Here is a 72,089-nt window from a genome sequence, read left to right on the forward strand (position 1 = left end):
TTTTTTTTTTATACTTTAAGTTCTAGGGTACATGTGCATAATGTGCAGGTTTGTTACATATGTATATTTCTGCCATGTTGGTATGCTGCACCCATCAACTCGTCAGCACCCATCAATTCATCATTTATATCATGTATAACTCCCCAATGCAATCCCTCCCCCCTCCCCCCTCCCCATGATAGGCCCCGGTGTGTGATGTTCCCCTTCCCGAGTCCAAGTGATCTCATTGTTCAGTTCCCACCTATGAGTGAGAACATGCGGTGTTTGGTTTTCTCTTCTTGTGATAGTTTGCTAAGAATGATGGTTTCCAGCTGCATCCATGTCCCTACAAAGGATGCAAACTCATCCTTTTTTATGGCTGCATAGTATTCCATGGTGTATAGGTGCCACATTTTCTTAATCCAGTCTGTCACAGATGGACATTTGGGTTGATTCCAAGTCTTTGCTATTGTGAATAGTGCCACAATAAACATACGTGTTCATGTGTCTTTGTGGTAGAATAATTTATGATCCTTTGGGTATATACCCAGTAGTGGGATGGCTGGGTCATATGGTACATCTAGTTCTAGATCCTTGAGGAATTGCCATACTGTTTTCCATAATGGTTGAACTAGTTTACAATCCCACCAACAGTGTAAAAGTGTTCCTATTTCTCCACATCCTCTCCAACAACTGTTGTTTCCTGATATTTTAATGATTGCCATTCTAGCTGGTGTGAGATGGTATCTCATTGTGGTTTTGATTTGCATTTCTCTGATGGCGAGTGATGATGAGCATTTTTTCATGTGTCTGTTGGCTGTATGAATGTCTTCTTTTGAGAAATGTCTGTTCATATCCTTTCCCCACTTTTTGATGGGGTTGTTTGTTTTTTTCTTGTATATTTGTTTGAGTTCTTTGTAGATTCTGGATATTAGCCCTTTGTCAGATGAGTAGATTGCAAAAATTTTCTCCCATTCTGTAGGTGGCCTGTTCACTCTGATGGTAGTTTCTTTTGCTGTGCAAAAGCTCTTTAGTTTAATTAGATCCCATTTGTCAATTTTTGCTTTTGCTGCCGTTGCTTTTGGTGTTTTAGACATGAAGTCCTTGCCCATGCCTATGTCCTGAATGATACTACGTAGATTTTCTTCTAGGGTTTTTATGGTATTAGGTCTAACATTTAAGTCTCTAATCCATCTTGAATTAATCTTCGTATAAGGAGTAAGGAAAGGATCCAGTTTCAGCTTTCTACTTATGGCTAGCCAATTTTCCCAGCACCATTTATTAAATAGGGAATCCTTTCCCCATTTCTTGTTTCTCTCAGGTTTGTCAAAGATCAGATGGCTGTAGATGTGTGGTATTATTTCTGAGGACTCTGTTCTGTTCCATTGGTCTATAGCTCTGTTTTGGTACCAGTACCATGCTGTTTTGGTTACTGTAGCCTTGTAGTATAGTTTGAAGTCAGGTAGCGTGACGCCTCCAGCTTTGTCCTTTTGACTTAGGATTGTCTTGGCAATGCGGGCTCTTTTTTGGTTCCATATGAACTTTAAAGCAGTTTTTTCCAATTCTGTGAAGAAACTCATTGGTAGCTTGATGGGGATGGCATTGAATCTATAAATAACCTTGGGCAGTATGGCCATTTTCACGATATTGATTCTTCCTATCCATGAGCATGGTATGTGCTTCCATTTGTTTGTGTCCTGTTTGATTTCACTGAGCGGTGGTTTGTAGTTCTCCTTGAAGAGGTCCTTTACATCCCTTGTAAGTTGGATTCCTAGGTATTTTATTCTCTTTGAAGCAATTGTGAATGGAAGTTCATTCCTGATTTGGCTCTCTGTTTGTCTGTTACTGGTGTATAAGAATGCTTGTGATTTTTGCACATTAATTTTGTATCCTGAGACTTTGCTGAAGTTGCGTATCAGCTTAAGGAGATTTTGGGCTGAGACAATGGGGTTTTCTAAATATACAATCATGTCATCTGCAAACAGGGACAATTTGACTTCTTCTTTTCCTAACTGAATACCCTTGATTTCTTTCTCTTTCCTCATTGCCCTAGCCAGAACTTCCAACACTATGTTGAATAGGAGTGGTAAGAGAGGGCATCCCTGTCTTGTACCAGTTTTCAAAGGGAATTTTTCCAGTTTTTGCCCATTCAGTATGATATTAGCTGTGGGTTTGTCATAAATAGCTCTTATTATTTTGAGGTACATGCCATCAATACCGAATTTATTGAGTGTTTTTAGCATGAAGGGCTGTTGAATTTTGTCAAAAGCCTTTTCTGCATCTATTGAGATAATCATGTGGTTCTTCTCTTTGGTTCTGTTTATATGCTGGATTACGTTTATTGATTTGCGAATGTTGAACCAGCCTTGCATCCCAGGGATGAAGCCCACTTGATCATGGTGGATAAGCTTTTTGATGTGCTGCTGAATCCGGTTTGCCAGTATTTTATTGAGGATTTTTGCATCGATGTTCATCAGGGATATTGGTCTAAAATTCTCTTTTTTTGTTGTGTCTCTGCCAGGCTTTGGTATCAGGATGATGCTGGCCTCATAAAATGAGTTAGGGAGGATTCCGTCTTTTTCTATTGATTGGAATAGTTTCAGAAGGAATGGTACCAGCTCCTCCTTGTACCTCTGGAAGAATTCAGCTGTGAATCCATCTGGTCCTGGACTTTTTTTGGTGGGTACGCTATTAATTGTTACCTCAGTTTCAGAGCCTGCTATTGGTCTATTCAGGGATTCAACTTCTTCCTGGTTTAATCTTGGGAGAGTGTAAGTGTCCAGGAAATTATCCATTTCTTCTAGATTTTCTAGTTGATTTGCGTAGAGGTGTTTATAGTATTCTCTGATGGTAGTTTGTATTTCTGTGGGGTTGGTGGTGATATCCCCTGTATCATTTTTTATTGCGTCTATTTGATTCCTCTCTCTTTTCTTCTTTATTAGTCTTGCTAGCGGTCTGTCAATTTTGCTGATCTTTTCAAAAAACCAACTCCTGGATTCATTGATTTTTTGGAGGGTTTTTTGTGTCTCTATCTCCTTCAGTTCTGCTCTGATCTTAGTTATTTCTTGCCTTCTGCTGGCTTTTGAATGTGTTTGCTCTTACCTCTCTAGTTCTTTTAATTGTGATGTTAGAGTGTCAATTTTAGATCTTTCCTGCTTTCTCTTGTGGGCATTTAGTGCTATAAATTTCCCTCTACACACTGCTTTAAATGTGTCCCAGAGATTCTGGTATGTTGTATCTTTGTTCTCATTGGTTTCAAAGAACATCTTTATTTCTGCCTTCAATTCATTACGTACCCAGTAGTCATTCAGGAGCAGGTTGTTCAGTTTCCATGTAGTTGAGCGGTTTTGATTGAGTTTCTTAGTCCTGAGTTCTAGTTTGATTGCACTGTGGTCTGAGAGACAGTTTGTGATAATTTCTGTTCTTTTACATTTGCTGAGGAGTGCTTTACTTCCAATTATGTGGTCAATTTTGGAATAAGTGCGATGCGGTGCTGAGAAGAATGTATATTCTGTTGATTTGGGGTGGAGAGTTCTATAGATGTCTATTAGGTCCGCTTGGTGCAGAGATGAGTTCAATTCCTGGATATCCTTGTTAACTTTCTGTCTCGTTGATCTGTCTAATGTTGACAGTGGAGTGTTGAAGTCTCCCATTATTATTGTATGGGAGTCTAAGTCTCTTTGTAAGTCTCTAAGGACTTGCTTTATGAATCTGGGTGCTCCAGTATTGGGTGCATATATATTTAGGAGAGTTAGCTCTTCCTGTTGAATTGATCCCTTTACCATTATGTAATGGCCTTCTTTGTCTCTTTTGATCTTTGATGGTTTAAAGTCTGTTTTATCAGAGACTAGGATTGCAACCCCTGCTTTTTTTTGTTCTCCATTTGCTTGGTAGATCTTCCTCCATCCCTTTATTTTGAGCCTATGTATGTCTCTGCATGTGAGATGAGTCTCCTGAATACAGCAGACTGATGGGTCTTGACTCTTTATCCAGTTTGCCAGTCTGTGTCTTTTAATTGGAGCATTTAGTCCATTTACATTTAAGGTTAATATTGTTATGTGTGAACTTGATCCTGCCATTATGATATTAACTGGTTATTTTGCTCGTTAGTTGATGCAGTTTCTTCCTAGCCTCGATGGTCTTTACATTTTGGCATGTTTTTGCAATGGCTGGTACCGGTTGTTCCTTTCCATGTTTAGGGCTTCCTTCAGGGTCTCTTGTAAGGCAGGCCTGGTGGTGACAAAATCTCTAAGCATTTGCTTATCTGTAAAGGATTTTATTTCTCCTTCACTTATGAAACTTAGTTTGGCTGGATATGAAATTCTGGGTTTAAAATTCTTTTCTTTAAGAACGTTGAATATTGGCCCCCACTCTCTTCTGGCTTGTAGAGTTTCTGCCGAGAGATCTGCTGTTAGTCTGATGGGCTTCCCTTTGTGGGTAACCCGACCTTTCTTTCTGGCTGCCCTTAAGATTTTTTCCTTCATTTCAACTTTGGTGAATCTGGCAATTATGTGGCTTGGAGTTACTCTTCTGGAGGAGTATCTTTGTGGCGTTCTCTGTATTTCCTGAATTTGAATGTTGGCCTGCCCTACTAGGTTGGGGAAGTTCTCCTGGATGATATCCTGAAGAGTGTTTTCCAACTTGGTTCCATTTTCCCCCTCACTTTCAGGCACCCCAATCAAACGTAGATTTGGTCTTTTTACATAATCCCATACTTCTTGCAGGCTTTGTTCATTTCTTTTTCTTCTTTTTTCTTTTGGTTGCTCTTCTCGCTTCATTTCATTCATTTGATCCTCAATCGCTGATACTCTTTCTTCCAGTTGATCGAGTCGGTTACTGAAGCTTGTGCATTTGTCACGTATTTCTCGTGTCATGGTTTTCATCTCTGTCATTTCGTTTATGACCTTCTCTGCATTAATTAGTCTAGCTGTCAATTCTTCCACTCTTTTTTCAAGATTTTTAGTTTCTTTGCGCTGGGTACGTAATTCCTCCTTTAGCTCTGAGAAGTTTGATGGACTGAAGCCTTCTTCTCTCATCTCGTCAAAGTCATTCTCTGACCAGCTTTGATCCGTTGCTGGCGATGGGCTGCGCTCCTTTGCAGGGGGAGATGCACTCTTATTTTTTGAATTTCCAGCTTTTCTGCCTTGCTTTTTCTCCATCTTTGTGGTTTTATCTGTCTCTGGTCTTTGATGATGGTGACGTACTGATGGGGTTTTGGTATAGGTGTCCTTCCTGTTTGATAGTTTTCCTTCTGACAGTCAGGACCCTCAGCTATAGGTCTGTTGGAGATTGCTTGTGGTCCACTCCAGACCCTGTTTGCCTGGGTATCAGCAACAGAGGTTGCAGAAGATAGAACAGCGAGTGTACCTGTCTGATTCTTACTTTGGAAGCTTCCTCTCAGGGGTGTACTCCACCCTGTGAGGTGTGGGGTGTCAGACTGCCCCTAGTGGGGGATGTCTCCCAGTTATGCTACTCAGGGGTCCGGGACCCACTTGAGCAGGCAGTCTGTCCCTTCTCAGATCTCAACCTCTGTGTTGGGAGATCCCCTGCTCTCTGCAAAGCTGTCAGACAGAGTCGTTTGCGTCTGCAGAGGTTCTGCTGCTTTTTTGTTGTTGTTATTTATCTGTGCCCTGTCCCCAGAGGTGGAGTCTACAGAGACAGGCAGGTTTCCTTGAGCTGCTGTGAGCTCCACCCAGTTCGAGCTTCCCAGTGGCTTTGTTTACCTACTTAAGCCTCAGCAACGGCGGGCACCCCTCCCCCAGCCTCGCTGCTGACTTGCAGTTAGATCACAGACTGCTGTGTTAGCAATGAGGGAGGCTCCATGGGTGTGGGACCCTCCCGGCCAGGTGTGGGATATATTCTCCTGGTGTGCCCGTTTGCTTAAAGAGCATTATTGGGGTGGGAGTTACCTGATTTTCCAGGTGTTGTGTGTCTCAGTTCCCCTGGCTACGAAAAGGGACTCCCTTCCCCCTTGCGCTTCCCAGGTGAGGCGATGCCTCGCCCTGCTTCAGCTCTGGCTGGTCGGGCTGCAGCGGCTGACCAGCACCGATTGTCCGGCACTCCCTAGTGAGATGACCCCAGTACCTCAGTTGAAAATGCAGAAATCACCGGTCTTCTGTGTCACTTGCGCTGGGAGTTGGAGACTGGAGCTGTTCCTATTCGGCCATCTTGCTCCGCCCCTAGACCTACATTCTTAATATGCTCAAAGAGATCAAGGAAACCACGGACAAAGAACTGAAAGAAATCAGGAGAATGATTTCTCAACAAATAGAGACCGTTGATAAAGAGAGAGAAATTATAAAAAGAAACCAAATAGAAATTGTGAATCTAAAAAATACAAATTGGCCAGGCATGGTTGCTCATGCCTGTAATTCCAGCACTTTGGGAGGCTGAGGCAGGCAGATTGCTTGAGCCCAGGAGTTTGAGACCAGCCTGGGCAACATGGCAAAACCCTGTCTCTACTAAAAAAAAAAAAAAAAAAATTAGCCAGGCATGGTGGCACACACCTGTAGTCTCAGTTACCCAGGAGGCTGAGGTGGGAGAATCACCTGAACTTGGTAGGTCAAGGCTGCAGTGAGCCATGATCATGCCACTGCACTCCAGCCTGGGTAATAAGGTGAGACCCTGTCTTAAAAAAAAAAAAAAAAAACAGGCTGAGCAAGGTGCCTCATACCTGTAATTCCAGCACTTTGGGAGGCTGAGGTGGGTGGATTGCTTCAGGCCAAGAGTTCGAGACCAGCCTGGCCAACATGGCAAAACTCCATCTCTACTAAAAATACAAAAATTAGCTGGGTGTGGTGTCACACGCCTGTGACCCCAGCTACTTGGGAGGCTGAGACACGAAAATCACTTGAACCTGGGAGGCAGAGGTTGCAGTAAGCTGTGATTGTACCACTGCACTCTAGCCTGGGTGACAGAGCAAGACTCTGTCTCAAAAAAAAAAAAATACAATAACTGTAACGAAAGATTCACTGGAGAGGTTCAACATCAGATTTGAACAGGCAGAAAAATCAGTTAACTTGTTAGGTCAATTGACATGATCTAGTCTGGAGAGTAGAAAAAAAAGAATGAAGAAAGATAAACAGACCCTAAGGGACATGTCAGATACCTACATATAGCCCGAGAAGAAAGTCCCAGGAAAAGAAGAGAGCAAGAAAGAGATAGAGAAAATATCTGAAGAAATAATGACCATGAACTTCCCAAATTTGAGGAAAGACATGAGTCTACACATCCAAGAAGCTCAAAAAGTCCAAGAAGGATAAACTCAAAAAAATCCGCACAGATACACATTTTAATAAAACTGTCAAAAGCCAAAGGCAAAGAGACAATCTTGAAAACACACAAACAAAACAAAGTGAATCAAAACATAAAAGGGATTTTCCATAATATTAACAGTCAATTTTTCATCAGAGATCACAGAGGTCAGAAGGCAATTAGATAGCATATTTAAAGTGCTGAAAGAAAAGAAAAATCAAATGAGAATTCTATATCCAGCAAAACTATACTTTAAAAATTAAGAAAAGGCCGGGTGTGGTGGCTCACGCCTGTAATCCCAGCACTTTGGGAGGCCAAGGCAGGCAGACTACTTGAGGCCAGGAGTTTGAGAGCAGCTAGGCCAACATAGAGAAACCCCATCTCTACTAAAAGTACAAAATAATTAGCCAGGCATGGTGGCACACACCTGTAATCCCAGCTACTCAGGAGCTGAGGCATGAGAATCGTTTGATCCTGGGAGGTGGAGGTTGCAGTGAGCTGAGATTATGCCACTGCACTTCAGTATAGGCCACAGAGTGAGACTCCGTCTCAAGAAAAAAAAAAAAGAAGAAGAAGAAGGAAGATAAAAATGACTTCCAGTTTCCAGTCCGGTCTGTAAGGAGCTTAGAAGTTATCACTTTGTCTTAATAACAATTAAAAAGTAGGCCGGGCGTGGTGGCTCAAGCCTGTAATCCCAGCACTTTGGGAGGCCAAGGCGGGAGAATCACCTGAGGTCAGGAGTTCAAGACCAGCCTGGCCAACGTGGTGAAACCCTGTCTCTACAAAAAAATACGAAAATTAGCCAGGTGTGATGGCAGGTGCGTTAATCCCAGCTACTTTGGAGGCAGAGGCAGGAGAATCATTTGAACCTGGGTGGCGGAGTTTGCAGTGAGCTGAGATCGAGCCATTGCAATCAAGTCTGGGGGACAAGAGCTTTGATTTTCTGCAGCTTGAATGTTAAATGCCTACATGTAGATTTTTGGGCATTTATCTGGCTTGGTATTCTCTGAGCTTCCTAGGGTGGAGTTTGTTATCTTACATTAATTTGGGGGAATGTTTAGTCACTATTGCTTCAGATATTTCTCCTGTTTCTTTCTCTCTTTCTCTTCATTTTTGTATCCTTATTATGCATATGTACACCCTTTATAGTTGTCCCGCAGTCTTTAGGTATTCTGTTCTGTGTTGTTTTTCATTATTTTTTTATCTTTGTTTTTCAGTTTGGGAAATTTCTATTACCATATCCTCAAGTTCACAGATTCCTCAGTCATGTCCAGTCTACTACTGAGCTCAGACTGAGGCTGAGAAGCTGAGAAACAAACAAACAAATAAAAAACTATTAAAAAGTAGAACAAACTAAAAACCAACAATTCTTAGGTTCCTCAGAGAATTGAGGTCATGGGGCAAAATGCTGCCCCCAAATTGGAAAGACTGACAGATGCAAATTACAATTTTCTGGAGCAGAAACCCTCACACTGAAACCTTCATGTGAACCAGCACCCATGGGTAGGAAATGCTAAACTTTCATTGGTGAATTGCTGGAGGTTCAGTGAGAAAATTCAATGAGAATTTTTAATTCTCAAACTTGTCCACATTGAGACCCCAGTTTAGGGGGACCCTACACTTTCACTAGTCTTACCTCAAGGAGCCTTACCAAAGTCTCACAGTTAAAACTGAAGAAAAATCCCCGTCTGATTTCTATAGGGGAAGGATGAAAATAGCCATTTTGAAATATGCCCAGAATATTCTGTTCTTCATAACAAGTCCTGCCTTCAAGAGAAAATATTTCAGTGGAATATAACCTACTAAAATTTTGTAAGAGCCTGACTAGCCTGGGGAGAGAGAAATACCCAACACCATAACCCTTTGGGCTTTCTGACCTGCAGAGGGAAGGAAAAACCTGAGAAGCATTTGGGAAGGTCACAGTCCAGGGGAAGAATTTCACTGAAAGACTGAGATATAATCATAGGTCCACAGAATGATTCACCTCTCCCCACATCTTACCACCACATCACTCAAGGGCTATTTACACACAATTTTTTTTACAGAGTACATCATCTCCAGCTCTCAATAAAAAATTATGTCATACTAAAAGGCAAAAGTCCCTGCAGTTTAAAGATACAGAGCAAGCATCAGAACCAGACTCAGATATGAAATTTTTAAATAACTATATTTAATATGCTAAGGGCTCTAATGGAAAAAGTAAACATGCAAAAACAGATGAGTAATGTAACCAAAGATTAAAATCTAGAAATGAATAAAAAAGGAATGCTAGAAACAAAAAATACTATAATAGAAGTGAATAATGCATTTGATGGGTTCAGTAGTAGACTGGACATGACTGAGGAATCTGTGAACTTGAGGATATGGTAGTAGAAATTTCCCAAACTGAAAAACAAAGAGAAAAAATAATGAAAAACAACACAGAACAGAATACCTAAGGACTGTGGGACAGCTATAAAGGGTGTACATATGCATAATAAGGATACAAAAATGAAGAGAAAGAGAGAAAGAAACAGGAGAAATATCTGAAGCAATAGTGACTAAACATTCCCCCAAATTAATGTAAGATAACAAACTCCACCCTAGGAAGCTCAGAGAATACCAAGCCAGATAAATGCCCAAAAATCTACATGTAGGCATATAACATTCAAACTGCAGAAAATCAAAGACCGAAAAATGTTTTTGAAAGAATCTTTACCCATAGGATAACAAGGATAAGAATTACATTAGATTTGGCCGGGTGCGGTGGCTCACGCCTGTAATCCCAGCGCTTTGGGAGGCCGAGGCAGGTGGATCACGAGGTCAGGAGATCGAGACCTTCCTGGCTAACACAGTGAAACCCCATCTCTACTAAAAATACAAAAACTTATCCGGGCGTCGTGGTGGGCGCCTGTAGTCCCAGCTACTCGGGAGGCTGAGGCAGGAGAATGGCATGAACCCGGGAGGCAGAGCTTGCAGTGAGCCGAGATCTCGCCACTGCACTCCAGCCTGGGTGAGAGAGCGAGACTCAGTCTCAAAAAAAAAAAAAAAAAAAAGAAGAATTACATTAGATTTTTCTTCAGAAACCATGCAAGAACAGAGTGGGATAAAATATTTAAAATGCTGGGGAAAAAAGTAAACCTCAAATTCTGTATCCAATAAAACTATTCTTCATAACTGAAAAAGAAAGACTTTCTCAGAAAAACAAAAATTGAGGGAATTTGTTGCTAGTAAACCTTCCTTAGAAGAAAAGAAATTCAGAAAGAACAAAAATTATATCGGTTATAAATTTGGATCTACATAAACAAAGGAAGAACATTAGCGAGGGAATAAGTGATGTTAAAACAAAAACTTTTCTTTTTCTTATTCTTAATTGATCTAACAAAAACTGTTCACAATAATAGCAAAAATGTTCACAATGTTTATTCTTTATGCATAAATGAAACGAATGACAACAATGATACAAGCGATGGGGGGAAGAATTAGGAATCATTTTTATAAGGTACTTACACTACCCATGAAGTGGTATATTATTTGAATGAGGACTTGGATTAGTTGTAAATGTATATTGTAAAGTGTAGGGTAACCATTAAAAAATTTTTTAAAAAGAAATATAATTGATATGCTAAGAAAGGAGCAAAAATGGAATAGTATAAAATGCTCAGTTAAAACTATCAAAGGCAGAAAAAGACTGGAAGACAAAAATAGAAACAAAGAACAAGGGTAACAAACTAAAAATAGTAACAAATAACATAAATATTAATCCAGCTATATAGTAATAGTCACGTTAATCATCACAACAGCCAGGTGCAGCAACATGTGCCTGCAGTCCCAGCTACTTGGGAGGCTGAGGCAGGAGGATCCCTTGAGCCCAGGAGTTCTGATCTATAGTGTGCACGGTGATTGAATGTCTGCACTAACTTTGCTATCAATATGGTGATCTCCCAGGAGTAGAAGACCACCAGATTGCCTAAGGAGGGATGAAACGCCCCGGGCTGGAAATGGAGGAGGTCAAAACTTCTGTGTTGATCAGTACTGGGATTGTACCTGTGAACAGCCAATGCACTCCAGCCTGGGCAACATAGCAAGACCCCATCTCATAAATAAATAAATAAATAAATAGACAAATAAATAAACAAATATCATCACAACAATGAGACTTGGAGTGGACAAAGAAAAACAAGACCCAACTATATGTTGTTTACAAGAAATCCACCTGAAACATAAAGACAGACAAATTAAAAGTAAAGGATTAAAGAAAGATATATCATGCTAAAATTAATAAAAAGAAATCTGGGATATCTACATTAATTTCAGACACAGCCAACTTCAAACCAAGGGACAAGGGACATTGTCAGGAATAATGAGAGGCATTACAGCATGATGAAGGGTGATAAAGGGGTCAATTTTCCAAGAAGAAATAACAGTCCTTGATGTGTATGTGCCTAATAGCAGAGCACCAAAATATGTCAGTCAAAAACTGATGGAACTGCAAGGTGAAATAGATGATCTACTATTATAGTTACAGACTTTAACATCCCTCGATCAGTAATAGACTGATCCAGCAGGTCAAAAATCAATAAGGACATAGTTGAACCAAGAGCATCATCAAATAGGTGTAATTGACATCTACAGACTACTTCATCCAACAACAGCAAGATACACATTCTTCTCAAGCTCACATGGAACATTCATTGCAGCAGACAACATTCTTTGGGAGGCTGTTGTGGGCAGATCACCTGAAATCAGGAGTTCGAGACCAGCCTGGCCAACATGGTGAAACCCCGTTTCTACTGAAAATACAAAAAAATCAGCCAGGCATGGTGGTGAGCACCTGTAATCCCAGCTACTCAGGAGGCTGAGGCACGAGAATTGCTTGAACCTGGGAGGCGGAGGTTGTAGTGAACCAACATCATGCCACTGCACTCCAGCCTGGGCAACAAAGTGAGACTCCATCTCAGTAAATAAATAAATAAATAAGATTCATCACATAAATAGAACTAAAGACAAAAACCACATGATTATTTCAATAGATTCAATAGATACAGAACTGAAAAGGCTTTTGATAAAATTCAACACCCTTTCATGTTAAAAACTCTGAACAAACTAGGTATTGAAGTAACATACCTCAAAATAAGAGTCATCTACGACAGACCAACAGCCAAGATCACACTGAAAGGGCAAAAGCTGGAAGCATTCCCCTTGAAAACTGGCACAAGACAAGGATGCTCTCTCCCACCACTCCTATTCAACATAGTGTTGGAAGTCCTGGCTAGGGCAATCAGGCAAGAGAAAGAAAGAGCACCCAAATAGGAAGAGATGAAGTCAAACTATCCATGTTTACAGATAACATGATTCTATATCTAGAAAAAGCCCCATAGTCTTGGCCCAAAACTCCTTACATTGATTAACAACTTCAGCAAAGTCTTAGGATACAAAGTTAATGTGCAAAAATCACTAACACTCAATTAGCCGGGCGAGATGGCGGCGCCTGTAGTCCCAGCTACTCGGGAGGCTGAGGCAGGAGAATGGCGTGGACCCGGGAGGCGGAGCTTGCAGTGAGCGGAGATCCGGCCACTGCACTCCAGCCTGGGCGACAGAGCGAGACTCCGTCTCAAAAAAAAAAAAAAAAAAAAAAAAATCACTAACACTCCTACACACCAACAACAGTCAAGGCAAGAGCCAAGTCAGGAATGTATTCCCACTCACAATTGCCACAAAAAGAATAAAATACCTAGGAATACAGCTAACCAGGGAGGTGAAAAATGTCTATGAAGAGAACGGCAAAACACCGCTCAAAGAAATCAGAGATGACACAAACAAATGGAAAAACATTCCATGCTCACGGATAGGAAGAATCAATATCGCTAAAATGGTCATACTGCCCAAAGCAATTTATAGATTCAATGCTATTCCTGTTAAACTACCAATGACATTCATCACAGTACTAGAAAAATTTTTTTAAAATTCATACGGGTTGGGCAAGGTGGCTCACACCTGTAATCCCAGCACTTTGGGACTCTGAGGTGGGCAGATCACCTGAGGTCAGGAGTTTGAGACCAGCCGGGCCAACATGGTGAAACCCCATCTCTACTAGAAATACAAAAATTACCTGGGCATGGTGGCAGGTGCCTGTAATCCCAGCTACTCATGAGGCTGTGGCAAGAGAATCGCTTTAACCCAGGAGGTGAAGGTTGCAGTGAGCTTAGATCGCACCATTGCACTACAGCCTGGGTGACAAGAGTGAAACTCCATCTCAAAACAACGACAACAAAAAATTCATGTGGAACCAAAGAAGAGACCAAATAGCCAAGGTAATCCTAAGCAAAAAGAACAAAGCTGGAGACATCATGCTACCCAACTTTAAGCTATAATACAGGGCTATGGTAAGCAAAATAGCATGGTACTGGTACAAAAACAGACACATAGACTAATGGGACAGAATAGAGAACCCAGAAATGAGGCCACATAGCTGAAACTATCTGATCTTTGACAAAGCTGACAAAAACAAGCAATGGACCAGCCTGAGCAACATGACAATACCCCATCTCTACAAAAATTCAAAACTTAGTTGGGCATGGTGGCACACAGCTACTCAGGAGGCTGAGGCAGGAGCACTGCTTGTGCCTGGGAGGTCAAGGCTGCAGCGAGCCATGATTGCACCACTGCACTCCAGCCTGGGCTACAGAATGAAACCCTGGCTCAGAAAAAAAAATTAAAATTCAATTAAAATTAAAAAACAAGCAATGGGGCAAGGATTCCCTAGTCAATAAATGGTGCTGGGATAACTGGCTAACAATATTCAGAAGATTGAAACTGGACCACTTCCTTGCACCATATACAAAAATTAACTCAAGAGGGATTAAAGACTTAAAAGCCAAAACTATAAAAACCCTAGAAGACAACCTAGGCAATACCATTCTGGACATAAGAACAGGCAAAGATTTCATAATGAAGATGCCAAAAGCAACTGCAACAAAAAGAAAAATTGACAAATGGGATCTAATTAAACTAAAGAATTTCTGCACAGCCAAGGAAACTATCAACAGAGTAAATAGACAACCTACAGAATGGAAGAAAATTTTTGCAAACTATGCAGCTGACAAAGATCTAATATCCAGCATCTATAAGGAACTTAAACAAATTTACAAGGAAAAAATAAACAACCCCATTAAAAAGTGGGCAAAGGACATGAACAGACACTTTTGGAAAGAAGACATACATATGACCTACAAGCATATGAAAAAAAGCTCAACATCACTGATCATTAGAGAAATGCAAATCAAAACCACAATGAGATACCACCTTACACCAGTGAGAATGGCTACTACTATTATTATTATTTTGAGATGGAGTCTCACTCTGTTGCCCAGGCTGGAGTGCAGTGGTGCCATCTTGGCTCACTGCAAGCGCCACCTCCTGAGTTCACACCATTCTCCTGCCTCAGCCTCCCAAGTAGCTGGGACTACAGGCGCCCGCCACCACGCCCAGCTAATTTTTTGTATTTTTAGTAGAGACAGGGTTTCACCGTGTTAGCCAGGATGGTCTTGATCTCCTGACCTCGTGATCCGCCCACCTCGGCCTCCCAAAGTGCTGGGATTACAGGCATGAGCTACCGCACCTGACCATTATTATTATTATTATTTTGAGATGGAGTCTCACTCTGTCACCCAGGCTGGAGTGTTGTGGCATGACCTCAGCTCACTGCAACCTCTGCTTCCCAGGTTCAAGTGATTCTCCTGCCTCAGCCTCCTGAGTAGCTGGGCCACCTGAGTAGCCTGCCACCACACCAGGCTAATTTTTATTTTTATGCTTTTTGAGACAGAGTTTCTCTCTTGTTGACCAGGCTGGAGTGCAATGTCATGATCTCAGCTCACCACAACCTCCACCTCCCAGGTTCAAGGGATTCTCCTGCCTCAGCCTCCCAAGTAGCTGGGATTACAGGCATGTGGCACCATGCCCAGCTAATTTTTTGTATTTTTAGTAGAGATGGGGTTTCTCCATGTTGGTCAGGCTGGTCTCGAACTCCCGACCTCAAGTGATGCACCCTCCTTGGCCTCCCAAAGTGCTGAGATTACAGGTGTGAGCCACCACGCCTGGCCAATTTTTATATTTTTAGTAGAGACGGGGTTTCACCATGTTGACCAGGCTGGTCTTGACCTCCTGATCTCAAGCGATCTGCCTTCCTCAGGCTCCCAAAGTGGTAGGATTACAGGTATGAGCCACAATGCCCAGCCCATGGATATTATTAAAAAGTCAAAAAATAATAATAACTGATTCTGGTGAGGTTGCAGAGATAAAGGAATGCTTATACACCATTGGTGGGAGTGTAAATTAGTTCAACCATTGTGGAAAACAGTGTGGTTTTTCCTCAAAGACCTAAAGACAGAACTACCATTTGACCTAACAATCCCATCACTGGGTATATACCCAAAGGGATATAAATCATTCTATCATAAAGACACATGCATGTGTATGTACATTGCAGCACCATTCACAAGACCAAAGACATGGAATCAACTTAAATGCCTATCAATGGCAGACTGGATTAAGAAAATGTGGTACATATACACCATGGGATACCATGCAGCCATAAAAAGGAATGAGATCATGTCCTTTGCAAAAACATGGATGGAGCTGGAGGCCATTATCCTTAGCAAACTAATGCAGGAACAGAAAACCAAATACCACGTGTTCTCACTTATAAATGAGAGCTAAATTATGAGAAGACATGGACACAGAGGGGAATAATAGACACTGGGGCCTATTAGAGGGTGGAGGATGGGAGGAGGGAGAAGATCAGGAAAAATAACTAATGGTCACTAGGCTTAATACCTGGATGATGAAATAATCTGCACAACAAACCCCCGTGATACAAGTTTACCTATATAACAAACCTGCACATATACTCCTGCACTTAAAATTAAAAGAAAGAAAAAGTTGAATTTGTGAGTTTTTGTGCCCTAGTAAAATTAGATACTACTATAGTTAGTGGTAGTATTATAAAGGTCTAGAGAGAGTTAAAAAAAAAAAAAGGAATATTATGAGCAACTTATGCCCACAAATTTGATAACCTAGATGAAATGAACTAATTCTTTGTACAACACAATCTGCAAAAACGCACAGGAGAAGAAATAAACTATCTGAATAGACCTGTCTCTATTAAAGAAATTGAATCAATAATTTTTAAGCAAAATTCACATTTTATTTAGGTTGAAATAAACTATACAAAATTGATTTTCTTCACCAAAAATAACACCAATATTTTCCGTATTTTTCTAGATAAACCACAACACTTAGTTTTGTAGGTTTTCCAGGTTTTTCTTATAAAGCAAGATGAGGCAGTAAATAAGAGTCGTGGAAAAAGACAGAAAAGAAAAAACAGACAAATCAGTTGTCAGTATCCATGGCCTCTGATTCTATCTTAACCATGAAACAGAAGTGTTCAACATATACCTGCTAAAAAGCTTAGGAAGATGTAGGCTCCACAAAGGAATGTAAGCAGCAACAATGAGATGTGGAAGAACGGCAGGCTCTTCCATTCAAACTGTGTTATTTGTTCCTTTAAGTTCAAGAAAGACAAAATCTACACTGAAATCCTTGTTTGGTGAGCTCACAAGCTTTTCTCCAGTAATTTCTTGTAACTGTCCAATATAGATTTTTAGCATACTTAAAACTCCTATTAGCCAAAGCTCAATTGTGGGCTTCACTATAACATTTTATAAAATGTATTCCTTCCTCCCACACCTCTTCAAAATATATTTCTTCAAAGAATTCATAATGCCCAACAAGTAGAGATCCACAGTGACAATAAATGCTCTGTCTAAAATGACTTAACTAAAACAATTCCAGAGTGCCCTCAACAGAGATCACACAGAAGGAAACGTGGCACTTTCAATGTTCTCTTCTGGAAGAACAGGTAGGTCTTCAAAGCATGAGAGTTCAAACAGGGACATTTAAACAGGTAGATTATCAATGGCTAAGGTATTCAATGGAGCCCTATAGGCAAAGATATTTAGTGATTAAGTGACCTACATACTCTGTATGACTTTTCTTCCAAATATCAAATATAAGAAAGCCTATTTTTAAAAGTCTCTTAGGTGTTTTCCATGGTTTCAGAATTATCTGTGGGAAACCCTGACTTACTTGTGTAGAGTTTAATGTATGTGTCCACCATTAAATCCAGGTTGTGTTTTATATCAAAATTTATGTTAAGCAAAGCCAAGTTACTCAACCTTTGGTCTGTCAAAATGATCCTCAAATATGCTTTAAGATGCTTTCGTCCATTTTCATACTGCTCATTCTCAACCTTCATCACAGGAAGAATACACAGGACCTTCAGCAACGCATACACATTAGGAAAAAACTTCATGTCAGGAAGGTGGAGGGCTTCATGGATGGTGGATGGAAGCTCTATATCTTTCCCCCCGTGTTTCCATTTGATTCTCCAACAATGACGCTCGGCTGACAGCATGTCGGAATTGGGTAAGTTACTTCTGTACACATCAGCATAGTGTTCCTCCGATGTGTTGAATTTGAGTTGTCCCGTGACTGAGGGTACCAGAGATAAGCATTTAAGAGCTTTGAGGTGCTGTTCTGAGAATATATCTTTAAGTTCCTGAATAATGTGCTCCACTGTTGGGACACTTAGGGTTTCTTTACAGGAACTCTCAGAGGTTAGCTGAGATTCCTGGTGAGCTCTGCGGAATTTCCCAGCGAGTTTCATTTGAATATCAAGTTTGGTTGCCAAATTTATGGCTTCCTCAAACCAAAATTCATTATAAACTTCAATATTTTCCATCACTTCGTTGAGTGAATGCAGTACTGCAGTCAAGCTACCGCCTGTAAAGAAGACATCAGAAGTTTGCCCCTGGAGATTTTTCCCAAAGGCTCTTATTAAAGGACATTTTTAAGAACAACAATAGTAACAATGAAATCAAAATCTGTTACTGCGCTGCAGAGTACAAATGCTCGGCCAGCTATACAGCTATTCCATCTACTATTTCTCACTGAGAATGGCAGATTTCCTTCAGTTCTTTACCCCTTTCTTTACTGTTCTGAAAAAGAAATTACATTGTGAAGTTCTAAAAGCAGTTGTGGTGATCGATGGAAAAAAGAACAAACTTCCTCAATTGTTCCTAATGCAACAGATACTCCCATAACAGGTACTGATTTTGCCAACCACATATTTAAGGCACAGGAAGAGCAGTGTGTAGATAGCTTGGGGATATTTCTCTAAACGTCTAGAGGCAACAACTTTCATTTTGGAAGAAAATCCGCTGGGCGAGGTGCCTCACGCCTGTAATCCCAGCACTTCGGGTGACTGAGGCAGGCGGATCACGATGGCAGGAGATCGAGACCATCCTGGCTAACATGGCAAAACCCTGTCTCTACTAAAAATACAAAAAATTAGCTGGGCGTGGTGGCGGGCGCCTATAGTCCCAGCTACTCGGGAGGCTGAGGCAGGAGAATGGCGCAAACCCTGAAGGCGGAGCTTGCAGTGAGCCAAGATTGCGCCACTGCACTCCAGCCTGGGCGACAGAGCGAGACTCCATCTCAAAAAATAAAAAAAATAAAAAATAAAATAAAATAAAAAGAAAAGAAATGAAAAAGAAAAAAGAAGAAGAAAATCCGCTAGACACAATGTAAGCCTGGCCACGACAATACTCCATATTGAATCCCCACTTCTCAGTTATCATAGTGTGAAACTTCACAGCCAAAATTTCTGTATCTGCTTCATAAGGCAGGAAGCCTATAAATTCCTCTCTTAGGTTATGAGATTCATCAACAAACCTCACCAACACAGGTAGGTGCTCTTCCCCTGCTATGTCCACTACATCATCACTGGTAATGGAAAAGAAGTGTGAGTCTCTCACTTCCCTGTTTGTTTCTTCTTGAATACAGCTCTCACAGATCTCTAGCATCTACCTCTGCTGTGTTTTTGAACAAAACAACGTGTTAACTGCTGTTGTCTCAAACAGCTTTCTCAGAACCTCTTCATCAGAATTTATTCGGCACTCCAGCAGTGCCTGAAAGTTATCTGGAGTAAAGAGACCTTCTGGGATTTCGTTAGCCTCATGTCCATCCAGAGGTATGTTTTGCTTTCCCATCAGAATTAATATTTCAAATAGAGATTTTAGGTATTCTTTGTTTTCTTTCTCTTCAAGGGTTAGAGGTAAAATGTCCTCATTCTTGCCCTTCACCCTTTTCTTCACTGGGGTTCTGAGCATTGCTATTGTTGGTTTCTTTATGTTTTTGTTCCTGCTCAGAAGTTTCATCAATTTTTTTTTTTCTGTTTCAATGTCCTGATTTTGTCTTCACTCAGTTCTTTTATTCGTTTTCTGTGTCTACTATGTGGGTTGTTCAAATGACTGGTAAGGTCAAATATTGTTGGTATTGCATTATCTCGAAGAACTGTCCTATAAGGACTAGTCCTGCAGATCATGGAGGTCTCAAAATCTTTGGCACATAATCGATAATGTTTATTTAGCTGATCAGGTGTTTTATCTTCTAAGTCTACTCTCCTACAATTCTCCACCCACTTCTGGCATCTGGCCGGGGCCCACGGGAACCTGAAGAAGGCCAGGTTGTACTGCGTGCTCTTCCGCGTGCACTTGTGGGCAGCGCAGAAGTTTGCCTCAGGGCAGTCCGCCTGCCCGTCAGGGCTGTGGAGGGGAGTGAATCAATAATTAATAACCTTCCCAAACAGATGGCACTAGGGGTCACTGGTGAATTATACCAAACATTTAAGGAAGAAATTATATAAACTCTCTACAGTCTCTTCCAGGAGGTAGAAGCAGAGGGAACACTTCCTAATTTATTCTATGAGACCACCATTACCCTAGTACCAAAACCATATGAAGGTATTACAAGAAAAGAAAACTGGCTGGGTGCGGTGGCTCAAGCCTGTAATCCCAGCACTTTGGGAGGCCTAGGCAGATGGATCACCTGGAGGTCAGGAGGTCGAGACCAGCCTGGCCAACATGGCAAAACCCCATCTCTACTAAAAATACAAGAATTAGCCAGGCGTGGTGGCAGGCGCCTGTAATCCCAGCTATTCGGGAGGCTGAGGTAGCAGAATCGCTTGAACCTGGGAGGCGGAGGTTGCAGTGAGCCAAGATCGTGCCATTGCACTCTAGCCTGGGGGACAAGAGCTAGACTTCCTCTAAAAAAAAAAAAAGAAAGAAAGAAAGAAAGAAAGAAAGAAAGAAAGAAAGAAAGAAAGAAAGAAAGAAAGAAAGAAAGAAAGAAAGAAAGAAAGAAAGAAGAAAAGAAAACTACAGGCCAACATCTCATGAATGTAGATTCAAAAAATCCCCATCAAAATATTAGTAAATATCCATAATGAATAAAAATTATGCACCTTGACCATGTGTGATTTATTCCATGTATGCAAGGCTAGTTCAACATTTGAAAATCAATTGATGTAATCCATCACATCTATAAGCTAAAAAGGAAAAATTGTATGATCATATCCACAGATGTAGAAAAAGCATTTGAGAAAATTCAACACTCATTCTGTATGATGCTATAGTAGTGTAGACATTTGTCAAAGCCCATAGAATGTACAAAATCAAGAAGGAAAATTTAAACTATGGACTTTGAGTGATAATGGTGTGTAAAGGTTGGTTCATCAATTTGAAATACATGTACCACTTCTGGTGTGGAACGTTGATAGTGAGGGAGGTTATGCATGTGTGTGAGAAGGAGTATATGGGATCTCCCTGTACTTTTCATTCAGTTTTGCTGTGAACCTAAAACTGTTCTAAAAAGTAAAGTCTACTGTTTTTGAAAAATGGAAGAAGCCATTCTGGGTCACACCCTAAATAACTGGTAGACCTGGAACTCAACTCCAGATTTATTTGACCACAGCTGTCTTGTCCTTATCCACTGTGCCACAAGATCCACTTTGAATTTCACCCTGTTCAATATTTCTTTGCTGAACACAATTGGCTAGATGGAAAATGAACTTGACTCACCATTTAGAAAAGCAAGGAACCTAATTTTTTTGTAGAAATTATAATAATATATTTCTACTAAAGGGTACATTTCAGGAAGAAAAATGAAGGAAAAGTTAAGACATTTCTAGATAAACAAAAACTGATTATATTCATCACTAGCAGACATGCCCTACAACAAACGCTAGAGCCAATCCTTCTTCTGGGTATATACTGAAAGGAGATGAAATCACCATCTTGTAAAGGTATCTGCACTCTCAAGTCATTGAAGCATTATTCACAATAGCCACAATATGGATACAACATAAGTGTCCATCAATGAACAAATGGATAAAGAAAATGTGTTATATATGTATATAGATATGTGTGTGTTCTTATTTATACAAACCCACATATATAATGAAATATTATTCAGCCTTTAAAAAGGAGATACTGCCATTTGCCACAAAATGGATGGAGCTGGAGGACATTATGCTAAGTAAAATAAGCCAGATAAAGAAAGAAAAATATAGCATAATCTTATTTATATCGTGCACTCTATTTTTTAAAAGTCAAATATATAGTACAGAGAGAATGAAACAGTGGTTACTATGGGTGGGGATAGGAAAGAAACAGGAAAATGTAGGTCAAAGGATACAAAGTAGCAGATATGTCGGATGAACAAGTCTAGAGTTTTAACATACCACATTAGGACTGTAGTTAATAAAATTGTATTAAAGATTCTTGTCAACTAAGTAGAGTTTAGCTGTTCTTGTCACAAAAGAAGTAACTATGTGAGATGATAAATATGTTAATTTGCTTCACCACAGTAACTATTTTACTATCTACATGTATTCCATAACATGTTTTAAACCTGAATACACAATAAGATTTATTTTTACAAAATGCCAAAAAGAGTCTTCCAGACTGAAATAAAAGGAAAACAGAAAGTAACTCAAGGATAGCCAAAGAAATAAAGAACAATGGTAAAGGTAGATACGCAAGTGTTATTGGCTGAATTGTGTCCACCAAAATTTATGTATTAAAGTCCTGGCTTCCAGTACTTCAGGATGTGACTATATTTGGAGAAAGGCTATTTAAGAAGTAATTAAGTTAAAATAAGGTCATTGGAGTGGGACTTAATCCCATATGACTAGTATCCTTATAGGAAGTGGAGATTAGAATACAGATACCCACAGAAGAAAAACTATGCAAAGACACAGGGAGAAGATGGCCATCTACAAGCCAAGGAGAGAGGCTGCTAAAGGAACTAACCTGGTCGAAACCTAGATCCAGGACTTCTATTCTCTGTAACTATTGGAAAATAAATTTTTATTGTTTAAGCCACTCAGTCAGTGATACTTTGTTATGACAGCCCTAGCTACCTAATATAATAGGTAAGTATAAAAAGCCAGTAGTAGTGCTTATTTGGTTTGTAACCATTTTATTCTGTAGAATTTAAAGGACAAAGATATAAAATAATAATTTTAAAGTTATGCTAATGGGTACACAATGTATAAAGGTGTAATTTGTGACAATAACAACATAAAAGAGGGACAGAGCTGTAAGGGGTCAGACTTTTCAAGTACGATTGAAGCTAAGTATTAATTCAAAGTTGAGTGTTACAAAGTTAAGACAGCAATTGTAATCCCCAGGGTAATCACCAAGGAAAAACCTGAAAATACACAGAAAAAGAAACAAAGAGGGATTCAAATGGTACACTAACAAAAAAAAATTAATTAATCACAAAAGGAAGCACTAATGGAGGAAGTGAGAAACAAAAAAGATAATATATTAGTATGCTAGGGCATATAAATATATATGTATATATAAAATACTATATATAAAAGACACATATTAGTATGCTAGGGCTGCCATAACAAAATATAACATAAAGGGTGGTTTAAACAACAGAATTGTGTTTCCTCACACTTAAGGAGTCCAGAAGTTCAAGATCAAGGTGTTAGCAGGTTTAGTTTCTCCTAAGTCCTTTCTTCTTGTCTTCAGATGGCTTCCTTCCCATTGCATCCTCGCATGGTCTTTTCTCTATGCATGCACATCCTGGCATCTCTCAATGTGTCTTAGTCTAATAAGGACATCAGTCAGATTCGATCAGAGCCCACCCTAATAGCCTCATTTTTACTTATTTACCTCAAAGGCCCTATTGCAAATATAGTTACAATCTGAGGTACTGGGGGTTAGGCTTTCAACATATAAATGTTGAGGAACCACAATTCAGCCCGTAATAAGACATACAGAAAACATGGCCAGGCATGGTGGCTCACGCATGTAATTTCAGCACTTTGGGAGGCCAAAGCTGGAGAACTGCTTGAGGCCAGAAGCTTGAGACCAGCCTGGGCAACATAGTGAGACCCCATCTCTATGAAGCAAATTCAGTTAAAAAGCATTAACCAGGAATGGTGATGCACACCTGTACTCCCAGCCAGAGTGACAGAGTGAGAGCCCATATCTTTAAAAATGTAATTTGTGACATCAATAATATAAAATAGGGGAGTGACATTGTAAAGGAGTAAAGTTTTTGTTGTTAAGTTGTTGTCAGCTTGAAATAGAATGTTATAACTTTAAAACATTTTATGTAGTTGCAATGGTAATCACAAAGAAAATACTTATAGAATATACGCAAAAGGAAATGAGAAGGAAATCAAAGCAGGTCACTATAAGAAAAAAAAAACAGTGAAACATGAAGGAAGGCAGTAAGAGAAGAAAGGAGGGAAAAGGGACAAAACATACAGAAAACAACAAAATGGCAATAAGAAGTACTTCTCTATCAGTAATTACTTTAAATGTAAGTGGATTAAACTCCCCAAAATACATACGTTGCCTGAATGGATAAAAAGTCAGGATCCACCTGTTTGCTATCTACAAGAGACTCACCTTAGATCTAAGGACATGCATAGACTTAAAGTGAAGGGATGGAAAAAGATACTACATAAAAATGGTAACCAAATAGAGCGGGATGACTGTACTAATATCAGACAAAATAAGCTTTAAGTCAAAAACTGTAATAAAAGACAAATAAGGACATTATATAGTAATAAAAGAGACAATTCATCAAAAAAAAATTATAAATATTCATGCAACAAACATCAGAGCTCCTAAATATATAAACTTTGACAGAATTAAACAAGAAAAGAGACAGCAAAAAATATGAAAAATAGACAGCAAAATAGTAATAGTAACAGGAGACTTTGATGCCTTACTTTTAATAATGAACAGATAGAGCAACTAGACAAAAAGTCAATAAGAAAATGAAGGACCCGAACAAAACTGTAGACCTGTTGGACCTAACAGACATATAGAACAGTCCACCCAAAAAGAACAGAATATGAACATGGGACCTTCTCTAGGAAAGACTTCATGTTAGACCACAAAACAAATCTTAACGAATTCAAAAAGATTGAAATTATGCAAAATATATCTTCCAATCACAATGAAATAAAACCAGAAATGAATAGCAGAATGAAACAAATATGTGGAATTTAAATAACACATTCTTTTAAAAAAGGCTTAAAATATATTTTAATAAATAATAACACATTCATGTACAGTCAATGGGCCAGAAAGGATGTCATGAGGGAAATTAGAAAATACCTTGAGACAAATGAACATGAGAATATTACACATCAAAACTTATGGGATGCAGCAAAAGCTAAGTGTCAAGTTTATACATGTAAACACATACATTATAAAAAGAAACATCTCAAATCAACAATCTTACTTTATACTTCAGGGTACCAGGAAAGCAATAACAATCTAAATACAATGCTAGCAGAAGGAAGGGAATAATAAAGATTAATCAGAGATAAAGGGAATAGAGAATAGAATGCATCAATGAAACTAAGAGTTGTTTTAACAAGAGCAACAAAATTGACAAATCCCTAGGCCAGTCATGGTGGCACACACCTGTAATCCCAGCACTTTGGGAGGCCAAGGTGGGAGGATTGCTTGAGGCCAGGAGTTTGAGGCCAGCCTGAATAACATAGCAAGACTCTGTCTGTACCAAAAAAAAAAAAAAGAAAAGAAAGAAAGAAAAATATTTTAGCTATATTAACTACGAAAAAAAGAGAAGATTCAAATAACTATTTTCAGAAATGAAAAAAATGGAACATTACAACTGATGCCAAAGAAATTTAAATGACAGTTAAAAAAATACTATGAGCAGTTGTATGCCGACAAATTGAACAAACTAGAAATAGATAAATTCATAGAAACACACAACCTACCAAGACTGAATCATGAATAGAAAATATTAACATAGCAATAACTAGTAAGAAGACTGAATCAGAAATCATAAAACCTCCCAATAAACACAAGCCCAGTAAGAAGGAGGCAGAATGGCTAGACGCAGTGGCTCATGCCTGTAATCCCAGCACTTTGGGAGGCCAAGGCAAGTGGATCACTGGAGGTCAGGAGTTCAAGACCAGCCTGGCCAACATGGTGAAACCCCGTCTCTACTAAAAATACAAAAATTTGCTAGATGTGGTCACGTGCACCTGTAGTCCCAGCTACTCAGGAGTCTGAGGCAAGAGAAAAGCTTGAACTTGGGAGTCAGAGGTTGCTGTGAGCTAAGACCGTGCCACTGCACTCCAGCCTGGGTGACAAGAGTGAAACTCCATCTCAAAAAAGAAGAAAGAGGAGGAGGAGGAGGTGGAGAAGGAGAAGGAGGAGGAGGAGAAGGAGGAGGAGGAAGAGGAGGAGCAAGATGGTTAAACAGAAGCCTCCATTGATTGTCCTCCCCACAGAAACACCAAATTAAACAACTATCCACACAATAAAAGTCCCTTCATAAGAATCAGTCATCAGGTGAGTGATCACAGTACCTGGTTTTAGCTTCATATCACTGAAAGAGGCCCAGAAGAGGGTAAGAAAGGCAGTTGTCAGTTGCAGACACTACATCTCTCATCTGCTGGCAGTGACAGTATGGTGTGGAGAGAGAATATGTGCACTTGGGAAAGGGAGAGTGCAGTGATTGTGGGACTTACATTAGAACTCAGTGTTGTCCTCTCACAGTAGAAAGTAACACTGGGCACAACTCAGCTGGCACCCATGGAGGGAGCATTTATACCAGCCCTAGCCAGAGGGGAGTCACCCATCCCAGTGGTTGGAACCAGAATTCTGGCAAGCCCCACCACAATGGGATAAACTGCTCTAGCATCCTAAATAAACTTGAATGACAGTCTAGGCCACAACACCAGGCAGGGCAACTTACAGCTCCAGGAGAGACTCCCTCCCTCAGCTTAAAGAGAAGAGAGGAAAGAGTAAAGAGGGCTTTGTTTTGCAACTTAGATATGAGCTCAGCCACAGTAGGAAAGGGCACTGGGCAGAGTCCTGAGGCCTCCATTCCAGGCCCTGGCTACCAGATGACATTTCTAGACACACCCTGGGCCAGAAGGGAATGGCTGCCTTGAAGGGAAAGACACAGTCCTGGCAAGATTAATCACCTGCTAACTGAAGAGCTCTTGGGCTCTGAATAATCAGTAGTGATATCCTGGTAATACTTGCCATGGACTTTGGGTAAGACTCAGAAATATGCTGGCTTCAGGCATAACCCAGCACGTTCCAGGCTGTGGTGGTTACAGGGAGTGTATTAGTCCATTCTCACACTGCTATAAATAACTGAGTCTGGGTAGTTTATAAAGGAGAGGTTTAATTGGCTCATGGTTCTGCAGGCTGTACAGGAAGTATGATGCTGGTCATCTGCTTAGCTTCTGGGGGGACATCAGGAAACTTAAAAGCATGGCAGAAGTCAAAGGGGGAGCCAGTACTTCTCACATGGCAAAAGCAGGAGGAAGAGGGGAGGGGAGAGGTGCTACACACTTTTAAACAACCAGATCTCATGAGAACTCTATCACAAGAACAGCACTAGGGGAGATGGTGCTACACCATTAGAAACCACCCCAATGTTCCAGTCACCTCCCACCAGGCCTCACCTCCAACATTGGGGATTACATTTCAACATGAGATTTGGGTGGGAACACAGATCCAAACCATGTCATTCTGCCCCTGGCCCTTCCAAAATGTCATTTCCTTCTCACATTTCAAAATGCAATCATGCCTTCCTGACAGTCCCCCAAAGTCTTAACTCATTTCAGCATTGACTCAAAAGTCCACAGTCCAAAGTCTCATCTGAGACAAGGCAAGTCCCTTCTGCCTATGAGCCTGTAAAATAAAAAACAAGTTAGTTACTCCCAAGAAACAATGGGGCTACAGGCATTGGATAAATACTCCCATTCCAAAAGGCAAAAATCAACCAAAAAAATGGGGGCTATAGGCTCCATGCAAGTCCAAAACTTAGCAGGGCAGCCATTAAATCTTAAAGCTCCAAAATAATCTCCTTTGACTCCATGTCTTACATTCAGGGTATAGTGGTGCAAGGGCTGGGCTCCCAAGACCTTGGGCAGCTCCACCCCTGAGGCTTTGCAGGGTATAGCCCACACAGCTGCTTTAATGGGCTGGCATTGAGTATCTGCAGCTTTTCCAGGCACATGGTGCAAGTTGTCAGTAGATCTACTATTCTGGGGTCTGAAAGATGATGGCCCTCTTCTCACAGCTCCACTATGCAGTGCCCTAGTGGGGACTCTGTGTGGAGGCTCCAACCCCACATTTCCCCTCTGCACTACCCTAGCAAAGGCTCTCCATGAGGGCTCTGCCTCTGTACCAGGCTTCTGCCTGGACACCCAGGCTTTTCCAAACATCTTCTGAAATCTAGGGGGAACCTGCTAAGCCTCAACTCTTGTACTGTGCACACCTGAAGGCTTAACACCATGTGGAAGCTGCCAAGGCTTATGGCTTGCACCCTCTGGTGCAGCAGTCCAAGATGTATCTGGGGCCCTCTCAGCTATGGCTGGAGCTGGAGCAGCTGGGATGGAAGGAGCAGTGTCCCAAGGCTGCACAGTGCACCAGACCCTGTGCCTAGCCCATGAAACTATTCTTCTCTCCTAGGTCTCTGGACCTGTGATGAGAAGTGCTACCACAAAGGACTCTGAAATTCCTTGGAGGCCTTTTTCCCATTGTCTTGGTTACCAGTATTTGCTTTCCTTTTAGTTATGCAAATTTCTGTAACCTGCTTGAGTTCCTCCCCTGAAAATGGCTTTGTTTTTCCACCACATGGCCAGGCTGCTGATCTTCCAAACTTTTATGCTCTGCTTCCCTTTTAAATATAAGTTCCAGTTTTACATTATTTGTTTGCTTACACATTTGAACGTAGGTAGTTAGAAGCAGCCAGGTCACGTCTTGAATGCTTTGCTGCTTATAAATTTATTCTGCCAGATACCCTAAATCATCACTCTCAAGCTCAAAGTTCCACAGATCCCTAGAGCAGGGGCACAATGCCTCCAAGTTCTTTGCAAAGCATAACAAAAGTGACCATTGCTCCAGTTCTCAATAAGTTCCTCATCTCCATCTGAGTCCTCCTCAGCCTGGTCTTCATTGTCTATATCACTATCAGCATTTTGGTCACAACAATTTAACAAGTCTCTAGGAAGTTTCAAATTCTCCCTCATCCTCCTGTCTTCTTCTGAGCCCTCCACACTTCTAACCTCTGCCCATTACCAGCAGCAGTTCCAAAGCTGCTTCCACATTTTCAGGAATCTTTATAGAAATGTCCCACTCCTTGGTACCAATTTTTTGTATTAGTCAGTTCTTATACTGCTATAAAGAAATACCAGAGACTGGGTAATTTACAAAGAAAAAGAGGTTTAATTGGCTCATATTTCCACAGGTTGTACAGGAAGCACGATGCTGGTCATCTGCTCGGCTTCTGGGGAGGCCTCAGGAAACTTAAAATAATGGCAGAAGGTGAAGGGGGAACCAGCACTTCTCACATGGCTGGAGCAGGAGGAAGAGAGAGAGAGAGGGGAGGTGCTACACAATTTTAAATAACCAATTCTCGTGAGAACTCTATCAAGAACAGCACTAGGGGGATGGTGCTAAACCATTAGAAACTACTCCCATGTTCCAATCACCTCCCACCAGGTCTCACCTCCAACATTGGCGATTACAACTTGACATGAAATTTGGGTGGGGACACAGATACAAGCTGTATCAGGGAGACACTCCTTCTGTTTGAGAAAAGAGGAAACAAGAGTAAAGGGGACTTTGGCTCTCTTGCAGCTTAGGTGCCAGCTCAGCCACACACCAAGAGCCTGCTTGGGGTCTCCGATTTTAGGCTGTGATTCTGGTATGGCATGTTTGGACCTGCCCTGGGCCTGAGGGGAGCCCACTGCCATGAAGGGAGTGTCTCAGGCCTGGAAGCATTCACCATAAACTGACTGAAGAACTCTTAGGCCTTTGGTGAACTTAAGTGGAAGCCAGGGAGTACTCGCCACAGGCCTGAGGTGGTGGTGGCCATGGTGAGAGAGTTCTCTGCTTGTGGAAAGGGGAGGAAAGAGTGGGAGGGACTTTGTCCTGTGGTTTGAGTGCCAACTCAGCTGCAGTAGAATAGAGAACCAGGTAGATTCCTAAAGTTTCTGACTCCAGGCCCTGGCTCCCAGACAGCATCTCTGGACCCAACAGTGGTAGCAATGCAGTGGTTATTGTGGGCCTTCAGCAAGACTCAGTACCATGGTCTGACCAAGCAGATTCAATGGTGGTGGTCACAGAGGTAGTTGTATCACTCTTCCACTAGCTCCAACCAGCTCAGCACAAACAGAGAGATTCCATTTGTTTGGGAGAAAGTAAGGGAATAGAACAAAAGTCTCTGCCTGGTAATCCAGAGAATTCTTCAGAATCGTATCCAAGACCACTAAGGTGGTACCTTTATGAGGCTACAAGAACCACAGCATTACTGGGCTTACAGTGCTTCCTAATGTAAATATGACTGCAGAGACCAAAAATATAGATTAAAACCCTCAAATCTCTTTGAACACCTGGAAAGCCTTCCCAAGAAAGACAGGTACAAACAAGCCCAGACTGTGAAGACTATGATAGATATTAACTCTTCAATGCCTACATACCAATGAACATCTAAAAGCATCAAGACCATCTAGGAAAACACGACCTCACCAAACAAACTAAATAAGGCACCAGGGACAGATAATTCAGATAATTCAAAATAACTGTGTTGAGGAAAGTCAAAGAAATTCAAGATAACACAGATAAGGAATTCAAAATCCTATCAGGTAAATTTAACAAAGAGATTAAAATAATTTAAAAAGAGTCAAGCAGAAATTCTGGAGCTAAAAAATGCAACTGGCATGCTGAAGAATGCATCAGGGTCTTTTAATACCAGAATTGATCAAGCAGAAGAAAGAATTAGTGAGCTTGAAGATGGGCTATTTGAAAATACACAGTCAGAGGAGACAAAAGAAAAAAGAATAAAAAGAATGAGGCATGCCTACAAGATCTAGAAAGTAGCCTTAAAAGGGCAAACTTAGAAGTTATTGGCCTTAAAGAGGAGGTAAAGAGAGAGACAGGGGTAGAAAAATTATTCAAAGGGATAATAACAGAGAATTTCCCAAATCTATTGAAAGAGATCAGTATTCAAGTATAAGAAGGTTATAGAACACCAAGCAGATTTAACCCAGAGAAGACTACCTCAAAATATTTAATAAACAAATTCCCAAAGGTCAGGAATAAAGAAAGGATCCTAAAAGCAGCAAGAGAAAATAAACAAATAACATACCATGGAGCTCCAATATATCTGGCAGCAGATTTTCCAGTGGAAGTCTTACAGGCCAGGAGAGAGTAGCATGACACATTTAAAGTGCTGAAGGATCAGAACATTTACCCTACAATAGTATATCTGGTGAAAATGTCCTTCAAACATGAAGGAGAAATGAAGACTTCTGAGATCAAAAAAAGGCTGAGGGATTTCATCAACATGAGATGTGCCCTATAAGAAATGCTAAAGAAAGTTCTTCAATCTAAAAGATAAGGCTGTTAATGAGCAATAAGCATTCATCTGAAGGTACAAAACTCACTGGTAATAGTAAGTACACAGAAAACATAGAATGGTATCACTCTGTAATTGAGGTGTGTAAACAACTCATATCTTGAGTAGAAAGACTAAATGATGAACTGAAGAAAAATAATAACCACAGAAACTTTTCAAAGACATAAATAGTACAAGATATAGGCCAGGCATGTTGGCTCACGTCTGTAATCCCAGCACTTTGGGAGGCTGAGGTGGGCAGATCACAAGGTCAGGAGTTCAAGACCAGCCTGGCCAACATGGTGAAACCCCGTCTCTACCAAAAATACAAAAAGAAAATTAGCTGGGCATGGTGGCATGTGCCTGTAATCCCAGCTACTCAGGAGGCTGAGGCAGGGGAATTGCTTGAACCAGGACCCAGGAGGTGGAGGTTGCAGTGAGCTGAGATTGCACCACTCTGCTCCAGCCTGGGCTACAGAGCAAGACTCCGTCTCAAAAAAAAAAAAAAAAAAAAAATATATATATATATATATATATATATATATATATATATATGTATATATATACACATATATATATGTATGTATATATATGTACATGCACACACACATAATAAACTTAAAAACAGGAGGACAAAATTAAAGTGTAGGGTTTTCATTAGTTTTTTCTTTTTTAGTGAGAATGGAAAATGACAAGGATGCCCACTTTCAGCACTGTTATTCAACATAGTACTGGAAGTCCTGGCTAGGGCAATCAGAGAAGGCAAAGAAACAAAGGCATCCAAATTGGAAAGGAAGAGGTCAAATTATTCTTGTTCACACTATGCAATTAGTGTTATGTTGTCATCAGTTTAAAATAATGGGTTACAAGATATTATTGGCAAGCTTCATGGTAATCTCAAATCAAAAAACATACTATAGATATATTAAAAATAAAAAGCAAGAAATTAAATCAGACCACCTGAGAAAATCACCTTCACTAACGGGAATACAGGAAGGAAGAAAAGAAGGAAGAGAAGACCACAAAACCACTGGAAAACAAAGAGCAAAAGTCCTTACTTATCAATAATAACATCAAGTGTAAATGAACTAAACTCTCCAATCGAAATACATAGAGTGGCTGAATGGATGAAAAAATAAGATCTGTTGCCTAAAACAAACATACTTCACTTATAAAGACACACATAGTCTGAAATGAAGGGATGGAAAAAGATATACCATAGTTCACATTAAAATGTAAACCAAAAAAGAGCAGGAGTAGCTATATTTATATCAGACACAATAGATTTCAAAACAAAAACTTTATGAAGAGACAGAGAACATCACTATAAGGGGTTCCCTCAGCCAGAGACTACAACAATTTTAAATATATATACACCTATGCACCCAATACTGCAGCACCCAGATATATAGAGCCAAAGAGAGAGATAAGTCCCAATACAATAATAGTTGGAGACTTCAGCACCCCACTTTCAGCATTGGACAGATCTTCCAGACAGAAAATCAACAAGGAAATATTGGATTTAATCTGTACTATAGACCAAAGGGACCTAATAGATATTTACAGGACATTCCAGCCAATGGCTGCAGAATACACATTCTTCTCCTCACCACATGGATCATTCTCAAGGATAGACCTTATGTTAGGCCATGAAACAGTCTTAAAACATTTTAAAAGTTGAAATTATAGCTATTTTCTGTGGCGCCTCAGAGGTGTTCAGCTGCTTCAAGATGAAGCTGAACATCTTCTTCCCAGCCACTTGCTGCCAGAAACTCATTGAAGTGGATGATGAACGCAAACTTCATACTTTTTGAGAAGCGCATGGCCACAGAAGTTGCTGCTGATGCTCTGGGTGAAGAATGAAAGGGTTATGTGGTCCAAATCAGTGGTGGGAACGACAAACAAGGTCTCCCCATGAAGCAGGGTGTCTTGACCTGTGGCTGTGTTCGCTTGCTTGCTACTGAGTGAGGGGCATTCCTGTTACAGACCAAGAATGTGGAGAGAGAAAGAGAAAATCAGTTTGTGGTTGCATTGTGGATGCCAATCTGAGCGTTCTCATCTTGGTTACTGTAAAAAAAAAAAAAAAAAAGGAGAGAAGGATATTTCTGGATTGACTGATACTATGGTGCCTCATTGCCTGGGGCCCAAAAGAGCTAGCAGAATCTTCAAACTTCTCAACCTCTCTAAAGAAGATGATGTCTGCCAGTATGTTGTAAGAAAGCCCTTAAACAAAGAAGGTAAGAAACCTAGGACTAAAGCACCCAAGATTCAGCATCTTGTTAATTCATGTGTTCTGCAACACAAATGGCAGTGTATTGCTCTGAAGAAGCAGGGTACTAAGAAAAATAAGGAAGAGACTGAAGAATATGCTAAACTTTTGGCCAAGAGAATGAAGGAGGCTAAAGAGAAGTGCCAAGAACAAATTGCGAAGAGATGAAGACTTCCTCTCTGCGAGCTTCTACTTCTAAGCCTGAATCCAGTCAGAAATAAAAATTTTTGAGTAACAAGTAAATAAGATCAGACTCAAAAAAATGAAATTATATCAAATAGCTTCTCTGACCACAATGAAATGAAATAAAATAGAAATCAATAGCAAGAGGAATTTTGAAAACTATGCCAACACATGGAAATTAAATTATATGCTCCTAAATGACCAGTGGATCAATGAAGAAATTAAGAAAGAAATTGAAAAAAAAATTGAAATAAACCATAACAGAAACACAACATACCAAAACTTTACAGGACACGACAAAAACAATACTAAGAGGGAAGTTTATAGCTGTAAGTGCCTACATCAAAAAAAGAAAACTTCAAACAAAAAATCTAATGGTACATCTTAAAGAACTACAAAAGCAAGAGCAAATCAAATCCATAGTTAGGAGAAGAAAAGAAATAATAAACATCAGAGCAGAAATAAATAAAATTGAATCAAAAAAATACAAAAGATCAACAAAACAAAAAGTTGGTTTGAAAAGATAAATAAAATTGACAAACCTTTAGCCATACTAAGGAAAAAAGAGAAAGAAGACCAAAATAAATAAAATCGTGGATGAAGAAGAAAACATTACAATCAATAGTGCAGAAATTAGAAGGATCATTATGGGCTACTATGAGCAACTATATGCCAACAAATTGGAAAACCTAGAAGAAATGGATAAATTCCTAGACACATACAATCTACCAAGATTGAATCAGAAAGAATTCCAAAACCTGAACAGACCAATAACAAGTAACAAAATCAAAACCATAATAAAAAGTCTCCCAGCAAAGCAAAGCCTAGAACTCAGTGGTTTCACTGATGAATTTTACCAAACATTTAAAGAAGAACTAAACCAATCATACTCAAACTACTCTGAAAAACAGAGGAGGAGGGAATACTCCCAAACCCATTCTATGAGGTCAGTATTACCCCGATATCAAAATCAGGCACCAAAACACACTACAAAAAACAAACAAACAAACAAAAACAAAATAGAAAAACACCACAAAACCTACAGGCCAATATCTCTGATGAGCATTGATGCAAAAACCATCAACAAAATACTAGGAAACCAAATTCAACAACACATTGAACAGATAGTTCATCACTACCAAGTGGGATTTATCCCAGGGATGCAGAGGTGGTTCAATGTACACAAATCAATCTATGTGATATATCGTATCAACAGAATGAAGGACAAAAATCATATGATCATTTCAATTAATACTGAAAGAGCATTTGGTAAAATTCAGCATCCCTTCATAGTACAAACCTTCAAAAAATTGGGTAGAGAAGAAACATACCTCAACAAAATAAAAGCCATATATAGCGGAACTGCAGGTAGTATACTGAATGGAGAAAAATGGAAAGTCTTTCCTCTAAGATCCGTAAAATGACAAGGATGTCCCCTTTCAGCACTGTTATTCAACATTGTACTGGAAGTCCTATCTAGGGCAATCAGAGAAGACAAAGAAATAAAGGCATCCAAATTGGAAAGGAAGAGGTCAAATTATCCTTGTTTACAGATATTATCATATTGGGAACAACCTAAATATGCCAGCAAAAAAACCTTTAGAACTGATAAATAAATTCAGTAAAGTTGCAGGATACAAAATCAACATACAAAGGTCAGTAGCATTTCTATATGCCAATGGCAAAGAATCTGAAAAAGAAACCAAGAAATAGTCTCATTTACAATAGCTACAAATAAAATTAAATACCTAGGAATTAACTTAACCAAAGAAGTGAAAGATCTCTATAATGAAAACTATGAAACTCTGATGCAAGAAATTGAAGAGGACACAAAGAAATGGAAAGATATTCTATGTTCGTGTATTGAAAGAATCAATATTGTTAAAATGTCCATACTACCCAAAGCAATCTACAGTTTTAATGCAATCCCTATCAAAATGCCAATGACATTCTCCAACAGAAACAGAAAAAAAAAATACTAAAATTTATATGGAGCCACAAAAGATCCAAAAAAGCCACAGCTATCCTGAGTAAAAAAAGCAAAACTGGAAGAATCACATTACCTGACTTCAAATTGTATTACAGAGCTATAGTAACCAAAACAACATAGTAATGGCATAAAAATAGATGTATAGACCAACGGGACAGAATAGAGAACTCAGAAACAAATACATACATCTACAGTAAATTCGTTTTCAACAGAGGTGCCAGAGGTGCCAACAGAGGCCCCACCATACATTGGGGAAAGGATAGTCTCTTCAATAAATGGTGCTGGACAAACTGGATATCTATATGCAGAAGAATGAAACTAGACACTTATCTCTTGCTGTGTACAAAAATCAAACCAAACCAGGCACGGTGGCTCACACCTGTAATCCTAGCACTTTGGGAGGCTGAGGTGGGTGGATCACGAAGTCAGGAGATGGAGACCATCCTGGCTAACACGGTGAAGCCCTGTCTCTATTAAAAATACAAAAAATTAGCTGGGCGTGGTGGCACGTGCCTGTAGTCCTAGCTACATGGGAGGCTGAGGCAGGAGAACCGCTTGAACCCGGGAGGCGGAGGTTGCAGTGAGCCAAGATCGCACCACTGCACTCCAGCCTGGGAGACACAGCGCGACTCTGTCTCAAAAACAAACAAACAAAAAAAGAAAACAAAACAAACAAACAATAACAACAACAAAAAAACCACACACACACAAAAAATCAAATCCAGATGGATTAAAGGCTTAAATCTAAGACCTCAAACTATGAAACTACTACAAGAAAACATTCAGGAAACTCTCCAGGACATTGGTCTGGGCCAACATTTCTTGTGGAATATCCCACAAGCATAGACAACCCAAACAAAAATGGACAAATGGGGTAACATCAAGATAAAAAGCTTCTGCGCAGCAAAGAAAACAATCAACAAAGTGAAGAATCAATGCACAGAATGGAAGACAGTATTTGCAAACTATACATCTGACAAGATATTAATAACCAAAATATTTAAGGAACTCAAACAACTCTATAGAAAATAAAATCTAATAATCTGATTTTAAATGGACAAAAGATCTGAATAGACATTTCTGAAACGAAGAAATACAAATGGCAAACAGGTAGGTGAAAATGTGCTCAACATCACTGATCATCAGAAAAATGCAAATCAAAAGCACAATCAGCTACCATCTCACCCCAGTTAAGATGGCTTTTTTTTTTTTTTTGAGACAGAGTCTTGCTCTGTTGCCCAGTCTGGAGTGCAGTGGTGCGATCTCAGCTCAGTGCAACCTCCACCTCCTGGGTTCAAGCAATTCTCTTGCCTCAGCCTCCCAAGTAGCTGGGACTACAGGTACACGCCGCCACGCCTGGCTAATTTCTTATGTATTTTATTAAAGATGGGGTTTCTTTTTTTTTTTTCTTTTTTCTTTTTTTTTTTTTTGAGACAGAGTCTTGCTCTGTCACCCAGACCCAGGCTGGAGTGCAGTGGCCGGATCTCCGCTCACTGCAAGCTCCGCCTCCCGGGTTCACGCCATTCTCCTGCCTCAGCCTCCCAAGTAGCTGGGACTACAGGCGTCCGCCACCTCGCCCGGCTAGTTTTTTGTATTTTTTAGTAGAGACGAGGTTTCACCGGGTTAGCCAGTATGGTCTCCATCTCCTGACCTCGTGATCCGCCTGTCTCGGCCTCCCAAAGTGCTGGGATTACAGGCTTGAGCCACCGCGCCCGGCCTAAAGATGGGGTTTCATTGTGTTGCCCAGGTTGGTCTCGAAATCCTGAGCTCAGGCAATCCACCCACTTTTATCCAAAGGACAGGCCATAATACATGCTGGTGATAATTTGGAGAAAAGGGATCGCTTGTTCACTGTTGGTGGGAATGTAAATTAGTACAACCACTATGTAAAACAGTTTGGAGGTTCCACAAAAAAACTAAAAATATAGCTACTATATGATCCAGCAATCCCACTGCTGGGTATATTCCCAAAGGAAAGATAATTAGTATATCTAAGAGATATCTACACTCCCATTTTCATTGCTGCACTACTTACAGTAGCGAAGATTTGATGCAACCTAAGTGCCCATCAACAGATGAATGGATAAAGAAAATGTGGTACATATACACAATGGGGCAATATTCAGCCATAAAAAAGAATGACGTTCTGTCATTTGCAACAACACGGATGGAACTGGAGATCATTATGTTAAGTGGAATAAACCAGGCACAGGAAGACAAACTCACATGTTCTCACTTATTTGTGGGAGTTAAAATTAAAACAACTGAACTGATGGAGATAGAGAGTAGAATGATGGCTACCACAGGCTGGGAAGGATAGTGGGAGTTTGGTGAGAGAAGTGGGGATGGTTAATGGGTACAAAAAAATAGAAAGAATGAATAAGATCTAGAATTTGATAGCACAATAGAATGACTATAGTCAACAATAATTTAATTGTACATTTTAAAATAACTAAGAGTGTAATTGGTTTGTAGCATAAAGGATAAATGGTTGAGATGAGAGATACCCCATTTACTCTGATGTGACTATTACACATTTTGTGCTTGTATCAAAATATCCCATATACCCTATATACACCTACTATGTACCCACCAAAAATAAAAAAATAAAAAATAAAAAGAATTAAAAATGCACTTCAGGACGTCCCCTCCAAACACCTGTGTGTGGACAAATTACAGTTCACAGTTGCTCCTATATCCCTCATCACAATTGACCTTCCCCCCAACCGTGAGAGGCAATTGTTCTTATGCCAGGTTACAGGTGGGGAAATTGAGGCATCTGCTCTTCCCTTGCCCACTCTATCCCCCAATGAAAGCACTATTGGGAGTAGCACTATAGCCCCAAGATGGAGGCATGGAGAGCAGCAGAAGCTGAGCCACAGTCTTTGCACACTCCCTGGCCTGCCCCTTGGAGAGCATGCGGAAGAGGAAGTAGAAGTCTCAGATCTGCTTCTCTCTGGGAATATGGATCATTGTCTTCTGGATTCCTCTCCCCCTTAACATGGAGGGAAAACTCCAAAATGAGCTTGCTTGTGCTCTACTCCCTCAGTCCTTCTCTCACGATTCAATAAAATTATCATTACTGAGGGTTGATTTCCAGGACTTTGATTGATGCCTATAGGCTACCAAAGGAATTCTTTGAGCTGTTAATGGAGGGGAAAACAAGAGGTCATTTTTAAAAATAATTGTTATTACATATCTTCTCCCTGGTAGCATACATTCCCCAAGTCTCTGATCCTCCCATATCTGGTTTATTGCTAGGGCTTACCTGAATTGCCCAATTTCCCATGGCAACTCAGATGACCCCAGAAGACTAGCTCAACTCCCCAAGACATTTGTATGATTTTCTAGTTGGGGACCTATCTCCACAAAGAAGACCACTATCTATACCCACTTATGTGGGCTTCCTGCTCACTAACAAGAACGTGTAGAATAGAGTTTATGCTCCCTAGGCTTATATATTTTCTCTGTTAATTATTTGTTCATTAGTTTAGATAGTTTGCTGTTATTCTTCCAGTTTCAGTTTCTTCATTTGTACAATCTGGTTAAAAAAAATTACTCTTGGGGGCGGAGCAAGATGGCCGAATAGGAACAGCTCCAGTCTCCAACTCCCAGCGCAAGTGACACAGAAGACCGGTGATTTCTGCATTTTCAACTAAGGTACTGGGGTCATCTCACTGGGGAGTGCTGGAAAATCGGTGCTGGTCAGCTGCTGCAGCCTGACAAGTGAGAGCTGAAGCAGGGAGAGGCATCGCCTCACCTGGGAAGCACAAGGGGAAAGGGAATCCCTTTTCCTAGCCAGGGGAACTGAGACACACAACACCTGGAAAATCGGGTAACTCCCACCCCAATACTGCTCTTTAAGCAAACGGGCACACCAGGAGAATATATCCCACACCTGGCCGGGAGGGTCCCACACCCACGGAGCCTCCCTCATTGCTAACACAGCAGTCTGCAATCTAACTGCAAGGCAGCAGCGAGGCTGGGGGAGGGGCGCCCGCCATTGCTGAGGCTTAAGTAGGTAAACAAAGCTGCTGGGAAGCTCGAACTGGGTGGAGCTCACAGCAGCTCAAGGAAACCTGCCTGTCTCTGTAGACTCCACCTCTGGGGACAGGGCACAGATAAATAACAACAACAAAAAAGCAGCAGAACCTCTGCAGACGCAAACGACTCTGTCTGACAGCTTTGCAGAGAGCAGTGGATCTCCCAACACGGAGGTTGAGATCTGAGAAGGGACAGACTGCCTGCTCAAGTGGGTCCCTGACCCCTGAGTAGCATAACTGGGAGACATCCCCCACTAGGGGCAGTCTGACACCCCACACCTCACAGGGTGGAGTACACCCCTGAGAGGAAGCTTCCAAAGTAAGAATCAGACAGGTACACTCGCTGTTCTATCTTCTGCAACCTCTGCTGCTGATACCCAGGCAAACAGGGTCTGGAGTAGACCTCAAGCAATCTCCAACAGACCTACAGCTCAGGGTACTGACTGTCAGAAGGAAAACTATCAAACAGGAAGGACACCTATACCAAAACCCCATCAGTACGTCACCGTCATCAAAGACCAGAGACAGATAAAACCACAAAGATGGGGAAAAAGCAGGGCAGAAAAGCTGGAAATTCAAAAAATAAGAGTGCATCTCCCCCTGCAAAGGAGCGCAGCCCATCGCCAGCAATGGATCAAAGCTGGTCAGAGAATGACTTGGACGAGATGAGAGAAGAAGCCTTCAGTCCATTAAACTTCTCAGAGCTAAAGGAGGAATTACATACCCAGTGCAAAGAAACTAAAAATCTTGAAAAAAGAGTGGAAGAATTGACAGCTAGACTAATTAATGCAGAGAAGGTCATAAACGAAATGATAGAGATGAAAACCATGACACGAGAAATACGTGACAAATGCACAAGCTTCAGTAACCGACTCGATCAACTGGAAGAAAGAGTATCAGCGATTGAGGATCAAATGAATGAAATGAAGCGAGAAGAGAAACCAAAAGAAAAAAGAAGAAAAAGAAATGAACAAAGCCTGCAAGAAGTATGGGATTATGTAAAAAGACCAAATCTACGTCTGATTGGGGTGCCTGAAAGTGAGGGGGAAAATGGAACCAAGTTGGAAAACACTCTTCAGGATATCATCCAGGAGAACTTCCCCAACTTAGTAGGGCAGGCCAACATTCAAATTCAGGAAATACAGAGAACGCCACAAAGATACTCCTCCAGAAGAGCAACTCCAAGACACATAATTGCCATTATTTTTTCTAGCCATTGGTTCTCAGAGATTGGGAAAAGCAGAGATAATGACAGAATGGAGTCTGGGAAAACTTAGGTTGAGTCACCACTGCTTTATGACTTTATATAAGTCACATTACCTCCCCAGCCTCAGCTTTTTCATCTATAAAATAGGGGCAATACTTTTTCATTCATAGTATTTTTGGGATACTCTACCCAAACCATGAGCATTGTCTAATGTTCTATTCTTGACCCTCTGGCTTTCTCCTCCCCATTTATTTCCTTGTCCATATGGATGCATGTCAACACTGCTTAGGTGATTACTAGTTTTACATTTTACCTTCTTTCCTTAGTTTTATTCTCTCTTTGCTGATTCCTCTTTACCTCCATGGATTTAACAGCCATCTCTATAAAAATGACTCCCAGATCTCTCTAGTCAGTGGGACTATTTCCAGATACTTAAAATGTCTCTTGGCTTTGATCATTCCTCTCAATTTGTAGTGTTACTACCACTCATGAATCCACTGCAACACATGCACAGTTTTTTGCTGTTCTTTCCGGTTCTTATCTCTCCAAATTCCAATCCATCCTGCATACTAGCACCCAAGTAATCTTTCTAAAATTAATCCTTCCTTATATCAATATATCACTCAAGATCATAAACTTAAAAGCTATTTTCTATTGTATCAAGTCTATAAAACCCTCTATCATCTGGCCGTATCTTACCTCTCTAAGACTATAGCCCACAACCACAATGTCCACCCTATGCTTCAGTGTTCTTACCACATTCATGTTGTAACTTTTACCTGGAATGCTAATTCCTTCTTCCTAGCATCTATCCTGATGTTTCCCATCCCAATAACACCTAGCTTAAGTCCTGCCTCATCCTCAGAACTCTCACCAGAACAGCCCACTTTCCTGGAATGTTAATTCCTTCTTCCCAGCATCTATCCTGATGTTTCTCATTCCAATAACATCTAGCTTAAGTCCTGACTCATCCTTGAAACTCTCACCAGAACAGCCCACTTCCCCCCTTTACTGATATACTCAGGTTTAAGTATCACTAACAATTACACAATTTCCACACGTATCACACATTGCTTAATGCAGAGCTAAGCCTATATTAGGTATGTAATTAGTAGCATCATTTTTATGGCAATGAGCACACCAAGTCTTGCGTTAGATTATCTTTCCTTGCAATTGCAAACTCCTTGAGGACAGAGGCCACCCTTTATTTATCTTTATGTCCCTCCACAGGACCTTGTTTGATGTGTATCCTCAGGAAATGCTTTATGAATTGAACTAATTGATTACAGACTTGCCTTATTTCAGGAACACACACCAATTTAGAGCTTAGGGTTTGACAACAAAGGTAAAGGAGTAAAATGAACATCCATGATATTACTGCATGAAGTAAATTTTCCAAGAGCTGAGAGTATGGATACATTCTTATCTAGAAACATGGGGAGAAAGTCATTTGGAAAATGCCTCGCTACCCAAAGGAGTACCCTTCTACAACCCAGTGTATTGTGTTTGATGTTTTCAGAAATGAGGCCTAGGCTTCCTACTCTCATGCAAAAGCAAATGACAAGTGTATGAACAGGTTGTTTACAGGCATATGGCCAAAATGCTAGGGTAGATGTGTTAAGAGGGAACAAGTAAGTGTATATGGAGAGAACACATGAAGAAAGAAATTTGGTTCCAGAATGTGGAAGATATATAAATTATGCACGTTTACAGTGGCCTCTAGTTTATAATAGCATTCCTTCTGAAAAAGGAAAGGAGCCATTTGGTGAAAGATATCAGGTTGAGGTTGGAGCCATTTGGTGAAAGATATCAGGTTGAGGTTAGTCAGCTTGACATCTGTCCCATCAGTGTAAGGTGGTATCAAAATGTGATATTATAGCTGAAGATAGCTTAAAGATCATGGAATTTAAATAGGTCCAAAGAGAAGAGGCATTCCAAAAGTCATGCACTGAACTTAGTGGCAGAGGTGGGAGATGCTTCCCATGCTAGAGCTCTATCCATACTTTTCCACCTTCTCTTTCTGGTGAGAGGTACAGGAACTAAAATAATTGTCTTTCAAGTGGTCCATAAAAGATCTATAAACTGAAAGGTAAATAGGAACAAAGGAGAGATACTGGGTGGTATAGTTGTCAAGAGTTTAGACTTTTGAGCCAGGATCTGTTGCTTGCTATCTGTATGACTTTGGGTTTCTTTGAGCTTAAGTTTTGTCATCTATAAAATGGGGTTATTTAATGTTTACAACTCACAAAGTGGTTATACCTATTAAATGTTACAAACCCTGTAAATCACCTGGCACATAATTGGTATTCAACAAATGTTAGTTGCACACTTTGAAATAATCTAACAATCATTTTCTATATGCAATCTTATTTTCCAAGAGTTGCAGAGAGTACTGAAATAAAGATGATGATGTCTCTGACTCCAGTGAGTTCCCATGTAGTCCCCAAACTCTTTACTGGAGCCAGGCTACTTTCTTCATGTCCTCTTCACTTATCTTGGGGTCTTGTCCACTACAACCTGTGACTTTCCTTATACCTTCTGCTTCTGCACTCCTCACTGACAATCCAGATCTTATCTAGTCTTCAAGGCCCAAATTCTACTTCCTCTGTGAAGCCTTTCTGACCAAACCAACCCACAGGAAATCATCACATCCTTTGAATTTTGATAGCACAAACTTTATAGTTCTATTCATTTGACCAACAACATATCCTGTATTGTGTTTTGTTAGGCAGCTTTTCATGTATGTATTTTATCACCCCCCACTACCCCAAATTTCAGAAATGTTAGTTTATTTATTTATTTATTTATTTATTTTTGATGAAGTCTCGTTCTGTCACCCAGGCTGGAGTACAGTGTTGCGATCGCAGATCACTGCAAGCTCCACCTCCGGAGTGCACATCATTCTCCTGACTCAGCCTCCCGAGTAGCTGGGACTACAGGCATCTGCCACTATACCCAGCTAATTTTTTTTTTTTTTTGTATTTTTAGTAAAGATGGGGTTTCACCATGTTAGCCAGGATGGTCTTGATCTCCTGACCTCGTGATCTGCCTGCCTTGGCCTCCAAAAGTGTTGGGATTACAGGCATGAGCCACTGTGTCCGGCCAAAAATGTTAGTTTTTCCCTATTCTCTCTCCTTTTTCCTATGATATTCTTGGTCAACCAGGCAGCCATCCTACCCCAGAATGGTAATGCCTCTTCATTCCTCATATGAGGGAATAAAAGAGAAAAAAACTTTTGGAAAACATCCACTTATCTAATCATCCCAAATATGTAATCAAAAGTATACAACTCAGGTGAAGACTATATTGTTAAGATGTTAGTATAGGCCAAGGTATCTTGAATTCCTATATAGAAAACTGGTAAATAATTGACTAAGACTAAAGACTCTTCCATCATTGGCACTACCTATCACCAATATGCATGGAAATACATAAGGGCAATTTGGTACCCTTGAAGAAGTATATTCTTTGAGATAGAAGGCATTAATTTAACTTATGACTCTGTCTCAAAGTCCTGTGGCAGTTTTGAAATTCCTAGGAATAATCGTACAGGTCTGGTTAGGTCTGAAGAAATAAGTGATAAAGTAATTTTTTTCTACAAGCAAGATTTAATCATTGTCTCTGACTGGGAGGTGATTGCACAGAATGTCACCCACAGATGCTTCTAAACAACAAAATTCTTGATGTGAAAGGCCTCTCGTCTCTGAACCAGAGCTCTTGTATACAGGATGTACTTGAAGAGTCTGAATTCTGATGAGGAGAAGGGCTCTCACCAATCCTCTCAGAAGGTCCGGGGATTACAACAATCTCTGGCATAGGATGAAAGTGTGTTTTGATAGGAGAATCACTTCCTCATCTTCCTGAAACATTTTCTTCACATCATGCCCCAGCTCAAAAACCTTCAGTAGTTCCCCATCACTCATAGAATACATTTATTAGTCTTGTGTCTAAAGTCCCACCCAAACTGCTGTCAATTTACCTGCTGAATTAATCTAATAATCATTTTCTATACGTAACCTTGTTTTGAAAGAGGTGCAGAGAATACTGAAATAAAGATGATGAGTTCTCTTATTTTAATGAGTTCTCATCTATTCCCTTACTGCCCAAAATTTCTACTGGAGTCAGGCTACTTTCTTCATGTCCCCCTCACTTAGCTTGGGGTGTTGAGCATTACAACCTGTGACTTTCCTTTTACCTTTGACCTCTGCATTCCTTGCCACCAATCTAGATCCTATCTAATCTTCAAGGTCCAAATTCTACCTATGTAAAGCCTTTTCTGACCACCCTGGCCTATAGCAAATCACCTTTCCTTTGAATTCTTATAGCACAAATTTTATGGTTTTAATCGTTTGGCAAATAATGTATCCTGTATTGTGTTCTGTTAGGGAACGTTTTATGTATGTATCTTATCTCCCCAAATAAATAAAAGACCCTTGAGCTGAGACAATATATTGTATTGCCTGAACACCCCTTCTGGGTCCAATCTCATAACCTTAATATTCTCTCAATAAATATTAGTTTATTTCTTCTGTTATTCTTTCTAACAGGTTATTTGTCATGGCAGCAGAAAGTACCAGATTGAAAATAAATCAGAAATTTCTTCTACTGTGAGCAGTATTAATGAGTGTCATACAAATAAAGTTTTATCCAAATAAAGAAAGAAAGAAAGAGGAAATAGGCTATAATATATAAAACATTTAATACAGTTGAGTCTGATGTCCGTATTTTTTCAGGACAAGTGTCCAGAATTTCACAGGAAGGGGATTAATTCCCCCGAGTCCTGATTATCATTAACCCTGGAAGGTTGTATTAGCACACTCAGAAAATGTTTGTTTTTGTATTATACCTTTACTTGATAAAAATATCCCTTCTAGGATATATTCTATAAAAATTATCAAAATAGAGAGGCAATTGATAGTCACATTAGCTCAAGGTAAAAGCCGCTGTTTAGTTAAGAAAAGTTCAGTTCTTTTATTGCTTTATTTATTTATTTTTTTGAGACAGGGTCTCACTCTGTTGCCCAGGCTGGAGTGCAGTTATGTGGTCAGTTTACTCCAGACTTGACCTCCTGGGCTCAAACGATCCTCCCACCTCTCAGCCTCCTGAGTAGTTGGGACTACAGATGCACACCATGACACCCAGCTAATTTTGTATTTTTTTCATAGAGAAGAGGTTTCACCATGTTGCCCAGGCTGGTCTCAAACTCTTGGGCTCAAGCAGTCTGCCAGCCTCAGTTTCCCACAGTGCTGGGATTACAGGCATGAGCCACTGCACCTGGCCAGCTGGATTCTTTTAAAATTATTTTTTCTTGTCATGGTTAGTATACTGATAGAGAATAACTGAAATAAGCTATGCATAATTATCATGTACCCGGGGCTTGACTATGACCTGGAGCTCTCTACTGGATTTTCAACCAGGCTGACAGAAGAGCTCAGTGAGGAGAGAAACTGACTTTACCTTCCTTACTAGGAAATAAAGGAACTACGCCTAATGGATAGAGATCATATAATTAAATTTGACAGTTCCACTTTGGAAGTTTCCACATTTGGGATGGGCAGAGCTCCCACTGTTTACTAAAGCCTAGGAAAAACAGAGCTTAAGGCACCATATACTACTGAAAAGAAGACAGTGACCTAATGGGGGAAAAAAACCCTGAAATCCAACAGGTAAATTACAAAGAATCTCTAAGCAAACATAATGAATAAAAACCAAAACAAGTCAGACAGAGAAGACTGGAATAAATAATTCTTCAATGCAAAAGCACAGACGTGCATCCACAAGAAGTAATACTGAACAGGGAACCATAACCTTCCCAAATGCACAAAGCAAGGAACCAGTGACTGACCCTAATGAGGAGCAATATTTGAGCCCTCTGATCAGCAATTCAAAATGGCAACGTTATGGAAACTCAGTGATTTCCAAGATAACACAGAGAAGCAATTCAGAAATTTATCAGAAAAAGTTAATAAAAATTTAAATAGAAGAAAATCAGACAGAAATCATGAAACTGAGAAATACATTTGCTAACCTGAAAAAAATCATTAGAGGCTCTCAATAACAACATGGAGCAGAAGAAAGAATCAGTGAGCTCAAAGAAAAGTTTTTTGAAAATAAAGGAGAGAAAAAGAATGAAAAGGAAAAGAGATCACCTATAAGATATAGAAAACTGCCTCAAAACATCAAATGTAAGAATTATTTGTGTACAAGAGGGAGTTGAGCAAGAGCAAGGGGATCAAAAGCATAATTCAAGAAATAATAACAAAAACTTTCCAAAACTTGAGAAAGATAAATATCCAGGTATAGGAAGGTCAGAGCACACCAAACAGATTCAACCAAAATTGTCTACCCCAAAGGCACATAATACTCAAACTACCCCAAGGCATATAATAGTCAAACTCTCAAAGGTCAAGGTCAAAGAGAAGATCCTAAATATAGCAAGAGAAAAGATGTGAATGACATATAAAGGAGCTTCAATTTATTTGGCAACAGACTTCTAAATGGAAACCATACAGGCCAGGAGGGAGTAGGATGACATTTTCAAACTACTGGGGGGCAGGGAGCAGGAAGCTGTCATCCAAGAATACTGTGTCCAGCAAAGTTAGCCTTCAAAAATAAAGCAGAGATAAAAGTCTTTCCCAGACAAACAAAAGTTGAGAGGATTAACCATCACCAGACCAATCTTACAAGAAATGGTAAAGGAGCTCTTCAATTTGAAAGCATGCGAAAAGAAAACATTTGAAGGTATACAATCCACTTGTAAAATTAAGTACATGGACAAACCCAGAGTACTCTACTACTACTACTGTAATTGTGTAATCAACTCAAAACTCTAGTATGCAACCCAGAAGACAAATCTATCAAAAACAATAATCACTGAAGAAACCCGTTAAAAGATAGGTAGTATAAAAATACATAAGTAGAGATGATTAAAATCAAAACGTAGAGGAGATGAAGTTAAATTGTAGAATTTTTTTCTTTGTTTCTATTATTTTCTTTGTGATTTAAGATAAGCTGTTCTCTCTTTAAAATAACTTGTTATATCTATGACATATTTTTTGGTAAGCCTCATGGCAGCCAGAATGCAAAAACCTGTAACAGATTCACTAAAAATAAAAAGCAATTAAAACTTAATGCCAGAGAAAATAACATAGCTACCAAGGAAGAAAGAAAGAAGGGAAGAGAGGAGCTGCAAAACAACCAGAAAACAAGCAAAAAAGGGCAGTAGAAAGTCCTTACTTGCCAATAACAACATTGAATGTAAATGGGTTCAATTCTCCAATTAAAAGGCATAGAAGAGACTGGGTGGAGCGAGATGGCTGAATAGATGCCTCCACCAATCATCCTCCCCACAGCAACACCAAATTGAGCAACTACTTACACAAAAAGCACCGTCATAAGAACCAAAAATCATGTGAGAGATCACAGTACCTGGTTTCAACATCATTTTAAGCAAAGAGGCACTGAAGAGGGTAGGGAAGACAGTCTTGAATTGCCTACACCACCTCTCTCCCATTTCCTAGCAGTGGTTGCATGGTATGGAGAGAGACTCTGTGAACTTGGGAGAGGGACAGTGCAGTGACTGTGGCAGTTTGTGTTGGAACTCAGTGCTGCCCTGTCACAGTAGAAAGCAACACTGGGCAGAACTCAGCTGGTACCCACAGAAGAAGCATTTAGACAAGCCCTAATCAGATAAGAAATGCCAATCCCAGTGGTCAGAACCCGAGTTGTAGAAAGCACTGCTACTGCAAGCTAAGTCTCTGGGGTCTTAAATAAACTTGAAAGGCAGTCTAGGGCAAAAGGACTGCAATTTCTGAGCAAATCCTGGTGCTTTGCTGGGCTCAGAGCCAGTGAATGTGGGGTACACATGACCTAGTGAGATACCAGCCAGGGTGGTCAAGGGAGTGCGTGTGTAACCCCTCCCACAATGTCAGGCAGTGCAGCTTGCAGCTCTAAGTGAGACTCCTTCCTTCTGCTTGGGGAGGGGAGAAGGGAGAATAGAGGACTCTGTCTTGTAACTTGGATACCAACTTAGCCACAGTAGGATAGGGTACCAGGAAGAGTCCTGAGGCCTCAATTTTAGGTCCTAGCTCATGGGTGACATTACTAGACACACCCTGTGCCAGAAGGAAACATGCTCTCTTGAAGTGAAAGAGCCAGTCCTGCAGGATTTATCACCTGCTAACTAAAGAGCCTTTGGTCCTCGAATAGTCACTAGTGGGAATCAGGCAGTACTTACCATGGGCCTTGGGTGAGATTCAGAGATATGCTACCTTCAGGTGTCACCCAACATATGCACAGCTATGGTGACTATGAGCAGAGACTCATTCTGCTTGATAAAAGCAAAGGGAAGATAAAGGAGACTTTGACTTGCAGGTTAGGTACCGGCTTGGCCACAGTGAGAAAGAGCACCAAGTGGGGGTTCCCCAATTCTAGGCCTTGACCCTTGGATGGCATTTCTGTACCTACCCAGGGCCAGAGTGGAGCCCACTGTCCTGAAGGGTGAGTACCAGATCAGGCAGGATTCACCATACCCTTACTGAAGAGCCCTTGGGCCTTGAGTGAACATTTCCAGTAGCCAGGCAGTAGGTGCTGTGGGCCTGGGGCAGTAGTGGCCACAGGGAGATAACTGTGTATTTGTGGAAAGGGGAGGGAAGAGTGAAAAGGACTTTGTCTTCTGGCTTTGGTGCTTGCTCAGCCACATTGGAACAGGGCACCAGGTTGATACCTAACATTTCTGAATCCAAGTGCTGACTCCCAGATGGCATCTCTGGAACTGGCTGAAACCTGGGGGAATTCACCACCCAGGAAGGAGAAACAGAAACCTGGCTGGCTTTGCGACCTGCTGATTTAGAGCCTTAGGGCCTTGAGAGAATATAGGCAGTAGTTACGATGGGCCTTGGGTGAGAAGCAGTGCTGTACAGGCTTCAGAGCTTACCCAGCACAGCCCTAGTGGTGGTAGCCACAGGGGCACTTGTGTTACCCTCTCCTAGCTCCAGGCAGCTCAGCACAGAGAGAGACATTATTTGTTTGGGGGAAAGTAAGGGAAGAGAACGAGAGCCTCTGTCCATGGAATTCTTCAGGATCTTATCCAAGACCACCAAGATGGTATTTATATGAGTATGCAAGAGCCACAGCATTATTGGGCTTGAGGAGCCACCAAATGTACATATAATGCAATGATCAAAGACTTAGATCACGACACCCAAGTCTCTGTGAATATTCGGAAAGCCTTCCCAGGGAGGACAGGCATAAACAGGCACAGACTGTGAAGATGACAATACATATCTAACTCTTCAATGCCTAGACACTGATGAACAGCCACAGTATCAAGACCATCCAGGAAAAGATGCCCTCACCAAACAAAGTAAATTAAGCATAATGACCAATCTCAGAGAGACCGAGATAGTAGACCTTTCAGACAGGAGAACTCAAAATAGCTGTTTTGAGGAAGCTCAATGAAAATCAAGATAACAGAGAAGGAATTCAGAATCTTACCAGATAAATTTTAAAATGGGATGGAAATAATTAAAAAGAATCAAGCAGAAATTCTTGAGCTGAAAAATTAAATTGAATACTGATTAATGAAAAAGGGTTTTTTAACAGCAGAACTGACTAAACAGAAGAAAGAATTAGTGAGCTTGAGGACAGGCTACTTGAAAATACACACAGAGAAGAGACAAAAGAAAAGAATAAAGAAAAAAGAAGCACACTCACAAGATCTAGAAAATAGCCTAAAACTGGCAACTCTAAGAGTTATTGGCCTTAAAGAGGAGGTGGAGAGAAAGATAGGGGTAGAAAGTTTATTCAAATGAATAATGACAGTACTTCCCAAACCTAGAGAATGACATTAATATTCAATTACGAGAAGGTGATAGAAGACCAAACAGATTTAAGCCAAATAAGACTATATTGAGACATTTGATAATAAAACTTCCAAAGGTGAAAAATAAAGAAAGGATCCTAAAAGCAGCAAGAAGCAAATAACATACAATGGCACTCCAATATATCTGGCAGCAGAGTTTTCAGTGGAAACCTCACAGGTCAGGAGAGACTGGCATGACATATTTAAAGTGTTGAAGGAATAAAATCCCTTTTTACCCTAGAATAGTATATATAGCAAAAAATATTCTTCAAACATGTAGGAGAAATAAACACTTTCCCAGAAAAACAAAAACTGAAGAATTATATCACCAGCAGAAGTGTCCTATAAGAAATGCTAAAAGGAGTTCTTTGATATGAAAGAATGTTAATGAGCAAAAATAAATAATTTGAAGGTACAAAACTCACTGGTAATAGCACACAGAAAACACAGAACATTGTAACACTGTAGGTGTAACATGTAAACTACTCGTATCTTGAGTAGAAAGACTAAAAGATGAACTGATCAAAAATAAGTATAACAACTTTGGAAGGCGTAGACAGTACAATAAGATACAAATAGACATAACAAAAATTAAAAGTATGAGGATGAAGTTCAGTTGTAGTTTTTATTAGTTTTATCTTTGTTTGTTTATGCAATTAGTGTTGTCATCAGTTTAAAATAATGGGTTATATTATTGCAAGCCTAACAGTTTGTATTAGTCAGGGTTCTCTAGAGGGACAGAACTAATGGAATATATCTATAGGGGAATTTATTAAGCATTAACTCGCATGATCACAAGGTCTCAAAATAGGCTATCTGCAGGCTGAGGAGCAAGGAGAGCCAGTCCGAGTTCCAAAACTGAAGAATCTGGAGTCCCATGTTCAAGGACAGAAAGCATCCAGCATGCGAGAAAGATGTAGGCTGGGAGGCTAGGCCAGTCTCTCTTTTCACATTTTTCTGTCTGCTTATATTCTAACCACACTAGCAGCTGATTAGATTGTGCCCACCCAAATTAAGGGTGGGTCTGCCTTTCCCAGCCCACTGACTCAAATGTTAATCTCCTTTGGCAACACCCTCACAGACACACCCAGGATCAATACTTTGTATTCTTCAATCCAATCAAGTTGACAAGTATTAGCCATCACAAGTCCACCTTTTGTCAACTTGAACCCATACACATCTCCTGAGATCATACATAATATTAAAATATAGATGATAATAAGGTCATAGTTACACCTAACATAATACAACTATCCTTTGTACAACTGGAACTGCACCAATCCCCAACCCAAATACTATTACATAAAGTTAACAATACTTAAATGTTGATGTGAAGTCAATAAATCTTATGTCACATGATAAAGGAGAAAGGAAATAAAGAGAAGATATTTTCTTAGTACAAGTGTATATATGCACAAACTTTTTTTTTAAACAAAAGAAGGAGGAAATACTGATGACAATTACAGTCTTTGTTTCTGCAGCTGGTAACATGGTTATAGCTGGTATTGATGACTACCTTCTTCTACTACCCATTCTGTATTCCCTTTGCCTTCAGCAAGCACTTCAACAGGTTGTTTTTTTTTTTTTTTTTTTTTTTTTTTTTTTTTTTTTTTTTTTTTTTTTTTTTTTTTTTTTTTTCCTGATAGAGTGACCCAAACCTTCATTCCTGAAGGGTCTGGGTCATTTGTAGTCCTGCCTGGATTGTGTTGTTATAGTTTCCCATTGACCATAATCACAGGGCATGGTAATACTTACAGATGCCCTAATGGATCTCCTGTATTCCATGCATACTCCTCCTTACATCCATTGTGCAGTAGTAGACTGATTTCATCTTGGTAGTCTGAGTCAATCACCCCAGCCAACACTGTAACTCCGTTCTTGGCCTGTTGACTTAAAGGTAGGAGGAGCCCAAAATGTCCAGGTGGTAATCATAACTTCCCATTTAATGGAATCCTTATTGTGTCTCCTGGTGGCAGCGTTCCTCCCTCTGAAATAAGACTCTCACTCAGGGCAATCTTAGCAGATTTGAGACTCAGTATCTGCTTCTGATGCCGGGAGACAGAATCCTTGAGTTTATCATTTTCTTTCACCAGTTTTTCCACTGAACTTAGGAGCAGCCAACCAACTTCATTATGTTCCTTGGTTCTCCACATAAGGTCAAAGGTATTATGTATAGAGTCACTAAACTCCTTGCCGCTCACGAGGAATAAATCAGGAGTGTCAAGTGTATTTATTTTGCTAACTCTCTAAACAGTTCATGCCAAGGACCATCAGTGTTCTCCATACTATTAGAAGTAGAGTCCTTAACATTTTTGTGTCTAATCATACTAAGCAGCCAATTCCAGAAACCCCCAAACCAAAAAAAGAACTCCATCCTTAATATTCTGTTCTTCTAGAACCACTCCTGGTACCAAAATCTGTAGAACTAATGGGATACACATATATATATTATATATTAGTTTATTAAGTATTAACTCTTAATTAGTTTAGAGTAAGTGTAAGAGTATTAACTCTTAATTAGTTTATTAAGTGTGTGTGTGTGTATATATATATATATATATCAGTTTATTAAGTATTAACTCATATCACCACAAGGTCCCATAATAGGCTGTCTGCAGGCTGAGGAGCAAGGAGAGCCAGTCCGAGTTCCAAAACTGAACAACTTGGAGTCTGATGTTTGAGGGCACAAAGCATGCAGCATGGGAGAAAGATATAGGCTGGGAGGCTGGGACAGTCTATCTTTTCACATTTTTTTGCCTGCCTATATTCTAGCCATGCTGGCACCTGATTAGATTGTGCCCACCCAAAGTAAGAATGGGTCTGCTGTTCCCAACCCACTGATTCTCAAATGTTAACTTCCTTTGGCAACACCATCACAGACACACCAAGGATCAATACTTTGTATCCTTCAACCCACTCAAGCAATCAAGTTGACACTCAGTATTAACCATCATATGGTTGCTGCAAATCAAAAAACATATTACAGATACACAAAAACTAAAAAGCAAGAAATTAAAACATACCACAAGAGAAAATCACCTTTACTTAAAAGAAGACAGGAAGGACAAAAAACAAAAACAAAAACAAAACAAAAAAACCATGAAACAACCAGAAAACAAGTAACAGAATGGTAGGAGCAAGCTCTTTTCAATAATAACATTGAATGTAAGTGGAGTAAACTCTAATCAACAGAGAAAAAGTGGCTGAATGGATGAAAACAAAAAAACAAAAAAACAAGACCTGATGATCTGTTACCTACAAGAAACACCTTTCATCTATAAAGACAAAAATAGACTGAAAATAAAGGGATGGAAAAAGAGATTCCATGCAAGTGAAAACAAAAACAGAGCACGTGTAGCTACAAAAATATCATAGAAAATACATTTCAAGACAAAAACTATAAGAAGACACAAGGAAGGTGATTATATCATGATAAAGGGGTCAATTCAGCAGGAGAATATAACAATTCTAAATATACATTCACTCAACACTGGAACACCCAGAGGTATAAAGCAAATATTATTAGAGCTTAACAGAGACATACTCCAATACAATAATAGCTGGAGACTTCAGTACCCCACCTTCAACATTGAACAGATCACCCAGACAGAAAATCAACAAAGTAACATCAGACAATATGCACCACAGATGAAATGAACCTAAAAATATTTACAGAACATTTCATCCAACAGCTGCAGAATACATATTCTTCTCTTTGGCACATGGATCATTCTGAAGAACAGACCATATGTTAGATGACGTTAAAAAAATTTAACACGTGAAATAATATCAAATCCCTTCTATGACCACAGTGAAATAAAATTAGAAATCAATAACAAGAGGAAGTTTGGAAAGTATACAGACCCATGGAAATTAAATAATATGCTCCTGAATTACCAGCAGATCAATAAAGAAATTAAAAAGGGAAGTGAAAAATTTCTGCCCACTTTCACCACTGTGATTCAACACAGTACTAGAAGTCCTAGCTGTAGCAGTCAGACAAGAGAAGGAAATAAACACATCCCAATTGGAATGGAAAAAGTGAAGTTATCCTTGTTTTCAGATGACAAAATCTTATATATGAAAAAACATAAAAGATTCCACAAAAAACCATTAGATCTGATAAACAAATTCGGTCAAGTTGCAGAATACAAAATCAACATGCAAAAATGACTAGCATTTCTGTATGCTGACAGTGAACAACATAAAATGAAATCAAGAAAGCAATCTCCTTCACAATAAGTTAAAATAAAATAAATACCCATAAATTAGCTTAACCAAAGAAGTGAAAAATATCTACGAGAAAAGCTGTGAAACATTGAAAGAAATTGAATAGGAAGCAAAAAAAAAAAAAAAGAAAGAAAGATATTCCATGTTCATGATTTGGAAGAATTAACATTGTTAAAATGTCCGTACTACCCAAAGCAATCTACACATTAAACGCAATCCCTCTTAATATACCCATGACATCCTTCATAGAAATAGGAAAAATAATCCTAAAATTTATGCGGAACTACAAAAGACCCAGAATAGCCAAAGCTATCCTGAGCAAAATAAACAAAACTGTAGGAATCACATTACCTGACTGCAAAGCAGAATGAGACTAGCATAAAAAGAGACATATAGACCAATGGAACAGAATAGAGAACAAAGAGTGAACTTATTGTCAACAAAAATGCCAAGAATATTCACTGGGAAAAGAACACTCTCTTCAATAATTGGTGCTGGGAAAACTGGATATCCACATGCAGAAGAATGAAACTACACCCTTACCTCTTTCCATATATAAAAGTCAAATCAGAATAGATTAAAGACCTAACTCTGAGACCTCAAAATATGAAACTATGAAATAAAACTTTTGGGGAAATTCTTCAGGACATTGGAATTGGCAACAATGTGTTGAGTGATACCCCCTAACGCACAGGCAACCAAAGCAAAAATAGACAAATGGGATCACATCAAGTTAAAAATCTTCTGTACAGCAAAGAAGACAATAAACAAAGTGAAAAGACAAACCACAGAATAGGAGAAAATATTTGCAAACTACCCATCTGAGAAGGGATTAATAACCAGAATATATAAAGAGTTCAAACAACTCTATAGGAAAATATCTAATAATCTGATTAAAAATGGGCAAAAGATATGAATAGACATTTCTGAAATGAAGACATGCAAATGGCAAACGGGTACATGGAAAGGTGCTCAACATCATTGATCATCAGAGAAATGAAAATTGAAACTATGAGACAAAATCTCACCCCAGTTAAAGTGGCTTTTATCCAAAAGTCAGGCAATAACAAATGCTGGTGAGGATATGGAGAAAAGGAAACCCTTGAACAGTATTGGTGCAAATGTATGTTTTAGTAAAACCACTATGGAGTACAGTTTGGAGGTTCCTCAGAAAAGTAAAAATAGAGCTAACATATGATCCAGCAATTCTACTCCTAGTTATATACCCAAGAGAAAGAAAATCAGTATATTGAAGAGATATCTGCATTCCTATGTTTATTGGAGCACAACTCACAATAGCCAAGATTTAAAAGCAACCTAAGTGTCCATCAGCAGATGAATAGATAAAAAAGTAGTACAAATATACAATGGAGTACTACTGAGCCATAAAAAAGAATGAAATCCTGTTATTTGCAACAACATGGATGGAACTGGAGGTCATTAGTGAAATAAGCCATGCACAGAAAGATAAAAGTCACATGTTCCCAATTATTTTGCAGAGCTAAAAATTAAAACAATTGAATTGATGGAGATAGAGGGTATAATGATACTCACCAGAGGCTGGGAATGGTGTTTGGGGGTGGGGGAGAGTTGGGATGGTTAACACTTATAAAAATATTGTCTGGGTGCAGTGGCTAACACCTGCAATCCTAGCATTTTGGGAGGCCAAGGCGGGTGGATCACCTGAGGTCAGGAACTCGAGACCAGCCTGGCCAACATGGTGAAACCCCATCACTACTAAAACTACAAAAATGAGTCAGGCATGGTGGTGCATGTAATCCCAGCTACTCAGAAGGCTGAGGCATAAGAATCACTTGAATCCGGGAGGCGGAGGTTGCAGTGAGCTGAGATCACACCACTGCACTACAGCCTGGGCAACAGAGCAAGACTCCGTCTCAAAAAAAATTGTTAGAATAAACAAGATTTAGTATTTTAAAATAACTAAAAGTATAATTGGACTGTTTATAACAGAAATAAAGGATAAATGCTTGAAGTTATGGATATTCAATTTATCCTCATTTGATTATTACACATTGTATACCTGTATTAAGATATCTCACGTACCCCATAAATATGTACACCTCCTATGTACCCAGAAAAATTAAAAATAAAACACTTGTTTTAAAAGGCATATAGAGGCTGAATGAATAAAGAAACAATCTGGGGAGTAGTGGCCAAGATGCTCAGCTAGAAGCAGCTAGGCTGTGTGGCTTTCACGAAGAGGAACAAAAGGGGCAAATAAATGCAAGACCTTCAACCAAAATATTCAGGTACTCACATTGGGATTAATCTAGGAAACAACTTGACCCACAGAGAACAAAGAAAAGCAAGAGGACAACGGCCCATCTGGGAGCAACACGGAGGCAGGTGAATCCTCCTCCACCCAGGGAAGCCATGCTTCTCCCACAGATCTTTGCAACCATCAGGTAAGGAGATTTCCTTGTGAACCCACCCCGCCAGGGCCTTCAGTCTTCAGTCTGACAAATAGAGTAACATGGAGTCTTGGCAGCTGCTCAGGCATGTGTGGAGACACTAGAGCCTTAGAAACTTGGACTTTTTGGCAAAAGTAGCTGCAGCTCCCACAAAGTGGGAGGTTAGACTCCTGTACATACACCTAGGAAAGAAGCTGAATCCAGGGGGCTGAGCAGTAACAGCCCACAGGCCTCACTTCCATGGCACCTCACAAGATAAGACCCACTGGCTTGGAATTCCCGTCAGCTAGCAGTAGCAGCATTGTACCTCCCTAAAAAGGAGCTCCTGGGGGGAGGGGCAAGCCACCATCTTTGCTTTTCAGGTGCCTTAGCCGTTCCAGCCTTCAGGCTTTGAGAGTCTAGATGACCTGGGGCAAAAGGGATACCGCAGCACAGCCTAGTTCCTCTACTAAAACAAATCCAGACTGCTGCTTTAAGTCAGTGCCTGATCCTGTTCTTCCTTGCTGGTCAGGTCCTTCCAACCAGGGCCTCCAGCCACCCGCACCCGATATCTCCAACTGACAGAGATCTGAATTCCCCCACGAAAGGTATTCCCAGCGGGGGGTGGACCACCATTTTTGCTCTTTGGATGACTTAGCCATTCCAGCCTTTGGGCTTTGGGGTGTCTGAGGTGACCAGGGTCTGAAATGGACCCACCAGAAAAGCACAGCTGCTTTACCAAAATGTGGCCAAACTGCTTTTATAAGCAGGTCCTGATCTTATTCCTCCTCACCGGGCGGGACCTCCCAACTGGGGCCTCCAGCTATCCCCACCCACGCTCTCCAGTCAACAGAGATCTGAACTCCCCCTGGGACAGCACTCCCACAGGAAGGGGTGGGCTGCCATAATTGCTCTTTGGGCATCTTACCCATTTCAGCCTTTGGGCTTCAGAGTGTGAGGTGACCAAGGGCTGAAGTGGACCCCCAGCACAACACAGCTGCTCTACCAAAACAGGATCAGACTGCTTTTTTAAGCAGTTCCCAATCCTGTTTCTCTTGACTGGGCGGGACCTCCCAACTGTGGTCTCCAGCCACTTCCTACAGCTGCCTTTGGGCCAGCAACAGGTCTGTAACTCCCTGGGACAAAGTTCCCTGAAATAGGGACAAGTTGCCATGTTTGATATTTCACAGCCTTCACCGGTGACACCTCCAGGTTCTGGAAAATCTGAGGTGACTAGGGTCTGGAGTAGGCCCCAAGCATACCACAGGAGCCCTATGAAAAAGTGGCCAGCCTGTTATGTGGATGCCCATTTTCATATCTCCTCAATGGGTAGGTCCTCCAGGCCTGGCCCTCCAGCCACCCCCCACCAGAACTACTAAGCTAGTACCAATTCAGCAACTCCCTGGACAAAGCCTCTTAAGGGCAACTGAAAGCAAAGCCTCTTGGCCACTGCCTCTGCAGTAGAACTACTCTTGCTACCCTTGGAGTAACAAAGGAGCAAAGACCCTAAGTGTTTTATCCATACCTCCAACAAGCTGTAGTTGACCCAAGGAGAGGAGGCCAGTCCATCTCCCACAGGTCCTAAACACCACCCATGACTCATCACCAGACAGGGAACCCCTGGTTCGGGTATAAACCCTCCACCTTGGGCTGACTGCACTGAGCAATTGCTGACCTGTATCTCTCTGGGGCAAAGCCCCCAGGAGTCAAGTAAACGACCCTTGGCCACAACCACTACTAAGATCTCTTCCTCTGCTGCCTCTACAATGGGGAAGGAACATAAGCACTAAGATCACCCCAGAGTTCCAGTGGGCAGTCCAACTATGCCAAGTCATGAACTACAGCCAGCATTCAAGGGGAAGAGGAACCTTCACTTTCAGAGCACTGAGAGGAAATATGACTGCAACTGTGAGAAAAAATAGGAGAGCCACACAACTGAGTAAGACTCTACCAAATGACCAGTAAGCCTGAGTGTCACCTGCTGGTTCATACCCCAAAACTTAAACACCAAAAATTCATCACTAAAATACCCCCCTCTGAAACTAGAGACAGTAAATCAGCTTCAAATAAAGACACTACACAAAGCCTCAGCCCAGTGAAAACATCCAGAAAAGAAGTATATTGACTGTACTCAAGCTACGCTTCAGTTAAAGAAACACCCACACACAGAGATGAGAAAGAACCAATGCAAGAACTCTGGTAACTCAAATGGCCCGGGTGTCATATGTTCTCCAAATGACTGTACAACTTCTCCCAAAAGAGTGTTTAACCAAGCTGAACTGGCTGGGATGACAGACGTCGAATTCAGAATATGGATAGGAACAAAAATCATCAAGATCCAGGAGGATGGCAAAACCCAATCCAAGGAAAATAAGAATCACAATAAAGTGATACAGGAGTTGAAGGATAAAATAGCCAGTATAAAAAAGAACCTAACGGGTCTGACAGAATGGAATAACACAATATAAGAATTTCACAATGCAATCACAAGTACTAACAGCAGAATAAACCAAGCTGAGGAAATAATCTCAGAACTTGAAGACTGGTTCTCTGAAATAAGACAATCAGAGAAAAATAAAGAAAAAAGAATAAAGGGGAATGGACAAAACCTCTAAGAAGTATGAGATTATGTAAAGTGGCCAAAGCTACAAATCACTGGCATCCCTGAAAGGAAGGGGAAGAAAGCAAATAACCTGGAAAATACATTTCAGGATATTGTCCATGAAAACTTCCCCAACCTTGCTAGAGAGGTCAATAGTCAAAAGCAAGAAATACAGAGGACTCCTGCAAGATTCTACACAAGAAGATGCTTTCTAAGGCACATAATCATCAGATTTTCCAAGGTAGAAATGAAAGAAAGAATGTTAAAGGTAGCTAGAGAGAAAGGGCAGGTCACCTTCAAAGGGATCCCCATCAGGCTAACAATGGAACTCTCAGCTGAAACCCTATGAGCCAGAAAAGACTGGGGGCCTATATTCAACATTTTTAAAGAAAACAATTTCAACCAAGAATTTCATATCCAGCCAAACTAAGCTTCCTAAGTGAAGGAGAAATAGGATCCTTTTCAGATAAGCAAATGTTGAAGAACTTCACTACCACCAGACCTGTCTCAGAAGAGATCTTGAAAGGGGCACTAAAGGGGCGGAGCAAGATGGCCGAATAGGAACAACTCCAGTCTCCAACTCCCAGCGCGAGCGACACAGAAGACCGGTGATTTCTGCATTTTCAACTGAGGTACTGGGGTCATCTCACTAGGGAGTGCCGGACAATCGGTGCTGGTCAGCTGCTGCAGCCTGACCAGCGAGAGCTGAAGCAGGGCGAGGCATCGCCTCACCTGGAAGCGCAAGGGGGAAGGGGATCCGTTTTCCTAGCCAGGGGAACTGAGACACACAACACCTGGAAAATCGGGTAACTCCCACCCCAATACTGCGCTGTAAGCATACAGGCATTCCAGGAGAATATATCCCACACCTGGCCGGGAGGGTCCCACGCCCACGGAGCCTCCCTCACTGCTAACACAGCAGTCTGCCGCGATCTATCCGCAAGGCAGCAGCGAGGCTGGGGGAGGGGCGCCCGCCATTGCTGAGGCTTAAGTAGGTAAACAAAGCCGCTGGGAAGCTCGAACTGGGTGGAGCTCACAGCAGCTCAAGGAAGCCTGCCTGTCTCTGTAGTCTCCACCTCTGGGGACAGCGCACAGCTGAAGACCAACAGGGGAAGTAGCGGGAGCCGGTGCAGACGCGAACGACTCTGTCTGACAGCTTTGGGGAGAGCCGCAGATCTCCCAACGCGGAGGTTGAGATCTGAGAACGGACAGACTGCCTGCTCAGGTGTGTCCCTGACCCCTGAGTAGCCTAGCTGGGAGAAATCCCCCACTAGGGGCAGTCTGACACCCCACACCTCACAGGGTGGAGTACACCCCTGAGAGGACACTTCCAAAGGAAGAATCAGACAGGTACACTCGCTGTTCAGCAATATTCTATCTTCGGCAACCTCTGCTGCTGATACCCAGGCAAACAGGGTCTGGAGTGGACCTTAAGCAATCTCCAACAGACCAACAGAGAGTCCTTCTGACTGTCAGAAGGAAAACTATCAAACAGGAAGGACACCTATACCAAAACCCCATCAGTTCGTCACCACCATCAAAGACCAGAGACAGATAAAACCACAAAGATGGGGAAGAAGCAGGGCAGAAAAGCTGGAAATTCAAAAAATAAGAGCGCATCTCCCCCTGCAAAGGAGCGCAGCCCATCACCAGCAACGGATCAAAGCTGGTCAGAGAATGACTTGGACGAGAGGAGAGAAGAAGGCTTCAGTCCATCAAACTTATCAGAGCTAAAGGAGGAATTACGTACCCAGCGCAAAGAAACTAAAAATCTTGAAAAAAGAGTGGAAGAATTGACAGCTAGACTCATTAATGCAGAGAAGATCATAAACGAAATGACAGAGATGAAAACCATGACACGAGAAATACGTGACAAATGCACAAGCTTCAGTAACCGACTCGATCAACTGGAAGAAAGAGTATCAGCGATTGAAGATCAAATGAATGAAATGAAGCGAGAAGAGAAACCAAAAGAAAAAAGAAGAAAAAGAAATGAGCAAAGCCTGCAAGAAGTATGGGATTACGTAAAAAGACCAAATCTACGTCTGATTGGGGTGCCTGAAAGTGAGGGGGAAAATGGAACCAAGTTGGAAAACACTCTTCAGGATATCATCCAGGAGAACTTCCCCAACCTAGTAGGGCAGGCCAACATTCAAATTCAGGAAATACAGAGAACGCCACAAAGATACTCCTCCAGAAGAGCAACTCCAAGACACATAATTGCCAGATTCACCAAAGTTGAAATGAAGGAAAAAATCTTAAGGGCAGCCAGAGAGAAAGGTCGGGTCACCCACAAAGGAAAGCCCATCAGACTAACAGCAGATCTCTCGGCAGAAACTCTACAAGCCAGAAGAGAGTGGGGGCCAATATTCAACGTTCTTAAAGAAAAGAATTTTAAACCCAGAATTTCATATCCAGCCAAACTAAGTTTCATAAGTGAAGGAGAAATAAAATCCTTTACAGATAAGCAAATGCTTAGAGATTTTGTCACCACCAGGCCTGCCTTACAAGAGACCCTGAAGGAAGCCCTAAACATGGAAAGGAACAACCGGTACCAGCCATCGCAAAAACTTGGCAAAATGTAAAGACCATCGAGGCTAGGAAGAAACTGCATCAACTAACGAGCAAAATAACCAGTTAATATCATAATGGCAGGATCAAGTTCACACATAACAATATTAACCTTAAATGTTAATGGACTAAATGCTCCAATTAAAAGACACAGACTGGCAAACTGGATAAAGAGTCAAGACCCATCAGTCTGCTGTATTCAGGAGACCCATCTCACATGCAGAGACATACATAGGCTCAAAATAAAGGGATGGAGGAAGATCTACCAAGCAAATGGAGAACAAAAAAAGCAGGGGTTGCAATCCTAGTCTCTGATAAAACACACTTTAAACCATCAAAGATCAAAAGAGACAAAGAAGGCCATTACATAATGGTAAAGGGATCAATTCAACAGGAAGAGCTAACTCTCCTAAATATATATGCACCCAATACAGGAGCACCCAGATTCATAAAGCAAGTCCTTAGAGACTTACAAAGAGACTTAGACTCCCATACAATAATAATGGGAGACTTCAACACTCCGCTGTCAACATTAGACAGATCAACGAGACAGAAAGTTAACAAGGATATCCAGGAATTGAACTCATCTCTGCACCAAGCGGACCTAATAGACATCTATAGAACTCTCCACCCCAAATCAACAGAATATACATCCTTCTCAGCACCACATCGCACTTATTCCAAAATTGACCACATAATTGGAAGTAAAGTACTCCTCAGCAAATGTAAAAGAACAGAAATTATCACAAACTGTCTCTCAGACCACAGTGCAATCAAACTAGAACTCAGGACTAAGAAACTCAATCAAAACCGCTCAACTACATGGAAACTGAACAACCTGCTCCTGAATGACTACTGGGTACATAACGAAATGAAAGCGGAAATAAAGATGTTCTTTGAAACCAATGAGAACAAAGATACAACATACCAGAATCTCTGGGACACATTTAAAGCAGTGTGTAGAGGGAAATTTATAGCACTAAATGCCCACAAGAGAAAGCAGGAAAGATCTAAAATTGACACTCTAACATCACAATTAAAAGAACTAGAGAGGCAAGAGCAATCACATTCAAAAGCTAGCAGAAGGCAAGAAATAACTAAGATCAGAGCAGAACTGAAGGAGATAGAGACACAAAAAACCCTCCAAAAAATCAATGAATCCAGGAGTTGGTTTTTTGAAAAGATCAACAAAATTGACAGACCGCTAGCAAGGCTAATAAAGAAAAAAAGAGAGAGGAATCAAATAGATGCAATAAAAAATGATAAAGGGGATATCACCACTGACCCCACAGAAATACAAACTACCATCAGAGAATACTATAAACGCCTCTACGCAAATCAACTAGAAAATCTAGAAGAAATGGATAATTTCCTGGACACTTACACTCTCCCAAGGCTAAACCAGGAAGAAGTTGAATCCCTGAATAGACCAATAGCAGGCTCTGAAATTGAGGCAACAATTAATAGCCTACCCACCAAAAAAAGTCCAGGACCAGATGGATTCACAGCTGAATTCTACCAGAGGTACAAGGAGGAGCTGGTACCATTCCTTCTGAAACTATTCCAATCAATAGAAAAAGAGGGAATCCTCCCTAACTCATTTTATGAGGCCAACATCATCCTGATACCAAAGCCTGGCAGAGACACAACAAAAAAAGAGAATTTTAGACCAATATCCCTGATGAACATTGATGCAAAAATCCTCAATAAAATATTGGCAAACCGGATTCAGCAGCACATCAAAAAGCTTATCCACCATGATCAAGTGGGCTTCATCCCTGGGATGCAAGGCTGGTTCAACATTCGCAAATCAATAAACGTAATCCAGCATATAAACAGAACCAAAGACAAGAACCACATGATTGTCTCAATAGATGCAGAAAAGGCTTTTGACAAAATTCAACAGCCCTTCATGCTAAAAACGCTCAATAAATTCGGTATTGATGGAACGTACCTCAAAATAATAAGAGCTATTTATGACAAACCCACAGCTAATATCATACTGAATGGGCAAAAACTGGAAAAATTCCCTTTGAAAACTGGCACAAGACAGGGATGCCCTCTCTCACCACTCCTATTCAACATAGTGTTGGAAGTTCTGGCTAGGGCAATCAGGCAAGAGAAAGAAATCAAGGGTATCCAGTTAGGAAAAGAAGAAGTCAAATTGTCCCTGTTTGCAGATGACATGATTGTATATTTAGAAAACCCCATCGTCTCAGCCCAAAATCTCCTTAAGCTGATAAGCAACTTCAGCAAAGTCTCAGGATACAAAATTAATGTGCAAAAATCACAAGCATTCTTATACACCAGCAACAGACAAGCAGAGAGCCAAATCAGGAATGAACTTCCATTCACAATTGCCTCAAAGAGAATAAAATACCTAGGAATCCAGCTTACAAGGGATGTAAAGGACCTCTTCAAGGAGAACTACAAACCACTGCTCAGTGAAATCAAAGAGGACACAAACAAATGGAAGAACATACCATGCTCATGGATAGGAAGAATCAATATCGTGAAAATGGCCATACTCCCCAAGGTTATTTATAGATTCAATGCCATCCCCATCAAGCTACCAATGACTTTCTTCACAGAATTGGAAAAAACTGCTTTAAAGTTCATATGGAACCAAAAAAGAGCCCGCATTGCCAAGACAATCCTAAGTCAAAAGGACAAAGCTGGAGGCGTCACGCTACCTGACTTCAAACTATACTACAAGGCTACAGTAACCAAAACAGCATGGTACTGGTACCAAAACAGAGATATAGACCAATGGAACAGAACAGAGTCCTCAGAAATAATACCGCACATCTACAGCCATCTGATCTTTGACAAACCTGAGAGAAACAAGAAATGGGGAAAGGATTCCCTATTTAATAAATGGTGCTGGGAAAATTGGCTAGCCATAAGTAGAAAGCTGAAACTGGATCCTTTCCTTACCCCTTATACGAAGATTAATTCAAGATGGATTAGAGACTTAAATGTTAGACCTAATACCATCAAAACCCTAGAAGAAAATCTAGGTAGTACCATTCAGGACATAGGCATGGGCAAGGACTTCATGTCTAAAACACCAAAAGCAACGGCAGCAAAAGCCAAAATTGACAAATGGGATCTAATTAAACTAAAGAGCTTTTGCACAGCAAAAGAAACTACCATCAGAGTGAACAGGCAACCTACAGAATGGGAGAAAATTTTTGCAACCTACTCATCTGACAAAGGGCTAATATCCAGAATCTACAAAGAACTCAAACAAATATACGAGAAAAAAACAAACAACCCCATCAAAAAGTGGGGAAAGGATATGAACAGACATTTCTCAAAAGAAGATATTCATACAGCCAACAGACACATGAAAAAATGCTCATCATCACTGGCCATCAGAGAAATGCAAATCAAAACCACAATGAGATACCATCTCACACCAGTTAGAATGGCAATCATTAAGAAGTCAGGAAACAACAGGTGTTGGAGAGGATGTGGAGAAATAGGAACACTTTTACACTGTTGGTGGGATTGTAAACTAGTTCAACCATTATGGAAAACAGTATGGCAATTCCTCAAGGATCTAGAACTAGATGTACCATATGACCCAGCCATCCCACTACTGGGTATATACCCAAAGGATTATAAATTAGTCTACTACAAAGACACATGCACACGTATGTTTATTGCGGCACTATTCACAATAGCAAAGACTTGGAATCAACCCAAATGTCCATCTGTGACAGACTGGATTAAGAAAATGTGGCACATATACACCATGGAATACTATGCAGCCATAAAAAAGGATGAGTTTGCGTCCTTTGTAGGGACATGGATGCAGCTGGAAACCATCATTCTTAGCAAACTATCACAAGAAGAGAAAACCAAACACCGCATGTTCTCACTCATAGGTGGGAACTGAACAATGAGATCACTTGGACTCGGGAAGGGGAACATCACACACTGGGGTCTATCATGGGGAGGGGGGAGGAGGGAGGGATTGCATTGGGGAGTTATACATGATATAAATGATGAATTGATGGGTGCTGACGAGTTGATGGGTGCAGCACACCAACATGGCATAAGTATACATATGTAACAAACCTGCACGTTATGCACATGTACCCTAGAACTTAAAGTATAATAAAAAAAAAAAAAAAAAAAAAAGAAAGGGGCACTAAATATAGAAAGGAAAGACTGCTACCAGCTAATAGAAAAACACATTTAAACACACTGACCAGTATCACTGTAAAGCAAGCACACAAATAAACCAACATAATAAACAGCTAATAGTACAATGATAGGATCAAATTCACACATATCAATACTAACCTTGAATGTAAATGAGCTAAATGCCCCACTTAAAAGGCAAGCTGAATGAAAAAGCAAGATCCAATGGTATGCTGTCTTCAAGAGACCCATCACACATGTAATTACACTTATAGGCTCAAAATAAAGGGATGGAGAAAAATCTACCAAGCTAATGGAAAACAGAAAAAAAGCAGGGGTTGCAATCCTAATTTCAGACAACAGACTGCAAACCAACAAATATGAAAGAAAAAAAAAGACAAGGAAGGGCATTACATAATGGTAAAGGTTTCAATTCAACAAGAAGACCTAAGTATCCTAAATATATATGCACCCAACACAGGAGTACCCAGATTCATAAAGCAAGTTCTTAGAGATGTACAATGAGACACAGAGTTCCGCACAATAATAGTGGGAGACTTCCACATGCCACGGACAGTATTAGACAGATAACTGAGGCAGAAAATTAACAAAAATATTCAAGACCTAAACTCAGCATTGCACCAAATGGATCTGAGAGAGCTTTACAGAAATCTCAACCCCAAAACAACAGAATATAAATACTTCTCATTGCCACATGACACGTACTCTAAAATCAGGCACATAGTTGGACACAAAGCAATCCTCAAAAGTAAAAGAATGAAAATCTTACAAAACACACTCTGGAACCACAGTGCCATAAAAATAGAAGTAAACACAATAAAATTGTTCAAAACTATACAATTACATAGAAATTAAACAACATGCTCCTGAATGACTTTTAGGAAAATAATAAAATTAAGGCAGAAATTAAGTAGTTCTCTGAAAATAATGAGATCAAAGATACAACATACTAGAATCTCTGGGACACAGCTAGGGTGATACTAAGAGGGAAATTCATAGCACTAAATGCCCACATCAAAAAGTTAGAAAGATCTCAAATTAACAACCTAACATAACAACTGAAAGAATTCGAGAAGCAGGAACAAATAAACCCCAAATACTAGATAACAAAAATCAGAGCTGAACTGAAGGAAATCGAGACATGAAAAACCATTCAAAAGATCAACAAATCCAGGAGTTGGTTTTTTTTTTTTTTTTTTTTTTTTTGAAAAATTAAAAAAATGGATAGGCCACTAGCTAGACTAATTAAGAAGAAAAGGGAGAAGATCCAATAAACACAATTAGAAATGACAAAGAGAACGTTACTACTGTCCCCACAGAAGTAAAAACCATCAGAAACTACTATGAACACCCATATGCACACAAACTAGAGAACCTAAAAGAGATAAATTCCTGGACACATACACCCTCCTGAGGCAGAACAAAGAAGAAATGGACTCCTTGAAAAGACCAAGAATGAGCTCTGAATCAGTAATAAACAGCCTACTAACTGAAAATGCCTATGAACCTGATGGATTCACAGCCAAATTCTACGAGATTACAAAGAAGAGCTGGTACCATTCCTACCGAGACTATTCCAGAAAATTGAGGAGGAAAGACTCCTCTGCAACTCATTCTGAGACCAGCATTATCTTGATATGAAAACATGGCAGAGACACAACAACAGCCACAACAACAAATCACGTTCAGGTCTATATCCTTGATGAACATCGTTGCAAAAATCCTCAGTAAAATATTTGCAAACTGAATCCAGCAGCATATCACCAAGCCAATCCACCATGATCAGGTAGATTTCATTCCCGGAATGCAAAGTTGTTTCAACATATGAAAATGAATAAATGTGATTCATCACATAAATGGAACTAAAGACAAAAATCATGGGATTATCTCAATAGATTCAAGAAAAGCATTTGATAAAATTCAACATCCCTTCATGTTAAAACCTCTCAATAAACTAGGTATTGAAGTAACATACCTCAAAAGAACAAGAGCCATCTATGACAAACTCACAGCCAATATTATACTGAATGGACAAAAGCAGGAAGCATTCTCCTTGAAAACCGGCACAAGACAAGTTTGTCCTCTCTCACCCCTTCTATTCAACATAGTATGGGAAGTCCTAGCCAGAGCAACCAGGAAAGAGAGATAAATAAGTGGCCTCCAAATAGGAAGAGAGGAAGTCAAACTACATCTGTTTGCAGATGATATGATTATCTAGAAAACCCCACAGTCTTGGCCCAAAAGCTCCTTCAGGTGATAAACAACTTTAGCAAAGTTGTAGGACATAAAATCAATGTACAAAAATCACTAGGATTCCTATATGACAACAACAGTCAAACTAAGAGCCAAATCAGGAATGAATTCCCATTCACAATTGCCACAAAAAAGTAAACTATTTAGAAATACAGCTAACCAGCGAGGTGAAAGATCTCTACAATGAGAATTATAAACTACTGCTCAAAGAAATTAGAGAAGACACAAACAAATGGAAAAATATCCCATGCTGATGGACAGGTAGAATCAATATCATTAAAATTGCTATACTGCCTGAAGCAATATACAGATTCCATGCTATTCCCATCAAATTACCAATGTCATTTTTCATATAACTAGAAAAATATTTTAAAATTCGTATGGAAGCAAAAAAGAGCCTGAATAGCCAAGGCAATCCAAAGCAAAAAGAACAAAGCTGGAGGAATCGTGTTAGCCGACTTGAAACTATACTACAAGGATACAGTGACCAAAACAGCATAATACTGGTACAAAAACAGGTACATAGACCAACGGAACACAATAGAGAGCCCAGAAATAAGGCTACACATCTATGACCATGTGATCTTTGACAAAGCTGACAAAAATTAACAATGGGGAAAAGACTCCCTATTCAATACATGGTGCTGGGATAACTGGCTCACCATATTCAGACGATAAAAGCTGAATCCCTTCCTTATACCATATACGAAAATCAATTCAAGATGGATTAAAGACTTAAGTATAAAACCCAAAACTATAAAAACCCAGGAAGACAACCTAAGTAATGTTATCCTGGACACAGGAATGGATAAAGAGTTCATGACAAAGACACTGAAAGCAATCACAATAGCAAAAATTGACAAATGGGATCTAATTAAACCTAGACCTTCTGCCCAGCATGGGAGAATATCAACAGAGTAAACAGACAACCTACAAAATGGAGGAAAATATTTGCAAACTGTGCATCTGACAAAGGTCTAATATCCATCATCTATAAGGAACTTAAGTAAATTTACAAGACAGAAACAAACAACCCCATTAAAAAGTAGGCAAAGGATATGAGCAGACACTTCTCAAAAGAAGACATACATGCAGCAAACAAACATATAAAAAAGCTCAATATCACTCATCATTACAGAAATGCAAATGAAAACGACAATGAGATACCATCTCACACCAGTCAGAATGGGTACTATAATAAAGTCAAAAAATAACAGATGCTGGTGAGGTTACAGAGAAAAGGGAACCCTTATACACTGCTGGTGGGGGTGTAAATTAGTTCAACCATTGTGGAAAGCACTATAGCAATTCCTCGAAGATCTAAAAGCAGAACTACCATTTGACACAGCAATCCTGTTACTGGGTATATACCCAGAGGAATATAAAGCATTCTACTATAAAGTCACATGTACACAAATGTTCACTGCAGGACTGTTCACAATAGCAAAGATGTGGAATTAACCTAAATGCCCATAAATGACAGACTGGATAAAGAAAATGTGGCACCCATATACCATGGAATATTATTAAGTCATAGAAAAGAATAAGATCATGTCTTTTGTGGGAACATGGATTGAGCTGGAGGCTATCATGCTTAGCACACTAACTGAAGAACAGAAAACCAAATATTGCATGTTCTCACTTATAAGTGGGAGCTAAATGATAAGAACTTATGAACAAAAAGAAGGAAAAAGCAGACACTGGTGTCTGCTTGAGGGCAGAGGGTGAGAGAAGGGAGAGGAGCAGAAAAGATAACTATTAGGTACTAAGCCTAACACCTGGGTGATGTAATAATACGTACAACAAATCCCCATGACATGAGTTTACCTATATAAGAAACCTTCACGTGTACCACCAAACCTAAAATAAAAAATAAAAATAAGAAACAAGACCTAACTATGTTGCCTACAAGAAACCTATTTCACCTATAAAGGCACACATAAGTACATAAATGGAAAATGATATTCCATGCAACTGAAAACCAAAAAGATCAGGAGTAACTTATTTATATCTGATAAAATGAATTACAAATAAAAGATATAAAAAGAGACACAGAAGGTCACTATATAATGATAAAGGGTCAATTCAGCAAGATGATATAACAATTGTAAATATCAATGCACTCAACACAGGAGTACTGAAGTATATAGAACAAACATCAATAAATCTAAAGGAAGAGATAGACTGCAATAAAATAACAGTAGGGCAGTTTAACACCCCATTTTCAGTAAAGGGAATATCATCCAGACAGAAAATCAACAAAGATATCAGAGTTAAACTACACACTAGACCTAATAGGCCCAAGTAACATTTATAGAACGTTTCATAAAATTGCTACAGAATATACATTCTTTTCTTCAGCACATAGAACATTCTCTAGAATAGGCCAGATCTTAGGCCACAAAACTAGCATCACCAAATTCTAAAAAGTAGAAATCATGTCAACTATGTTTTCTTGAGATTCATTTTCTGTCCTGATTTTTAAAAAGTATTTTTTCTGACTACAACGGATAAAACTAGAAATAAATAAGATGAACCCTAGAACCTGCACAAACACATAGAAATTAAAAAACATGCTCCTGGGCCAATGAGTCAATGAAGAAAATTAAGAAAGAAATTTTAAAAATTCTTGAAACAAATGAAAATGGTAGTACAACATACTAAAATCTATAGGATACACCAAAGCAGTACTAAAAGGGAAGTTTATATAAATGCCTACATTAAAAAAGGAGAAAGACTTGAAAAAAGAACCTAACCATGCACCTTAAGGAACTAGAAAAGCAAGAATGAACCAAACACCAAATTAGTAGAAGGAAACAAATAATAAATACCAGATCAGAAACAAAATAAAATCAATATTTTCCAAAGCAATACAGAAGATCAATGAAACAAAAAGTTGGATTTTTGAAGATAAAATTGACAAAATGTTAGCAAGATTAACCAAGGAAAAAAGAGAGAAGACCCAAATAAATAGAATCAAAAGTGAAAAATGGGATATTACAACTGATGCCACAGAAATATAAAGAATCATTAGAGATTATAATGAAAAACTATACACCAACAAATAGGAAAACCTTGAAGAAATGGATAAATTCCTTGACACATACAACCTACCAAGGTTGAACCATGAAGAAACAGAATGCAGAATAAGCCAATAAGGAGTAATTGGATTGAAAGTGTAAAAAGAAAAGTCTCCCATCAGAAAAAAAAAAAAAAAAAAAAAAAAAAAAAAAAAAAAAATCGGGGACCTGATA

General features: G+C 40.0%; 2 pseudogenes; one reads left to right on the top strand and one right to left on the bottom strand.

The window, feature by feature from the left end:
* Positions 1–17,308: 17,308 nt before the first annotated feature.
* LOC104677730 lies at positions 17,309–21,021 on the bottom strand (annotated as a pseudogene).
* An 11,750-nt stretch (positions 21,022–32,771) lies between these two features.
* Positions 32,772–33,531, top strand: LOC104677728 (annotated as a pseudogene).
* The last annotated feature ends 38,558 nt before the right edge of the window (positions 33,532–72,089 follow it).

Source organism: Rhinopithecus roxellana, chromosome 7, assembly GCF_007565055.1.
Source record: "Rhinopithecus roxellana isolate Shanxi Qingling chromosome 7, ASM756505v1, whole genome shotgun sequence".
Taxonomy (NCBI): domain Eukaryota; kingdom Metazoa; phylum Chordata; class Mammalia; order Primates; family Cercopithecidae; genus Rhinopithecus; species Rhinopithecus roxellana.